At 24.8% G+C, this 63,738-nt stretch overlaps 5 protein-coding genes across 8 annotated transcripts; 2 read left to right on the forward strand and 3 right to left on the reverse strand.

Annotated features, from left to right (window-relative positions):
• The first annotated feature begins 16,489 nt into the window (after positions 1-16,489).
• Positions 16,490-18,183, forward strand: LOC127241543 (F-box protein At1g67340-like). Its single transcript, XM_051260663.1, has 3 exons — positions 16,490-16,841; positions 17,018-17,180; positions 17,308-18,183. The coding sequence occupies exons 1-3, from the start codon at positions 16,585-16,587 to the stop codon at positions 18,037-18,039; spliced, it is 1,152 nt and encodes a 383-aa protein (XP_051116620.1). The 5' UTR covers positions 16,490-16,584; the 3' UTR covers positions 18,040-18,183.
• Positions 18,184-26,271: 8,088 nt separating this feature from the next.
• Positions 26,272-29,952, forward strand: LOC127241541 (uncharacterized). The gene is made up of 3 exons (XM_051260662.1): positions 26,272-26,373; positions 27,887-28,186; positions 29,538-29,952. Exon 2 carries the CDS (start codon positions 27,893-27,895, stop codon positions 28,181-28,183), a length of 291 nt encoding a protein of 96 aa, XP_051116619.1. The 5' UTR covers positions 26,272-26,373; positions 27,887-27,892; the 3' UTR covers positions 28,184-28,186; positions 29,538-29,952.
• A 652-nt stretch (positions 29,953-30,604) lies between these two features.
• LOC127241535 (REF/SRPP-like protein At1g67360) lies at positions 30,605-38,530 on the reverse strand. 3 transcript variants are annotated; one of them, XM_051260650.1, is made up of 4 exons: positions 38,449-38,510; positions 34,969-35,045; positions 33,994-34,212; positions 30,605-31,289 (listed from the first exon to the last, which is right to left on the reverse strand). In XM_051260650.1, the coding sequence occupies exons 2-4, from the start codon at positions 35,005-35,007 to the stop codon at positions 30,855-30,857; spliced, it is 693 nt and encodes a 230-aa protein (XP_051116607.1). In that variant the 5' UTR covers positions 35,008-35,045; positions 38,449-38,510; the 3' UTR covers positions 30,605-30,854. The 3 variants fall into 3 exon arrangements, with proteins under 3 accessions (XP_051116607.1, XP_051116608.1, XP_051116606.1); XM_051260651.1 differs by lacking the exon at positions 34,969-35,045 and having other exon boundaries at positions 38,449-38,530; XM_051260649.1 differs by lacking the exon at positions 38,449-38,510 and having other exon boundaries at positions 34,969-35,599.
• Positions 38,531-42,909: 4,379 nt separating this feature from the next.
• LOC127241183 (flavonoid 3',5'-methyltransferase-like) lies at positions 42,910-46,110 on the reverse strand. Of its 2 annotated transcripts, none has more exons than XM_051260104.1 (4): positions 46,005-46,110; positions 45,806-45,891; positions 44,663-44,936; positions 42,910-43,348 (listed from the first exon to the last, which is right to left on the reverse strand). In XM_051260104.1, the coding sequence occupies exons 1-4, from the start codon at positions 46,053-46,055 to the stop codon at positions 43,052-43,054; spliced, it is 708 nt and encodes a 235-aa protein (XP_051116061.1). In that variant the 5' UTR covers positions 46,056-46,110; the 3' UTR covers positions 42,910-43,051. The 2 variants fall into 2 exon arrangements, with proteins under 2 accessions (XP_051116061.1, XP_051116060.1); XM_051260103.1 differs by having other exon boundaries at positions 44,663-44,939.
• A 5,840-nt stretch (positions 46,111-51,950) lies between these two features.
• Positions 51,951-53,765, reverse strand: LOC127241181 (flavonoid 3',5'-methyltransferase-like). The gene is made up of 4 exons (XM_051260102.1): positions 53,627-53,765; positions 53,428-53,513; positions 53,030-53,306; positions 51,951-52,458 (listed from the first exon to the last, which is right to left on the reverse strand). Exons 1-4 carry the CDS (start codon positions 53,675-53,677, stop codon positions 52,162-52,164), a joined length of 711 nt encoding a protein of 236 aa, XP_051116059.1. The 5' UTR covers positions 53,678-53,765; the 3' UTR covers positions 51,951-52,161.
• Between the last annotated feature and the right edge of the window lie 9,973 nt (positions 53,766-63,738).

Genomic DNA, 63,738 nt, shown 5'->3' on the forward strand with positions numbered 1-63,738 from the left:
TCTTAAACACCGCGCCAAAAGTAAAAGTAAACCTTGTAAATGAACGGATGGAGTATTATTTTTTTTTATATATAATAAGTACTAGTTTCATCCCAATTAAAATGATTCATTTTGTTTTTATTAGTGATATAATATTTAAAATAATAAAATTTAATTAATTAATAATATTAAATTACATTATTTTATATTTTTTTACGTGAGTAATATTGTTTTAATTTTAATATAAGAATTAATATATGTTTAAAAATTTTAAGTAATATATTTAAATGAAATATATAGAATATAATATTATTTTTTATATTAGGCGTGAAGAATTATGTCTTTAAAATAAAAATATAAAATAATATTTTGTGTAAAATAATTAATTTTTTTAATATTCATAGAAAATTATTTTTTATAATAAATGGTTAATGAACACACCACATATATATATATTTAAACATTATCTACAATATAACTTATTTTTTTAATAAAAATTATGTCAATATTTTTAAAATTTATTTTTTGAAACATAAAAATGTATTTATTATTTTATTATTTGTTGATGAATGAGTCTAATATTTTTAATATATATATACATATTGATCCACTGTAAAAATAAAAATAAAAATTAAGATTAAACAAATATACAATTAAATAAGAATATGTTCACCTAATATTTCAAATCACTACACACTTTATATGACTAATTTTGCATTAGTGTGAAAAATCTTTCGTCTTAAAAATAATTCATAATACACTTTTCTTAATTATTATTATTATTTTTTATAAAGCTAGAGTTGTATATCTAAAATAATTTTTCGTTTTATTTCAGTTTTATTATGGTAATAACTTTATAAACTTGTCGGATTTATATTTTTGAATTAATATTTTCTTATATATTACTCCGTTCGTCCATTTACAATGTTTACATATTTCTATTTTGGGACGTCCAATTACAAAGTTAATATTTCATTAAATACCCTACTTTTTTCCACAAATACCCTTACTTTACATCACATCATTACTTTTACACAAAAAAAAATGTAAAGGCAAAAATGTCATTACATTATTTTTAACTACTCACTATGATTAAAATACTATTATTTCTTAAACACTACGCCAAAAGTAAATATAAACTTTGTAAATGGACGAAGGGAGTATATTATAATATTCAATAAAAATTATTCTTATTTTTTCTCAATAAAAATATATATATATGATAAAATTATCTTTTGAAAAATTGAAGAAAAACATGTATTGATAATGTTAAATAGAAAGGGTTTAAGAAATACTCCCTCCGTCCCACGTACCATGTCACTTTCCTTTTTTGGGAAATGATTACACACTTTAATCTCATTTTAAATTTTTTATTTTTTTTAATTTTAATTAAACTAATTAGTTATTTTAATCTTAATTTATAATTATTTATATTATAGGATAATTATTTTCACTAATACATTCTTAATTATCTACTAATTACACATCTCCTAAAATACCGTGTCTACAGTGTAGCAGACACGATATCTGGGACGGAGGGAGTAACTAATTATTGCATACAATTAAAGAAAAAATATTAATAATAGGCACCAATTGATGTTTATTCATCATATTTTTACAAAAGAATAAAATAAATATATTTTAAAAATTATGTGAATATACTTATCAATTTAGTTATACCTTCGTAATTTCAATGACAATTATATATATTCGATGAAATAAATTTATAATCTCCACTATAATGAATTAAGAGATATATTTAAAATTCTTGTTCTACTATATTACTCCATTCCCTATGTAAAAATAATTTGTTTTAGTTTGAACATGAGTTTGATGTGTAATTTTTATTAAAAATAGTTAAAAATAGTACAATATACGGTTGAATCTCTATGATTGTATGTATGTATTAGAATAAATATAAAATTAGATCAAATAAAATATTATGCATATTATGGGATTAGTGATAAAGTGATATATATTTTTTACTAGAATTTAGATAAAATATTAATAACTAACTAATAAGTGTATTAATAAAAATAATTATAAATTAAAATAAAAATAATTAAATAGTTAGATTAATATTAACAAAATTATAAATTATGAAATTTAAATTGTGATTAAAATCTATGATTAAATTTTTAAAAGAAAAGTCAAATTATATAAAAACCAAAGTAGAAAAATTGTTAATTTATTTGCGACGAAGAGAGTATACGTGTGTGTATATATACACGGTGGGATGGGATGAGCATATATCTTATACGTACAAAATACGTATTCGAAAAGGCAAAGGGGAATACATACACACGTATGCATATACATATACATACATGCATGCATGCATGCATGCAGTGCGTCCGTCACCTTTTTGACTTGACTTGACTTGACTTGTATGTATTGTTCAAACTTTAGGGTCACATTTCTCTCGCGCCACTGCCACCACATAATAATAATAATTATTATTATTATAATAAGAATATTACAAGGGGTGTACGTACGTACATACGTACATACATACGTAGGAAGCAATTTTCGTACAACAAAAGATACGGATACGGTTTCAAGGAGGTCCACGTCGGCACCGCCATGCATCACGTGGCGGGCGCATGCGGGGGACACGTGGCGGGCGGGAGAGAGACGTGTCCGTACGTACCTAGTGGTGTGTTGTGTTCCCAAACCTCCCAACAAAATGTGGGGCCCGCTTCAACTAACTACTTACGTCTCTCCCCTAACAAACTCTCTCTCACTCTTTCCCCCCCCGCCCTATTAACCCCATTCCTTTCATTTCCCTACACTTCATCCATTTCTTATTCAAAATATTTTTAATCAAATTAACTATTATATTTTCTTTAATAAATTATTTTTTAAAAAATAATATTTTATGTCAAATAAATTTATGTGGACATAAATATTAAGATAATAAAATTTTTTTGTCTAAGAGTAATTTTTTATTCCACCATTTTAAATATAAAAATACCTATATATTTTAATTTTCAAGTTGTTTTACTTTAATGTCAATAATAAATGGACACTATATTTTTTTTATTATATTATATATTTATACAATTATTAATTTATCTTAATTTACGTGCAAAAATAAAATAAAAAATTTATTTTTGGATGGAGAGAGTATCTTCTTCGTCTTATATAAAGTCATACATTTGGTTTCCGGGATGAGAATTTATATGGATAGTATTAAATAAAATGATGTGATGTGATAAAAAAAAAATATATTTTTTTTTTATTTGGATAATGTGATTTAAATTATGTTATTATTGAATAGATAACATAGTTCATAGTCAAATACAATATAATTTATAATTGATTTCAACCCATTTGTGTATTCATACAACACAACAATGTGTTTTTATTTAATACTTGTTTATATTTATATTGTGTGTTGATTGTCCTTTTAAGATGTTGTCATGACATAAATTATATGTTGTCAAATAAATATGTTGTGATTTATAAAAATATGTATCGTGTGGATTATATTTTGTATTCAAATCAGCATATATTATCCTACGTGCAATTATATAATGTGGTATGTTATATAATTTCTCCGTCCCATATTTATATACTCATTTGCTTTTTGCACGGAGTTTTAGAAATATTAGTATTATATTGAGATAAAAGTAGAAATAAAAGTAAAAAGACTAAATTAACTCTATTAGTATTGTATTATGATATAAATGTAATGACATTTGTGTAATATATTGTAAATTGTAAGAGTATTTGTAATGTTAGGTAAACAGTATCATTACTTAAAAAAAGGAAATGGATACTTTGTTATTAGACGGACTGAAAATATGGATAAATTGTGACCAAGGGAGTATTATATTAATATTTGTTGTATGAGTAATATACTTGTGATGTGTTATATAATTTGTTTATTGTATTATAGTGCTAAAATCAAAATTTATTTTACTAAAATCAAATTTACATTTTGTTATATATAATTATATAATTTACTACTCCCTCCGTCTCATAATTATATATCCATTTGCTTTTTGCATGGAATTTTAGAAATGTTAGTATTATATTGAGATATAATATGAATAAAGTAAAAATGACTAAAATGACCTTATTAGTATTGTGTAATATAAGGATAATGGTATTTGTGTAATATATTGGAAGTTGTAAGGGTATTTTGTAATATTAGGTAGATAATACATTTACTAAAAAAAAATTGATACTTTATTATGGGACAAACTAAAATGAAAAAATTGATACTTTATTATGGGACGGAGGGAGTATTACAATATTTTCTATAAATTATATTAATGTGTTAATTTCTATATAAGTATTTGCTAGTATTTGCTAATCGAGTCAAAATATATTATGCTAAAATTAAAATTATATTTTGCTATATATAATTATATAATTTGCTATTAAAATATATGTTACATATTATATTAATATATGCTAAAGTATTTTATAAATTCTATATTGAATTTTTTAAATCAATACCTAAATCTCCCGTCAATTTCAAAGGGATAATTATGTTTAATAATGAGGTAACAAATTAATTGTGTTTAATAATCAGGTAACAAATTTTATTACTTCCTCCGTCTCATAACAAAGTATCCATTTTTTTCATTTTAGTCCGTCTCATAACAAAGTATTTATTTCCTTTTTTAGTAACTGTACTATCTACCTAATATTACAAATACCTTTACAATTTACAATATATTACACAAATGTCATTACTTTTATATCACACATACTAATAAGGTTATTTTAGTCATTTCTACTTTATTCCTACTATATACCAATATAATACTAATATTTTTAAAACTACGTGCAAAAAGCAAATAGAGACTTACTTCTGGGACGGATGGAGTATTATTGTTTTATATGAATTTCTCTAATGATGAAATTATAGTAATAATATAAATATTTTTAGCAAAATGTTTATTAAAAATGTACCAAAGGACAACATCCCTTTAGTAGCATATAATTTCCAATATTTGAAAATTAAGTGTGCTTGAATTGTGTTTTGTATTTATATAATAATTTAATATTATAGTTTTATGAAAAAAATTAGTACATATGATAATTGTACTACAATAATAATACATATCATTAAAAAAGTAAACAAAATATATATATATATATATTATAAAGAAATTATTTGGTTATAATTTAAAATTAATTTGAAATAAAATATTAATTTGAATTTTTATTTAAATATTATTTTGCTATAATACTTTGTAAAAAAATATATATATTATTAAAAACTTTACCTATTGAATAATAATATTTTGTTTTTTAAAATAAAAAAAGAAACACAACCTATTTTCATAGATGTTCTTAACTTTAAATCTTATGCAAATTTGTAATAATTTGTTAAATGAAATTTTAGATGTTTGTTAGTTAAATTAAATGTAGGCTTTGTGTTTTGCAGTGATACGATTTTTCATAAATATTGTAAAATAAAATATAATATATTTTATTCATTTATAAAAAATTAATAATTTAACATAAAATATATCGATTCTACATATTTAAATAAAAAAATAGATTCATTCAAAAATCGAAGATAAATACACCCATTATTTTAATTTGCAAAAACAAAACATAAACAGGGAAAAGTTTTATATTAAGAAATTTCTTAAATATTATTCATAAAGATATATATTACTAATTTCGTCATTTATAATTCAGACAAATTTGAATTTATTCTCACATATTTTTTTAAATGTTATAAAATTTATATTATTTATTAATATTAAATTTAAAAAAATTATATTAAAAAATCACATTATATAACTATTTAAATATAATATTTCCTCCGTCCCGTCACAGATGATTCCTTTTCATTTTTAATACGTCACACAAAAAGATGACTCATTTCAATTTTTGGTAACTTTATCAATCTTAAATATACTTAACAAATATAAATCAATTTAATTAAACTTGTAACATCTTACTTGTATGACCCACTCAAAACTCCTTTATTTCTATCTATCTCCTCAATTAACATAATTTTTAATCTACATTTAAAACTCCTCATTTTTTATAAAACTAATTTATAGTAATGATGTATTATATAAAATTTTATTATCTACAAAATGATATTCATATTGCATATATTTTTTCGAGATATAATCTTAAATTTTTTTAAAATACCAATATTATTATTTATATAAAAAATAATAAACTAATATCATAATTTATTATTAATAACTTACTAATTTACACTATCTAAAACACACGATAATGAATGATAATTTCTCTTTATGATATTTTGTAGTAACTTAAAATAAAATTGATGCTATTATTGTAAAAATAGATAAAAATATAAGAATTTTTAAATATATATATATATATATTGGAGCTATAATTACCAAACAAAATAAAATAATAAGTTGATAAATTGGTTTTATTGATATTAAATGGTTAATTATACGTAAGATTTTAATTTTAAGTAATATGAATATTTTGAATTGAAACGATTGAATTGAAACGATTGAAGTATTTAATATGATATAAATATTTATTGATAATATAATATTTGAAAATAAAATAAATTTTTTACATAATATAATTAAAAAAAATAGATATTTAATTTAAAAAAATAATAATAAAATCAAATGCAAAATCGTACAAATAAACAGACAAGTGAAAATTAGAAGCTATATGAGTTCGTGGTATTGTCAGCTAATAAGAAGCAAAAGAAAATTTGAGTTTGAAACGGCAATGCTGCAGGGGCAAAATTGGAAATTCAGATAATGGTAAGTGGAAAAAGACAAACATGAGTAACTGACCATGAATCACTTTGACCTATATTTGGTTGTCCAGTGTAAACTCCACCAATCGCATCCTAGTCGCGTGAATCTCACGTCCACACAAATCCGGTACGGCATCCTAGGCCACGCGCGTCGTGTTAATTCACTGATAGTAATTACTATGGGTCACCTGTTTGTTCTTAAAACAAAATTTTTTACATACTCCCTACTCCGTCCCATACCATAGTCTGGATTGTATTTGACACGAGATTTAAAAAATATTAATATTTTATTGATAGTAAGTAAAAAATATGAGTAAAAGATTTTTTTACCTTTGTGAGTGTATTATTGTAAAAAATAGTACTCCCTCCGTCCCATGTAATATGGGTGTATTACTATAGACACGAGAATTTAGGTAAAATATAATTAGTAAGTAATTAAAAAATATATTAGTAAAAATAATTATTATTTATTAAAAAAAATTATAGATTAAGATTAAGATAAGTAAATAGTTTAATTAAAATTAAGAAAATTATAAAATTTAAAATTTAAAATGCGATTAAAATGCATAATTATATTTTCAAAAATAGAAATGACAAGTTATGTGAGACGGACGAAAATAGAAAATATGGACAAATTATGTGGGACGGATGGAGTAGCAATTATGTGATAATAATGAAAAAGTAAAAGGAATTTTATAATAATATGATTATTTATAGAAATTAGACTGTTGTTTTAAAACGGATAAAAATGATAAACAGAACTATTGTATTAGGACGGATGGAGTATTTTAATATATTTATTCGTTAATACTCTTTCCGTCTTATCTATCATGTTCACATTGTCATTTTTGTCTATCTCACATTTCATGTTACTTTTTTTAAAAAAAATTGATTACACATCTCAGTCTCATTTTGAATTTCCTAATTTAAAATTTTTAATTAAATTAATTAGTTATCAATCTTAATTTATAATTATTTATATTATAAGCTATTTATTTTCACTAATATATTTTTAATTATCTATTAATTATAATTATTCTAAATTCGCGTATCTACATTAACACACAAACATTCAACTTTCCTGGAACGGACGGAGTATTTATTACTCCTTTAATATATTAAAAAATAATATATTTTTTGTTCCACATTGTATTTTCGGATTATTCTAAATATAAAAATTTAAAATAAGTATAAATAATAGATAATTATGAATATATTAGTGAATACAATTGTTTTATTATAAAAATAATTATAGATCAAAATTGAGATAATTAAATAATTTAATTAAAATTAAAAAATAAAAAATTTACAACGAGATTAAAGTGCCTCATTATTTTCAAAAAAAATTGAAAAGATATGTGAGACGGACAAAAACGACAATATGGACATAGTAGATGGGACAAAGAGAATAGTATTTTATTAATTAGTAAAAGTGTGTAAATTTTTTTTACTTTTTAGCTCTTTGAATTTATATGTAAAATAATTGTATGTATAGTATTATGTTTGTAATTTAAATAAAAGTTGAGGGTATTTTGGTATTAATGTATAATTTTTTTAAAAAAATTGATAAATGAATACTTTTAAATAGGAAATGAAAAAAATATATATAGTTTGAATTGAGACGAAAAGAATAATTAAGAGTTAAAAAATAATAATATTATATTAAAAGTAAATATAAAGTAGATCGAGAAAAATTAAAATATTCTTACAAATGAGTTTATGTAAAAATAATAAAATTTATATAATAATAATGAAAAATTAAAATAATTTTTAGGTGATATAATTTTTTAAAACAAAATTATTGTTTTAAAACGGAAGAAAATAAAATTAAAAAAATAAGACTATTATTTAAAAAAATGAGACTATTATTTAAAAAAATAAAATAAAATAAATACTTATTGGTATGTTTCTTTTGGAAGGTTTGGGAAAATTATAGTTTGAATTTGATATTAAGATAATGTATAATAAGATATTTTGTGAAAGGAATTTTTTTTTTTTTTTTAAGACGCAGAATCCAAATAGTAGAAACTTAGAATTTTTGTCTTAACTCAATTTACTTTTTTTTTTTTTTTTTTTATTTTTGTACAAAGTACTTTTTCCGTCCCTTAATAATTATTTATTTTTTTATTTTGATCTTTCTCATAACAAATTATCTATTTTCTTTAAGTAATTGTACTATCTACCTAATATTATAAGTATCCTTACAACTTATATTATATTACACAAATTTCATTTTTTTTATTTTAATCATTTCTACTACATATCAGTATAATACTAATATAAATAAAATTCCGTACAAAAAATAAACGAATATTTACATATGGGAAGAAAGAAGAATTATTTTTATTATATTAAATATAATTAATATATAAATATTAAAATGCTACTTAGATTTATAAAAATATCTACTTATTTTATACTTCTAGAAATAAAAATATCAAAAATTATTTTATATATTTTTTACTAATTAATAAAATATTATTTTTTTTATCATTAAGTATGTGCTCAAATATTTAGACACAAATTTTAATAAAAATATATAATAATCATTTTTTTTTGTATTTTATAGTAAAAAAATAATGTTTCTTTTTACTAAAAAAATTAAAGGATAATTTTTTTTTATTCTTTTTTTATTACAATCAAAAAATAAAAGTGGGTATAATTTAAATGATGGGTAGAATATTAATCTTTTTCATATACTACAAAAAAAAAAAAAAAAAAAAAAGTAATACATTCAATTAGAATCGAAGAAATATAATATATAATAATAGATAATATCTACATATAATAAATTTTACTAACTCAAATAAAAATACAATTAATTCGCATAAAAATATATATTATTTATTATAGTTAAATTTTCTTATAACGCACCTGTGGTTTAGAAAGTCGGCATTATTTTTTTTCTGAGATTTAAAATTTATACAATATCGTTTCGTGTTTTAAAAAATATTATATATAATTTTCTAAAAGTTGCATTAGACTTTCTTTTAAATTTTAAAAATATTGCATATAATATTTTTTTTAAAAAAAGGATCTTATGTAATCTTATGAGAACACAATATAATCTTATATTATATTCGTTTTCCTTTAAAGATCTTATTTACTTTTAATGTATTGATATTTGAATAATAATTATTATATCTAGTACAGATTAAGAATTGTAAAAATTCTTCCATTAGTGTCTTATATTACTAATAAAAGAATATTTATACACAAAATATACAAATATAAGAATATTTTTAATATTAAATACAATTAAGTAAAAATCTTCGTCCGCCTGCGTGGCTCGCCGGAGGTGACGTGTCCGCCAGGTCAGCGATACTTGGCGGACAAGTAGATTTATTTATTTTTTTTCATTTTTTTTCATTTTTTTAATTGGACTTAATAAAAAAATAAAAAATGCCAATAAAATTAAAATTAAATTAAAAATAAGTTTTTTAAAAAAATGAAAAAAAAAAGGTAAAAAATCCACGTGTTAGCCAGGTGTCGCTGACCTGGCGGACATGTCACCTTCGGCGAGCCACGCGGGCGTCTCCGGCGCTGGATGACTAAAATAGATAAAAAATTTTAGTTGTGGGACTGATTTGCGACAGACTCCACTTACAGGACTAAAATGATAAGGGGTTTAATTACGAGATTAAAAAAAACAGTTTACCCTTTATCTTATTATTTTGGTATATTCAAAATTAACATATCTATATTTTTTTATATATAAATTATGGGTTTGTTTATTTTATACTCCCAACGTCTCACTTTTCATATCCATTTTTTTATTTTCGTCCGTATCATTTATTTTGTCATTTTTTATTTTTGAAAAATAATTATACATTTTAATCTTATTTTTAAAAATTTAATTTATAATTTTTTAAATTTTAATTATGCTAATCAATTATATTAATATTAATCTATAATTATTTTTATTATACGATAATTATTTTTACTAATACATTTTTTATATTTTTACAAATTATATTCATCCTAAATTCTCGTATTTACAGTAACGCAGACAAAATATCCGGGACGGAAGGAGTATTTACGAATGAATGTACCTTTTTTATATTATAGATATAAAAAATTATGTTAAAAAATATACAAAAATAATATTTTATATTAAAAATGACTTTTGTGAATAAATAAAATATATATTATATTAGTGGATGTATAATATTTATTTAAAATCGTACCGTTAAAAAACATTTCAGTGTGTTTGTATTTTAGTTTGGATTTTTGAATTTAGATTTTTAATAGTAAAAAGTGTAATTTGAATAATTGTTTGATAGGATATAAATAGATGTTGATATAATATTTTAAATATAAAAAAAATTTGTTAGTATAATATAAGAAAAAAATAATAGTATAATTTGATATTTTTTTTATAAAAAATAAATAATAAAAATACGTGGTAAAAAAAAAAAAAAAAAAGAACATAACCTAAGTAAGCAGATTTTGTATTTCCTACTTAAAAAAATATTCATACATTTGACATAGTATTACAAAAATGCCATTAAAAAAAAAAAAAAAATACTCCCTACATCAATTAACAATGTATACATATTTTTATACTCCGTGTGTCCCGGTGCAAGGCTGTCGTTTACTTTTTGCACGTAAATTTTTTAATATTAGTATTATAATGAGTTGTAGTGAAAAAGACGAAAAATACCCCTATTAGTATTGTGTAATATAAAAATAATGACATTTGTGTAATATAGTGTAAGTTGAAAAGGTATTTATTATAGTAGGTAGTACAATTACTAAATTAGGAAATGACAATCTTATTTTGGGACGGACGAAAATGGAAAATGGTAACCTTTCAATGGGACGGAGGGAGTATTTTATTGTCCAATTATAAAATAAATATATTCTTTTTTTTAGTACTCATGAACTTTATTTTTTTTATAAAAATACTTTTATTTTACATCATATCATTGTTTTTACATTAAAAAATAAGGACAAAATAAGAAAAAAAAATAATCCTTTCATCTTTTAAATGAGTATTTGATTGTTTTTTTTACACTTTTTTTAATATCAGTATAATATTAATATATAATACAAAGTAATAAAAAAATGACAAATTAACATTATTAGTATTATATACTATAAAGACAATGATATATGTTTAATACTATCTTCGTTTCAAAATAATAAAGACATTTGGGATTGACACAGATATTAAGTAATAATAATATTATATAGATAATGAGTATAAAAGTGTTTTTAAAAGACCAAAATGTCTCTACTTTATGTAATTATTGTAAAAATGTGAAGATAGTTTTGTAAAGATGTGGGAAAATAGTTACCAAAAATTGAAATGAGACTATTATTTTGGAACGAACGAAAATAGCAAAATAAGACGATTGTTTTGAAACAAATAAATATATTATAAATTTTAAAAATATTTTTAATGTTATATAGATAGTACATCTACTAAAAATATTTTTTTATTAGGGAACTGACGGAATACTTTGAATAAAAAAAAATTAAATGATAAAAATAATATTTTAACTTGAAACTAGAGTCTATACATATTTATTATTATATAAATTAATATGTATTTTTTTAATGCTCAATTTTGACAAGATATCTTTGAATCTTAAAAGTTAAAAATAAGTAAAAGAGAAGTAGCATTTAATGTGATTTTTTTTTTTTAAAAAAAAAATTATATTTAATATGATAATTTTTTTCTACAAAATTGAATTATATACTATCTTCGTTCACTGTCAATTTATCTATTTGGATTTGGCATCATTATCTTTAATATTAAAAATATCTTTATATTTGTATTTTTTTGTATAAATATCATTACATTAGTATTATAAGACATCAATATAAATATTTTTGTCATTTTCTATTGATTTGTACTATATTTTGATATAATAATTAATATTCAAATATTAATATGCAAAAAGTAAATGGATAGATTAGCGGTGGACGGAGGTAGTATTAAATTTTCGAAAGTTAGTCCTATGTTTGGATGCTTCCTACCCAACATTTTAATATATATATATATATATATATATCAAAGCACAAAATATAGCATATTAATATCAAAGTTGAATTTCCAATTGAAAATTGTAAAACTTGAATTGTAATGTGTCTCATGTTTTTGAATTATAATTTAATTTTTATGTCATATAAAAAATATTATCTCCGTCTATTTATAATGCATGTATTTACTTTTTGCGGAAAGTTTAAAAAATATTACTCCTTCCGTCCAACTTTTTATGTCGATCTTTCTATTTCCGTCAGTCCCACTTATATTGTCACTTTCTTTTTTTAAAAAAAAATAAAATTATACACTTTAATTTTATTTAAAAAAAATTAATTTATAATTTTTAAAATTTTAATTATACTAATAACTTATTTTAATCTCAATCTATAATTATTTTTATTATACGATAATTATTTTTACTGATATATTTTTACTTATTTACTATTATACCCCTTCTAAATTCTCGTGTCTACAGTGAAACGGACAAAATATCTGAAACGAAAGAAGTATATTTTAATAATAGTTGATGATAATTTTAATATTTTAAAACTATTTTATCGCTATAATATGTAAAATAAATGTGAGAGTATTAAACAATTAAACATAACCAAATACATAATTAACAAATGGGCTAAAACAAATATTAAATTTGATACTATATATATATATATTTTTTAAATAATACTCATTCCGTTCTATCACAATTTTGACACTATTTTTATTTATGTCTGTCCCGTTACAATTATATTTTTTTATATTTGGTAAAAATTATTAAATCAAAACATATTTAACAAATATAAATCAATTTAATTAACTACATAACATACAACATCATAAATATTATTAATTATACAAAAAATAATATAATAATATCATAACTAATTATTATTAATTAATTAAACATCTTCACCTTAAATACCGTGTCCCTAATCAAATGGTTCAATTTCGATGGGACGGAGGGAGTATTACGCAAATATCATTATCTTTATATCATACAAAACCAATAAGGATAATTTAGTCTTTTTACTTTTATTTTTATTACATAAAAAATAATACTTATATTTTTTAAATTCAGTACAAAAAGCAAAAGAATAGATAACTATAAGACGGATGAAAGTAGTAAATCTTTAGCCAAACACACCCTACTTTCAAACTTCTTAAAAAATATAAAATATTTCGAAAAAGACCACACTATAAATTACATTTATTAATAGAAAATTTTGGATTTTTTTATAAAAAATGTCACTAATTTTCGTTATCAATGCATTGAATATTTTGATAAAACATTTAATTCGATAGATTTTATACACAATTTAGCAGATTTTGTGCATTGATAACATATTTGTTATTTAATAAAAATTTGTTTGATTTTGCTTTGAAATTGGATTTTTTTTATTTGATTTTTAATCTTAACAGTAATTTGATATTAAATCTTGTAATATGTAATTACATATGTTTATTAAAAATTATGCGAATTTAATAATAAATTTGATGTGTGTTTGTTCCGTGAGATTATTGAAAAAAAATATATATTTTTTTATGTGAGTTACGGATAATTGTGTAGAAAATATAAAAATAATGAATATGTACAGTACATTATTTTTTTAAAAAAACATATAAGAAAAAATAATATAATAAACTAATTATTTTTAATTTTTTTATTCAAATGTCATCAATTTAATAAAAAATACTACGATTCCATTTAGAGAGAGAATTTTTGAGTTTCGGAAATAATAAACAATTAATATTTGATCTAATTTTTTATAAAAAAAAATATATATTTGAACTAATATTTATGTATATAGAAACTATATTATCTTATTTACAAAATGCTCCATCCACATGACCTTTTTTATGCCACTTTATTTCAATAACAAAAATAAAATTAATAATATTTTAATATAAAATTATTGATAAGTAAAATACTCTCTCCGTCCCAAAAGATTTGTCTTATTTTTTTATTTTCGTCGGTCCCAAAACAATTGTCTTGTTTTCTTATTTAGTAGTCGTGGTTCCCACTTTATAATAAAATTATTCATATTTTTTCGTACTACCCTTAATTATTACTCTAACATACTCTTTAAAATCTTTCCAAAGCAAGGGCATTTTAGTCATTTACATTCTACTTTATATTTACTTTCAATTAAATATTATTATTCCTTAATTCCCGTGTCTCGGAGGGAATATATTTTTGTCTTTTTATCTTGATTTGTATTATATCTTGATATAATAATTAATATTTAAAAATAAAAATACAAAAAATCAATGGTAACTTTGCAGCGGGACGGAGGAAGTATAATTTTTTACACGTAGATACACTCAAAGCTTTCTTATTTTTATCTTTAAAAATAAATGTTTTTTTTTTAATTTAAAATTTCTCATTTTTATAAAATTAATTTTAAATTAGTTATAAATAATAATTTATTTATTTGTATTATAGTATAAAATCTATTAGTATTAAAAGATGATTTTCATAATGTGATATATTTTATTAAGATATAATACTAAAATTATTTAAAATACAAATAATATTATTTATATAAATATAATAAAATAATATCATAATTTATTATTACTAATTTAATAATCTATATCATTTAAAATACTGTGTCTCATCTTACCCGCGACCAAAGAAAGTACAATTCTAAAAAGAAAAAAAAAAGTAAAGAGACCAATGATATGTGTTTATTTGGGGTTTGAATTTTTTATTAGAATTTTAATAGTAAAAATTACTGTTATATAATTATATAAATAGGTATTGATATGATATTTTAAATATAAAATTAATTTTTAGTATAATACTCATTCCGTTCCATATAATTTATCTATTTTTCTATTTTGGTATATCTCATAACAAAGTAACATATACAATGTGTTGTTTATAGTAATATTATGTGCTATCTAATAACACACGATGTGCTGTTCAGTATTGTAGCCGTCATTGGTAACAAAATATATATATTTTTTTAGTAATTGTAATGTGTTGTTTATAGTAATATTATGTGCTATCTAATAACACACGATGTGCTGTTCAGCACTGTAGCCGTCGTTGGTAACAAAAAATATATATTTTTTTAGTAATTGTACTTTCTATTAACATTAAAAATATATTTATAATTTATAATAATATATTACATAAATATCATTACATTTATATCACATGATTTATTTTAGTTTTTTCTATTTTATTCATATTACACCATAATATAATACTCCCTCCGTCCCAAAGTATAGTCTTACTGTAAAAAGTAGTAACAATTGTGTAATAATAATGAAAAAGTAGGGATAGTTTTATGGTGATATGGTTATTTATGAAAATGAGACTATTATTTTCAGACGTACAAAAATGGTAAACAAGACTATTGTATTAGGACGGATTAAGTACTAATATTTTTAAAACTTTGTGAAAAAACAAATGAATAAATAGATAAAAAACGAAGAAAATAAAAAATAAAATTTTAATTCGACATTTTGGAGAATTTTTTTTAATAAATAAGTAAAAATACGTAAAAATATAAAAGCACACACCATAAATTAATATTTTAATATATCTTTATTATTAGAAAAGAAAAAAATAGAGAGGACGGATGTTGGGATCTGGTCAACGTAGTTTGACCACGCAATTAAGCATTAAAAAAATGAAAAGGAAAAAGAAAGTGAAACCGCATGAGGGTATTTCAGTAATTAAATATATATAAATAATTTCGAAATATTTATTTTAATTATTATCAGTTATTACTGGCGTCGCTTGCCTTCTTCTCACGTCCTTCTCGCCTTTATATACAAGTCTGCTCGTTTCGCGTTCCCTACTTCTTTATCCATTCACTCTCTCTGCATCTGCGGTTACACAAAACCAAAATATTCAATCAATTCTGTGTGGATAATGAGAACCAGGAGAGGTCTGTGTTATTCCAGAGATATGGACGAGTTTTGCGGCGAAGAGATCAGCTGCAATGGACGGAAGAGGAGGAAAGTCGCCGGAGAAGTGGTTGATTGCAGTAAGAGGACGAGATTTGCGCCGGACGCCGGTGGAGAGCGTGATTTCTTCGATGATTTGCCTGACGATCTCGTGCTTTGTATTTTGTGTAAACTTAGCTCCACCGCTGGATGTCCGGCGGATTTCGTCAATGTTTTGATGACGTATGGTTTTTGTTTCACTTTTTTTTTGCTTTGGATTTGTTTTTGGTTTAACTTGAGGATTTTTTTACGGTTTTGGATTTTGATTTGGTTGAGAAATAGTTTGTCTTCTCTTTTGAGTGGTTTGTTAATTTGAATGTGGAGTTGATTCAGTTTTTTGGCTTTTTTTTGATGTGTAGATGCAAGAGATTTAATGGATTAGGTCTCAATTCTCTGGTGCTATCCAAAGCTTCGCGAAGGATGTTCGCAGTGAAAGCCAGAAATTGGTCGGATTCCGCTCACCGCTTTCTGAAGCTCTGCGCCGACGTCGGCAATGTCGAAGCCTGCTACACTCTAGGCATGGTGTGTATTCTCTACAAATTTTTAATTTCCTAAAAACTCGTAAACAATTGCAAATAGCCACAAATTTTTCAAATCCGCGCTTCATTGTAGGAAATTGTTTGTTATTGATTGCTGTTTCTGGCCACAGATTCGATTCTACTGTTTACAAAACCGAGGAAGCGGAGTATCGTTTATGGCGAAGGCGGCGATTGAATCGCACGCGCCGGCGCTGTACTCACTAGCCATAATCCAGTTCAACGGCAGTGGCGGCACGAAAAACGATAAGGATCTACGCGCCGGCGTCGCGTTGTGCGCACGCGCCGCCTTCCTCGGCCACGTCGACGCTCTCCGCGAGCTCGGCCACTGCCTACAAGACGGTTACGGCGTGAAGCGCAACGTCACCGAAGGCCGCCGCTTCTTAATCCAAGCCAACGCGCGTGAGTTGGCCGCCGTCCTCGTCGCCTGTCCGTCGGCGGCGGTGCCACGGTCGTGGCTGACGTGGAATCCCCACCGCCACGCCGCCGCCGACGGCGGCGGCTGCCCGCTGTTGAGCGATTTCGGGTGTAATGTGCCGTCGCCGGCGCCCCACCCGGCGAACCAGTTCCTATCCGACTGGTATTCCGGTCGGACCGGCTCCAACCCGGGTTCGGAGCTCCGGCTCTGTTCCCACTCGGGTTGCGGCAGACCGGAGACACGTCGGCATGAATTCCGGCGGTGTTCGGTGTGCGGAGCAGTGAATTATTGCTCACGTGCCTGTCAGGCGCTGGATTGGAAGCTGCGCCATAAGGTTGAGTGCTCACCCGTGGAAAGATGGGCTAACGGTAACGTTAACGACGTTAACGCTAACGGCGACGTGGACGAGGTGATGGAGGATAGTTAGCGGTGCTCCAAAAATAACCGAAATTTTGTCTAATTAAAAAAGAAAAAGAAAAAAAAATAATATATATATATATATATATAGTCTGTAATGTAATATTTATTGGGTTTTTTTTTTTTTTAAATTTTATTTTGAAAAAAAATTAAATTAATATATATAATGAATGATGTGGTGTGGTGACCAAATGATAAGGGAGGGTTGATGTTGTTGGAGTGAATATAAATAGAATTATGAATTGTCACATGAAATGTGGGGGCATTGTGGAGTCACAGTCATGATTTTCTTGGAGAGAAAGTGAGGCATTGATTCAAAGTGTTGGTAAATATGATGCAAAGGGTGTGCCACTACATTAGTACATTTCATAAAAGCAATCTCAATTTTCAATATTTATTAACTTAATTTAATTATTTTGTGTACTACTACAACACAACACAGCACATTCATTAGGTGAGATTGATTGACACAATAATGTATATATATATATATATATTGTGTGTGCATAATTAACCAACCACATTATATGCTTGAAATTTGGACTATGGTTTTCCATATGGCTTAACTTTAGGGTAAAGACTGAAGAGAGAAGATAACTATCACATTAGAATTAGAATTAAATTAAATTATATTTGTCCCTTCGATTCAACGATCCATTTACTTTATTTTTTAATATTAATTATTTTTCTTCGCTTTTTAACAAATTATTTATTTTTTAATTTTTTATTTTATTTAATAGTTGCACTATCTATTAATGTTACAAATATTTTTTTAATTTACAATATGTTACAAAAATTTTATTATTTTAATATACTAATAAAGTTTTAGTTATTTTTATTTTTATTTCTAATACATTTCAATATAATACTAATATTTTTTAAACACTTGTAATAATCAGATAAACATATATGGGACTAAGAGAGTATTATATAAAATTATAATACAAATAAATAAAAAAATTATATTAATATCTTATAATATTATAATATATAATATATTTGTAAAAAAAATTATATAATAAAAAAATATTTTTACTGTCAAATAAATGACAGCAAAAAAAATAATAAATGTATGTGTGTGGGTAATTATGATTATGAATAATTATTGGTTCTTTGACCATATTTTTGTAAAGGAAGCAGCTTTTTAATGGTATTTAATCACTGGTAAATTAATTAAATTACAGCTTTTTATGCAAGGTTGGTTTAAATTTTAGAATCAGGCTTTGGAAATTTGTAAGGCATTCCATGTGTGATGCCCAAGTTTTTATGTTATCTCTTTCACCATTTTCAATTAAATTGGAACCTGTCTAGAAAATAAAAACACATTATTATTATTATTATTATTATTATTATTATTATTATTATTATTATTATTATTGTTACTATTCCTCCGTCCTATGATTAGTTATCTATTTATTTTTTACACAAAATTTTAGAAATATTAGTATTATATTAAGATGTAAGTAAGAATAAAGTATAAATAACTAAAATAATCTTATTAGTATGTGTGATATAAAAGTAATGACATTTATGTAATATTGTAAGTTATAAGGGTATTTGTAATATTAGGTAGATAGTACAATTACTAAAAAAAAAAATTGATACTTTGTTATGAGGTAGACTAAAATGAAAAAAATGAATATTTTGTTATGAGACGGAGGGAGTATTATTATTATTATTATTATTATTAATTATTTCAGTTAAATTGGAACCTGTCTAGAAATAAAAATATATTTCATTGGTCTTTTTAACTATTTAGTTATTTTTTCATTTTGATATGTTCTATGACAAAGCATATATTTCTTTTTTTTTTTTATTTTTAAGTAATTGAACTATCTACTTAATATTATAAATACCCTTCTAATTTAAATATATTACACAAATGACACTATCTTTATATTATCATTCAATACCAATAAGGTTAATTTAGTTTTTTACTTTTATTTCTATTAAATTATAATATAATATTCCATTTGTTCCATTGAAAAGTTACAATTTTTCATTTTCGTCCATCCCAAAACAAGGTTATCATTTTCTAATTTAGTAATTGTACTATCTACTTAACATAATAAATACCCTTTCCACTTACAATATATTACACAAATGCCATTACTTTTATATTACCCCTTACTAATAAGGGTATTTTTGCCTTTTTATTACAATCCAATATAATACTAATATTAAAAAATCTACATGCTAAAAACAAACGCCACCCTTCCAACGAGACGGAGAGAGTACTAATGTTTTTAAAATTCCAAACAAAAATATTTCCTCCGTCCCAAAAGAAGTGTCTTATTGAGAGTTGAGATGAGAATTAAGGAATAATAGTACTTAATTAAAAGTGAGTATAAAGTAGAATATAAATGACTAAAATGCCCTTACTTTTTGAATGATTTTAAATAGTATGTTAGAGTAATAATTAGGGGTAGTATGGAAAAGTATGAATAATTTTGTTATAAAGTAGGGACCACGACTACTAAATAAGGAAACAAGACAATTGTTTTGGGACGGACGAAAATGGAAAAACAAAACAAATCTTTTGAGACGGATTTACTCCCTTCATCCCATAACAAAATATCAATTTTTTTTTTTTAGTAATTGTGCTATCTACTTAACATTACATATATCATTCTCATTTACAATATACTACACAAATATCATTACCTTTATATCATACAATACTAATAAAGTTAATTTAGTCTTTTTATTTTTATTTTTATTATATTTAATATAATACTAATATTTTTAAAACTTCGTATAAAAAATAAATAAATATATAAATATAGGACGATGGGAGTCGATAAATACGAGACGGAGTGAATATTATTATTATTATTATTCCAATTAAATTGAACCTGTCTAGAAATTAAAACATATTATTATTATTATTATTATTATTATTATTATTATTATTGTAGAGAGACAGCTGGGGTGGATGGGTAATTTACGTAAATAGAAAGATTGTATGTAAGTGGTAAAATTAATATGCACCCCAAAAAAAGGCAAGAAAGTAAATGGTAAATAGGGTGAGACAAAGAGGATCCTAAGTACTAATAGTGACTCAGTTACAATCACTACTGTTCATCTTTTTATTTTATTTTATTTTATTTTTATAATATTATTTTTTGTTTTGTTTTTCCCATAATGTTTGGTCAAATAATGTCAGGGGTTGTAAGAAATTGACCAAACCACAACAAGAAAATAATAATAATAATAATAAAAGATTGAAAATAAAATAAGAAATGGATTAATTAGAAAGGGGGTAAAGTTGAAGTTAGGAGACAAGTGCACTTTGTAAGTGGAGAATAATATTGGTGTGTGTCTCTTAGTTTAAGCCTTTTTTATTTTATTTATCAATAAAGAAAAGAATTGACAAAAACATTTGTGTATCTATATATATATATATATATATGGAATTGGAAAATGGTATCTAATTAAAATGGTGGGACTACAATTTTATTTTTTATTTTTTAAATCACCACTAGTTATCTAAATTCACATCATTGAACTTCACAAAGTTTCATTTTGTGGGCATCCTTATTAAATTAATCCCTGTTTTGGGCACGATATTTAAAAAATATTAATATTATATTTGTAATGGATAAAATGTAAGAATAAATGATTTTTTTTTTGTCCTTGTGAGTATATAAGTGTAGAAAGTAGTGACAATTGTGTAATAATGATGAAAAAGTAGAGATAGTTTTACGGTTATATGATTATTTATGAAAATAAGACTATTATTTTGAGACGGACAAAAGTGATAAACAAGACTATTATTGTATTGGAACGGAAAAAGTAGTATTTTTTGTAAGAATTATTACTATGTATTGTTAATTTATATTATATATTGTGTTGTGTTAATACATGATATACTGGCATTAAATAATGTTATGTGTTGTATAGAATATTATTATGTGATGTAAACACTTGTACTTCCTCCGTCCCATAACTAAATATTCATTTTCTTTTTGTGCGTAGTTTTAGAAATATTAATATTATATTTGGATATGGTAGGAATAAAGTAGAAATAACTAAAATAACCTTATTAGTATGTGTAATATAAAAGTAATGACATTTATGTAATATATTGTAAGTTGTAAGAGTATTTGTAATGTTAGGTAGATAATACGGTTACTAAAAAAAGAAATGAATACTTTGTTATGAGACAGACTAAAATGAAAAAATTGATACTTTGTTATGAGACGGAGGGAGTATAATGTTACCATTAAATCTTGTATTGATATCAGTTATGATATATTATGTGTGTACTTTTATCATATACTCCCTCGTCCATAAAAATTATATAGATAAATATGGGTACGAAGATTAACTACCCCTGTTTCATAAAAAGAGTACCATTAGTTTTTTGTTTGTAAATATTTGAATATGAATTATTATATCAATACGTAGTATAAATTAAAAAAAAAATATATCTATTTGTTTTTTGTAATACAAATACAATGATATTTGTAGAGTAAATTATATAAATATAAAAATATTTTTAACATTAAATACAATGACGTAAAGACAAATGGCACGCTTCTTACGGAATAAAAATAAATATTATATTGTAAAAATATACTAGTACCATTATTATTTGTATGTTAAATAAAAGACAATACTATTATTAGTAGATAAAGTTTTTTATTACAAATTAAAAATATACTTCTGTTCATCCCAATACAATAGTCTTATTTATCATTTTTTTCCGTCTCAAACAATAATTTTATTTTCATAAATAACCATATCACCATAAAACCACCTCTAATTTTTTATTTTTATTACACAATTGTCACTATTTTTTACCCTAATACACTCACAAGCGCAAAAAAGTTTTTTATCCATACATTTTACCAACTACCAATATAATATCAATATTTTTTAAATCTTGTGCCCGATCTAATTAAGTATATAGTTGTGGGACGAAAGGAGTATAAATTTAATGGACAATAAAAAAATTATTTATATAAATTTGATAAACGGAGAAAATACTAATTGAACTACTCATAAAGTTTTTTTATTATAAATAAAAAAAAAAAAGTTTAATGGACAAAAACTAAATATGTATATAAATTTGATAGATGGAAAAAATACTAATTAAGCTTATCAACACAAATAAGTATGGTAACTGAAGCCTTGCTATATATTCAATATACATTGATATAAAATTCAAAATATAATTCAACATTTTAATAGGATTAAAAACACAATATAATACTCCCTCCCTCCTAAAAGATTTGTCTTATTTTTATATTTTTGTCCGTCCCAAAACAATTGTTTTGTTTCTTTATTTAGTAGTTGTGATCCCTATTTTATAACAAAATTATTCTTACTTTTTCATACTACTCCTAATTATTATTCTAACGTACTCTTTAAAATCCTTCAAAAAGCAAGGGCATTTTAGTCATTTATATTCTATTTTATACCCACTTTCAATTAAATACTATTATTCCTTAATTCCCGTGCCAACTCTCAATAAGACACTTCTTTTGGGACGGAGGGAGTACTAATAATTTCTCCGTCATATAACTATGTATCCATTTACTTTTTGTACGGAGTTTTAAAAATATTAATATTATATTGGGATATAGTATAAATAAAATAAAAATGACTAAAATAACTTTATTTGTGCGATATAAAAATAACGATATTTGTGTAATATATTAGAAGTTGTAAGATATTTGTAATATTGGTAGATAGTACATTTACTAAAAAAAAATACTTTATTATGAGACATGCCACAATAAAAAAAATAAATACTTCGTTACAGAGGGAGCAATAATAATAATAATAATAATAATAATAATAACAATGGAGGCAAATATTGATTGGTATGAGAGAATTATTAGAGACATTATTTAGAGTAAAGTATTTGGTGGAAATGGGCCGTACAAATTTAAATTATTGCCTAAATAAGAGCAGCACAATTCTTACCATTTCTTTAATGCATAATGTTTGCCCATGTTACTTACTAGTATTATTATTACCATTTATTTTATTTTATTTTATTATAATAAATAAATAATTAGTTGGACTATGACATGAAATCATCACTCACCCCTCACTTCATTACAAATTTATTTCTGTAAAATGGCTGGACACAATCTTTACTTTATTTCTAATATTTCCCACTTTCTTTACAATTTTTCACTTTTTTTTTTTTTTTTATATTATTTATTATCGTGTGAGAATTCACAGTTGTTATTTTTCGAATGTAATTCGAATAAACTTTCCATCGAATTTGTAAGCTAGACCACATTTGCTTTTAACTTTGTTTGGTTATGTTTTGGTGTGTTTGATGATAGCAAAAATTTAAATTAAAAAAATATATTTTTAATATAATGTAGATAAATGTTTTATTTAATATTTTAAATGAAAATTAAATTTTGATATAACATAAAAATATATACTTGATATTGTGTCATTTGGAAAGAAAAAATATAGTAGAAGTGAATAGTGAAAATGTGTGTTTAAAACACAACCAAACAAATTCAGATTGCGGTTTATTTTTCATAAAAAAGAAATTATTAAAATTATACTATTTTTTATTTTACAAAAATTAAGAGACCTTTTATTTTTTATTTAAAGGTTTGGATTTATATTTGGATTTGAGGTTATATAATACTCTGTCCGTTTACAAATTAATGTCCTACTTTATTATTTAAAATGTTCAACAATTATTATTATTATTTATTTTTATACACAAAATTTACTATTTTACTTTTATTTTATTTTATTTTTTATTATTATTTTTTTTATACACAAAGTAAATGACAAATTTGTCCACTCATAACAAAGAAAACCAATTACCAACAAAAATGTGTAAATTCAATTTGGACAATAGAAAATGAACCAAGATCAATAAAGATTAGAATTAAAATTATATTTAATACTTTTTTAGTTTTGAATATCGTGTCCATATTACTGTACATACAAAATTTTAAAAAAATATAATTAATAATATATTAGTAATTAATAATTATTATATAACTTTACATACCCCATTCGTCCCTTAACAATCTATCTATTTTTCTATTTTCGCCCGTCCCATGACAAAGTATCAATTTCTTTTTTTAATAATTGTAGTATATACCTAGCATTACATATACCCTTCCAATTTACAATATATTATACAAATGCCATTGACTTTGTATCATACAATATTAATAAGGGTAATTTGGTCTTTTTACTTTTATTTTTACTACATGTGCAACTGAAGTGCAATTCTGCCTTATTTGTTTGAACACGGCAATAATTTTGGTAGACTTAAGGGTGTGTTTGTTCGGGGGTTTGGATTTTGTGTTGAGATTTGAATAGTAAAAATTTTGAATTTGAATAGTTGTATGATGTGATATAATTAGATGTTGATGTGATGTTTTGAATGTAAAATTGATTTTTAGTATAATATAAAAAATAAAAAATAAGTGTTTGATTTAATGTTTTTCGGGAGAAAAAATAGGATGAACAGTGGAATTAAAATCCAATCCCCCAAACAAACACACCCTAATACTCTATCCTTAATTAATTTGTTTAATTAGCAGCCTAACATATAGGATTTCATTGAAGTTTTAAAGTTAAGTGTAACCGAATAAAATAATACTCTCTCTGAGGTGTTTTTTTAACTATAATCATCAAAGTTTAGGATGTATATAATTAGTAAATAATTAAAAATATATTAATAAAAATAATTATTGTATATATTATCTTCATCCGGCTCTAAGAGTCCCATTTACTTTTTTGCGTATTGATTTTTTAATATTAATTATTATATCAAAATGTAGTACAAATTAAAAAAATAATTGCAAAAAAATTTCCATTAGTGTATTATAATACTAATAGAAAGACATTTGTAAAAAAATAATCATACAAATATAAATATATTTTTAATATTAAGTACAATGAATCAAAGATTAAATGTGACTTTAAAGGTGCACTGGAAAAATATATATTTTTATTTAGAAGAACTATAAAATTATAAATTGCATCTGAGTTGAGAATAAAACCAAAAAGAATTTGCAAGATAATATTTTAAAAAATTATTAAATTTTAAAAAATATATTTTTAAAAAATAAAAAATATTTTTTTATATTAAAAATAGTGCAATATATAAAACAAAGAATCCGTATGTTTTGATTAATGGGCTTGTAGCCCGTATTATTATTATTAATATTGGGCTTTAAGTGGGCCGGTTCAGAGGATAAGTCTGGGTTTTGGCCCATTCTACAGCCTTTATATAGAAAATAGAACTCTACCTCACTCTTATATTTCATATAATCGAATACTTCTTCGAAATCGAGGAGTTTACTTGGTTTGACGAAAGCTTCGCTGAGGTCTGAGGCAACCGGTAAGATCATTCTGTAATCGCTTCAAATTTGTTTCCGATATCAATTTCATGTGATTTTGATCGAATTTATGATTTCGAATTTCATCTTTTTCCGAGGTGTCGATTTCTAGGGTTTATGATTTTATTAAATAAATCTTGAATGGGGATGGATTTGGGAATATCGATTTGTTGAAATATGTTCTTATGTTCCTTTTTTTCTTTTTTTCTTAAAAAAAATAAATAATAATTCACGGTTCCGCTTGGATCTACTGCTTAGAGTGCTCGAATGTAAAGGAAAAAACAAAAATCAATTTCGGAACTGGCATTGTCGTAAATGATGAGATTTTATGTTTGAAAATTGACGATTATTGAAGTGGTTTTTGCACCTTGGAAATCTTTATGCAGCGAAAGGTTTTTATTTTCTACTCTGATGTTACTGAGACGGAGGAAAAATATGTGCGTTTTTTTGGATCTGAAAATTTTTAAAAGAAAAAATTATGTTATAGATTTTATGTTTTAATCATAAAATAGGCAAATAAGAAAGCTGTGGCTTTGTTTACTTTGGCTTTCTATTTGTGTTTAAAGAATAGTTGAGGTCATGTTATGTGAGATGAAATCATAGTTTCTTTTGTTGTGTTTTTGGAATAATAAAATTTTGAATTGAAATTGTTATTTAAACCGAAATGAAGAAGTGTTTGATTTGATAGTTTGAATGAAAAATATTTTTTAAAGTAATATATTAAATATAAAATAACAAGGGCTAACCAGCACAGACGTAGTTGAAAACAATATATGTTATGTATATCATTAGCACATACTGCTAGTTATATACTCTCTTCGTCCAACGAGAAAGTATACAGTTGCTTTTACGTCATTGTATTTAGCATTAAAACTATTTTTATATTTGTATAATTTACTCCACCAATATCATTGTATTTGTATTATAAGAAACTAATAGAAGTATTTTTGTCATTTTCTCTTGATTTGTCCTACGTTTTGATATAAAAATTAATATTTAAAGGTCAATACGAAAAAACAATTGTATACTTTTTGGTTGGACGGAAGTAGTATTATGTAGTGTTAACATGTTATACGTGTTGAGATAACCATGGCATGTGCTATGAGAACTATTGTCATGTCATGTTAGTTCATATGCTATATTGTATTTATATTAACATAAGTTGTGTGTTGTATTTATATTGTCATGTCATGTTAGTTGTGTGTTCAGAAAATATATGATTGCGATATATTTTTGATAGAGAAAAAATAAATGGATAGTGAAAATAGTATGCTGAAAACACAACCAAACAGATCCTGTGACATTCTACGCACTTTTGGAAATTTTGGCATTAGTCACATGATATATTCAACATTTTATTATTCCCAGAACTCGAAAAGCCTTTGTGAATGAAAAATAATTGTTGAATTGTAACACACATCGATTGCATAGTGAAAAAGTGAAATTCAAAAGACAAACACACACACATATATATATGTATATCGTTTCCAACCGTTACTTTTTTTGTTGATTCAGGAAAAGATGGGGTTCATAATGGAGTTTGCGGAGAATCTTGTGCTACGTTTGATGGAGAATCCTGAGGAAAGGGATAGGCGATTTCGGGAGAAGGTGTATGAAAGAAAAGAGAGGTGTAAGAAGACCAAAGAAATGTGGAGCTTGCCTTTACGTCCCTATGGCTTCTGGACATTTGAACGACACAATGCACAGATATTTTGGGATCCTCAAATCAGCCAAGTTGACGGGCGCCGCGATCCGTATGACAATATCCTCCGCGAGTATTCTAAGCCGTCTGCTGACTCTGCTCCTAAATGACCGGTCAGCCTCCTAACCTCTGTTCTTTTGTGTTTTTGTTTTAATAGACTTTTTTTTTTATTTAAAATAATAGTTAGATTTGATATTTTTTAAAGGAGAACGAATGATCGAGTAGTAAAAAAAGAAACACAGAAGAGTGCAGCCATAATGGACAAAAACATATCGGTTACGGTTTTCCAGTATATATAATCACTCCAGAAAATAATTACGATTAGCATTTTAATTTTACATGCTGCTGAACTGTGTGTTTGTTTGTGGGTTTGCATTTTTGAATAGTAATATGTTGAATTTGAATAGTTATTTGATGTGATATAAATAAGTATTGATGCGGTGTTTTGAATGTAAAATAGATTTGTAGTATATAAAGAAAAAAAAGTAATGGTTTGATTTGATATTTTTGGAGAAAAAAAAAATCTGAATAGTCGAAATATGTGACAAAATTCACAAAAGAACACAACTACGTGTTTCTTATTTTTGCATTTGATGTTATTTTCTGCGTTTTTGTTTGTCGTAAATATGTTTACACGTTATTGATTCCTATTCGTTTAAGAACCCTAAAATATTTTGTCAATTAAATATCTTTTGGTCATTCTAATTATCGATTTTGATAGAATAATATGTGTGCACACGCACACACACACATATACATATATGTATTTTACAGTTCTGAAAGTTTCATTTGTTATCGACTTTTTCCTTTTAGGACACATCTTATTGTCTCTAATGGCTTTTAGCTTCTAATCAAAATTTTTTCTCACAAATCATCACATCAAATACTCAAATTTTTATTTTTTCCAAATATTTCAAAACTTAAATTTAAAGATTTTTCATTCCGATCCGACCATAAATATTTTTTTGCAATGTTTCTGTAAGCATGCTTCCACAATTGTGAATCTCGATTCTATTTTGACTCATCTCCACTCTCCAATATCCTTCATCAGGCCTAGTCAAGTTCTTATAGATCAAATAGTGAGATCAAATAGTTCGACCCTAGGTGTGTGTGTGTGTTCTTAAATCTAACACCATTCTTAATATGAAAATCACAGTAAAAATTCTCAGGAAACACTTTATTTTAATGATTCGGTATTTTATAGTGTCGCGTTGCACAAGGGGCTGCCCATGTTATAGATATAAGTTGCTATTGGTTATGATTTATGCGAAGCTTTTGCTAAACTATTGTTGTGCTAGCTGTCTGTGTTTCATGATGTTAGAGTGTCATTGTCCCGGAAAAAAAAAAAAACCAATGACGTTTAAATTCAGTACAGTGCTGTATCTTCTGCTCATCGTATAGGTTTGGATTAAGTACTAAATATGATGAATGGATTAAGTGACTCGATTCTATGTTTTTGTACAGGAGAAACGCCGTTATGTCTTGAAACTGCTCTGCGACTCGCTTTAATAAGTACACCATGTCAAAAAAATGATTTATGTGCATTGGTTTCGACTGCATGCTTTGCCTTGCTATACCGTTACATATATATATTCTAGACTTTATTTCTAATCGATGACAAGTGTGCGATGTTGTACAATTTGCCATAAGTTTTCGAGTAATTCTTTCGGAATCGACTAAATAAGACACTTCTCACGCATCACTAGAGCACGCAACCGTACCGTTAGGATCAAGATTATAGATACACGAGAGAGGTTACGGTGCTGATAAGAACAAATCATCGGCACATAAAAAATATGCCGATAACCTGTAGTTTCAATTAATTCATATTTCGTATAAGAATCAATGGTATTTTGTGCTGCCCATTATATTTGTATTATATTTCAATTTGTGCTTTTTCTTTTTTTATTTGTCATTTAAAAGTATTTTTGTTTTTCTTTAATGAAAAAATTATACTTCCTCCGTCCAACCCGTCCCACCGAAATTGAATAATTTGATTAGGGACACTGTATTTAAGGTAAGGTAAGGATGTTTAATTAATTAATAATAATTAGTTATGATATTATTTTTTATATAATTAATACTAATATTTATAGTTTGAAAGTAAATTTAATACATATGATTAAAAAAATTAAAATATATTTGTTTATTTATAATTAACATAAATTAATTTTATAAAAATATTTATTTTTTTTTAGGAGAGAAATAAAAATAAAAGGGTTTTGAGTGAGTTCTATTAATTAAGTTGATTTATATTTGTTAAATATGTTTAGATTTAATAATTTTTACCAAAAATAGAAATGTATCCATTGTTACGGGACATACAAAAATGGAAATAGTGTCAATCGTGGTGGGAGTATTAAGAAATAATATCTTATTAGTTAGTGGAAGTATTTATTATGTTATATATTTATAATTTAGGTAAAAATTAAATGTATTTTGCTATTAATGTATAATTATTTTTACTAAAATGAATGAATACTTTTAAGTGAGACAAAAAAAATAGTAAAAAATATATTTTGAACCGAGACTGTAGGAATAATACTCTTTCTACTTTTTTATTATAAAAGTAAATGGTAATAAATAATACACTCTTACATTGAAATTCGTATCTAAAAGTTTGAGCATATTCTTAGATGACAGAAAATACTATAAATCTTATTCTATTTGTTGTCGTGTGTGCCTTTTTTTGTTGTCTAGTGTGCTAAGTTAATTCAGCATAGTAACTATCGCCATATAGATACATATATATATACATCGGCGGCCACCGGGTAAGGCTACCTATGCATTGCCGGATCCATTATCCGGCGAGGCACCGGTGCCGGATTCCACTTGCTTGTAAGCATCGGCCACTTCATCGACGGGCACCAACGGGACATACTTGAACATTTGGAACCCTTTTCCGGCCATGTCTTTAACCAAATTATTGTACTTGTTCGACAAATTTGCTGCGGCCGGAATAGCCATCTCGGCCAACCCTTGCAATGCCGGCTGCTGATTGGCTTTGTGCGCGACTGCGGCCAATTGCCCGATGGCGATGTCCTTGGATATTTTACCTGCTTGAGCTATGGCAGCTAAAGGACCGCCGGCCTTGGCTTCTCCGGCCAAGTCTAGCGCGACCTTGGACGCTTTTCCGGCGAGTTGTGTAGCCGTCCCGGCAATTGCCTTGACGGCGGGCGGTGTGAGCTCGTCGAGCTTTTGGGCTGCTGCATCTACCTGAGGTAGAGCAATATAACTTAGGGGTGAGCATTCGGATTTTCGGTTCGGATTTTGCCAAAATCCGAACCAATCAGAAAATTCGAAATTTTTGAAAAAATCAATCTGAATTGAAATAATCGAAATCAGAAATTCGAATCAAACTGAAAAATTCGAAATCCTAAATATTTTTAATTATTTTTCTAATTTGTAAATTTCTTTTATATTTTATTATTATTTTATAATATTATATATAATATATAAAAATTTAATATATTAAAATATAATTAATAATTTTGAATTTTTTTTTTATATTAAAATATAATATTTTCTAATAAAATATTAAATATATAATAAAAAATAAATTAAAATATTATATTTCAGATTGGTTCGGATTTCAAATATACCGATCCGAAAATCCGAATTTGTCAAAAATTCAATCCGAAACTATCCGGAAATCCAAACCAAATTTTAAATTTCGGTTTGGTTTGGATCAAATTTTCAAATTTCGAATATTTTGCTCACCCCTAATAGAACTTGTATTATCGAGAATATGAATAAATTTGGCTGTTCAGTGTTAGTTAATATTGTGCTGACGATACATATAAAATATGATTTGAGTGTTAGTTAGTACAGTGCTGACGATACATATAAAATATGATTTGACAACACCTGAAGTATAAATAGACAATATATGACGATACATATAAAATATGATTTGACAACACCTGAAGTATAAATAGCCAATATATGACAATACTTAATGTGATAATATAAATAAGTTTTGAAAGAAAATTTATTGAAGTTATAGTCCGTTGGCATTATATTTTTATTTATATCTATATATATATATATTTCTAAATCTAAGGTTATCTTCTTTTTCTTGGGTAATTTTAAAATTTTTTACTATATTAATTATTTTTTTTAAAATCAAATCTTATGTTAATATTTATTTTTGTATTATATTAAAAATTTTAATTTAATATATTAATATTAATATATTTTTATATAATATTAAATAATTATTTAAATTTAAAATTTTATTATTAAAAAATTTAAATAAAAAATCTTTATTTTCTTTCTATTTTATTTATTAAACAAATAAATATATTTATATTTATTATCATGTTTTTTTAATAAAACAAGCTTAAGCTAATTATGTATAGATTTATTTGTATTATAAATAATTTTATATTTTATGAAATTGTATACTCCCTTCGTCCCAGAAATATAGTCGGGTTGGATATAAGATTTAAAGAATATTGATATTATATTGGTATTTGGTAAAAAATATGGATAAAAAACTTTTTTTGCCCTTGTTAAGTGTATTAGAGTAAAAAGTAGTGACAATTGTGTAATAAAAATGAAAAAGTACGGGTAGTTTTATGGTGATATAATTATCTATAAAAATAAGACTATTGTTTTGGGACGGACAACAATGATAAACAAGACTATTATATTGTGACATATGTGTAATATTTAAAACACTTCACTGTACATTCTAATCTAATTTTTTGCGCCAAAAACCAATTGTTAGCATTATTATCTTATCTAATTTATATAAAATATCATATTTAATAATTATTTCTAACTACAAAAACCAAAATTACTATTCTTTTTATAATTTTCTATAAACAATTTTTTTTTTGATAAACTGTTTTTTAGTCCCGTAACTGGACCCTTTATCATTTTAGTCCTATAACCAAAATTATTTTGTTTTAGTCCTCCGGCGTCGGAGACGCCCGCGTGGCTCGCCGGAAGTGACGTGTCCGCCAGGTGTCCCGCCAGGTCAGCGACACCTGACGGACACGTGGATTTATTTATTTTTTTCATTTTTTTAATTTTTTTTAATTGTACCAAATAAAAACAAAATACAAATAAAATTTAAAATAAATTAAAAATAAATTTTAAAAAAAATTTAAAAAAATGAAAAGAAAAATAAAAAATCCACACGTCACCTCCGGCGAGCCACGCGGGCATCTCCGGCGCCGGAGGACTAAAATAACGAAAAATTTTCACTTATGGGATTAGTTTGCGACATGCTCCACTTACGGGACTAAAATGATAATGGGGTTCAGTTACGAGATTAAAAAAACAGTTTTTTTTTATTTTTATTTTTATTTTTTTTCTTGCAAAATACTACCTAGATTCATTGTTTAAACATCAGCCTGTGAAATAACATAAAACACGAACCACACTATTTAACAACTTAGGGTTTAGTGTTGAGTATAGTCATTCATCACAATTATTATAATACAAGCTCAACATTTTGAATGAATTAACTAACTAGCCTTCATTTCTACAATATATAATATAATATTTTGCGAGAAAAAAAATAGGTTATTTTAAAATTTCTGCAAAATATTCTACTCCTCCCGTCACAATACAATAGTCCTGTTGATCATTTTTGTTCGTCCAAAAACAATAGTCTCATTTCCATAAATAATCATATCACTATAAAGTTACATTTACTTTTTCATTATAGTTACACAACTGCCACTATTTTTACACTAATACACTCATAAGGGCAAAAAAAGTCTTTTACTCGTACTTTTTACCCATTACCAATATAATATTAATATTCTTTAAATCCCGTGCCAAACACAACCCAAACTATAGTTTTTGGACGGAGGAAGTAACAGATAGCGAATTACCAAAGGTTGAGCAATCAAATTAACGAGGAAAAATATCGACAAGACCAAAGAAAAAGGATTATAAATGTTACCTTGTTATCGAAAAAAACTAGTAGATCGCCGGGACCGTCTTTGATTTTCTCGAAGACGGGCCCCACCACCGCCGTAACGGCGTTTTCGACCATGTCGATAGTCGATTTGAGCGAACAACACATCTTCACGACATTGTAGAGATTCGACACCAAACCGACGGCGTGAACAATCAGAATCCTAATGAACCCTAAGTACTTCAGTTGCGAGTTGCTCTTATTCTATAAAATAAAACCAAAAATACATACAATTAAAAAAAAATCACGAAAGTCATTAAAAACATACAAAATAATCAAATAATAATACCAATAAAAAATGAGGAACTAAAGATCGATGAGCTGTTTGATAATTAGCCGTTGGAGACTCAGATAGTTATTAATTATTAGCTAATTCAATTTGTTGGTTCAATTAATTGGGAATTCCAACGACAACATACTGTGGCTCTTTCTATGAGGGAGTTGGAATATGTTGCTGTAATCGAAGCCTTAAAAGAAGCATTACGGCTAAAGGTCTTTTAAATGAATTAAAATACTTGCGTAATGACATAATGGTTTTTTCGGATAGCCAATTGGGTATACAACTATGTAAAAATCTCATTTTTCATGATTGAACTAAAAACAAGATGTTCACTTTCATTTTATACGCGATGTAGTATCTAAAGGCCTAGTAAAATTAGAAAAGATATTTTTTTGAATATAATCCTCGGAACAAAAGTTTTATTGATTAAATTTTTTGATTTGTGTAGAAAACAATATACAGTAACACTTTTGATTACTGAACTTTGTGAAAAAGTTCGCAGGTATAAAAGAATGTAAGTAATGACTGTTTGGACAGTGATTACACTCAATAGTGCACAATCTCTGTGCCCAAAAGGTAGAGATTTGTGATATATTTTGAGTCATATGATTTATTAAGGTTCAGTAAACAACCGACTCGTCTAATCGGGGGTTTTAATATCACCCCTTGGATTGGCTTACATGTGATATATCTATGCTTCTGTTGACCGTTGGGCACATCGGTTCACTCGATACATTTCACGTGTTCTCCGGTGGATCTGTCAGGTGGAAATGAAGGTTCTCATTTCTCCTTTGATGCTTGACTTGCTCCATGGTCGATTGATGATTTGATTGTTCGATTTTTTTGTCCTTTCTTGTATATACACTGTATTTTTGTCCGCTTTGTAGATCGATTTAAAATCGATGATGTTTTCTTATATTGAGGTTTGGTTTAGCGTGTTAGTTGCGTTTCCGAGGCTTTTAGTTTGTAGTTTAGGTCTTGATTGTGTGTTCGTTGGTGATTTCGTTGGTATTATGGTAACCTGAGTTTGAATTGTGTTGCTCTGGAAATTAATGGGAGATTTTTTAAGTTTTCGTTAGATGTAAAAACAACTTTCGATCCTAATTTTTAGGATTACAGATATGTTACTTAATTTGATATTATCTATTTACATGTAAAATAATAATTTAAAATATTTATATTTATGAGACAGGCTACCTTGCAAATGTTCAATCTCCACCTTTAATTTTAAATTTAATTATTTTAATTAAACAAATACTTTAGTAATCAATTGTATTGATTATATTTGGCATAGCATAATATTTTATTTTTAAAAGATTCATTGTGTTCTTTGGTTCTTAATAATTTTTTTCTTAGAAGTTTTTTATTAGTTATAAAAATTGTTTAAGTATCATAGTATATTTATTTTTGTTATTTTTAAATTTATAAAAAAATAATTTATTTTTATTGAAAAAAATAAATAAATTAAACAAGTTTTATAAAAATAAAAAACATAAAATATCTTAAATTATAATTTTAATAAAATAAATAAATAAATAATTGATTAATCTTTATTTTTATAGTTTTTGAAGATAAATTATTATCTGATTTTTTATAAAAACTATAAAAATAAATGATTGATCAATTATTTATTTATTTATTTTATTCAAAAATATTATTTAAAATATTTTAAGTTTTTTATTTGTATAAACTTGTGTAATTTAGGTGTTTATTTATAGTCAAATATCAATTTTTGACAAGAAGAGTGTTTCGTGCAAACTTTACATTAACACGAGGTTTCACTCAATAAATAAAACATAAGATATTTTATGTATTTTTATTAAAACAAGAGCGGGTGTTATCAGTGGCAGATCAACTGATTTATTAAGTGGATGCACGATTATATATTAATAAATTATCACTACAATATTAAAAAAGTTAAATTACATTCATTTATACATTTTTATACCATGAAAACATTTAATTATATTATCGTTTCTAATAGAGTGAAATAAGAACAAACAAAGAATATTAGAGTTTTGATACGGAACAAAATATAATTAATTAAATTTTTGTTAAGAAAAAATAAATCAAAATAAGAGTATCCTTCAAATAATTATAGAATAAATTTTTATATAGAATTTAATATTTGGATATTTGAATAGAATGAAAACTAAATTAATAATTAGTATATATACATAAAAATTGAAGTATGGTGCTACGACCCACCTTGATAATGGTGGATCCGTCAATTGTTGTTATATAATTTAGGGTAAACTGTTTTTTTAGTCCCGTAACTGGACCCCGTTATCATTTTAGTCCCATAAGTGGAGCCTGTCGCAAACTAGTCCTATAAGTGAAAAATTTTCGCTGTTTTAGTCCTCCGGCGCTGGAGACGCCCGTTGGCTCAGCGGAGGTGACGTGTCCGCCAAGTGTCGTGTAAGGTCAGTGACACGTGGCAGACACGTGGATTTTTTTTATTATTATTATTTTTTAAAAATTTATTTTTAATTTTATTTGCGTTTTTTTTATTTGGTCCAATTAAAAAAAATTAAAAAAAATAAATAAATAAATTCACGTGACATGTCACCTACGGAGAGCCACGCGGGCGTCTCCGGCGCCGGAGGACTAAAACAGCGAAAATTTTTCACTTATGGGACTAATTTGCGATAGGCTCCACTTACGGGACTAAAATGATAAGGGGTTCCAATTACGGGACTAAAAAAACAGTTTACCCTATAATTTACCCAAAAAATTAATATAAAACAAAGAATTATGTACAGGGTTTGTTTGAATGTTACTCGAAATTAAATTGAAATGAAGTATTGATTTGAACTTTTATTTATATAATTTTTTAATACGATACTTTATAAAAAATATATATATATATCTTTATTAAAAAAATACATATAAAAAATAAATAGTGTTTTGAAAGGGTAAAAAAACAATCTCTATTAATTTTTTGATTATTTGTTTACAAACTTAAATAATTTTTTTCGAAAAGTTAATTTAACAAATATTTCATTTAGCTATTTCACTCCTAAGGAAAAACTGATAAATAAGGTAGAAGATGTTGGATGTGTTTCCATTGCATGGTTTGGGGTTTCACAATTTTTCCTTTTATTTATTTTTTAATTTAACAAAATAAAATCTATGGAAAAATTTGTACGATGGTAAAAAACTGCATCAAATTAATTATTTAATTATTTTCATAACTATAATTTAATAAAATTATTCGATATCGATGTTCTTTCATAAAAAAAATATATAAAATTTTATATAATAAAACTAAATACATAATAGTATAGTTGACATTTAAGGAATATTGATATTACATTGGTAGTTATTAAAAAGTAAGGATAAATGACTTTTTTGTCCTTGTGAATATATTAGTATAAAAAGTAGTGGTAATTGTGTAATAATAATAAAAAAGTATGGATAGTTTTATGGTGATATAATTATTTATGGAAATGAGACTATTGTTTTGAGACGGACAAAAATGATAAACAAGACTATTGTATTGGGACGGAGGGAGTAATATTTTATTTATAATTTAACGAAATTAATACTTAGATTGAATCTATAAATCTAAAAGAACTAGAATATGAAAGTGAAAGTCTGTATTGCAATAATAAGAATGCGTATATATTTATACTAATATACAAATCGTCTAAATAATGCAAAAAAAATCCTACAAAATCTCTTAAATAAGATAACTATCATAAATATAAATATATTGTTTCTAAATACTCCCTCCGTCCCATATCAAAATATCTATTTTTCCATTTTAATCCGTCCCATAACAAAGTATCCATTTTTTTTTTCAGTAATTGTACTATATACCTAACATTACAAATACCCTTACAACTTACAATATATTACACAAATGCCATTACCTTTGTATCATACATACTAATAAGGTTATTTTAGTCATTTCTACTTTATTCATACTATATTCCAATATAATACTAATATTTCTAAAATTACGTACAAAAAACAAATAGATATTTACTTTTGGAACGGAGTGAGTGTATGTTAACAAACACAAACGTTCGATTTTATTTTAAAATTCAAATTTAAACCTAATTTTTGTGAACTCTCTCCAAATTGATAAATGCATAAATAAAATCGATTGTGGATTAAAAAGATAAGAGGAGGATGGAAGATGAAGATACAGTTACCTGAGATTGAGAGGAAGCCATTTTAATTCTACTGTATGTACGGCCTTCTTCTTCTCTGATACTCTTGTATGTATATGTATATCTATATCTATCTATATCTATATATATATATATGAACGAGGAAAATCACCAGTTAAGTACGTGATAAAAGAAGGAAGATGAACGGTGGATATTAAGACACGTGTCGTCCTTTAGTAAATTAGAGGGTTTGGGTTTTTTTTTTTTTTTTACCACCTTCCTACAAAAATTATGATTTTATTTGAGTACAAGTAAAATTTAAGGAATATTGATATTATATTAATAGTTGGTAAAAAATATAATTAAAAGATTTTTTTGTTTTTGTGAGTGTATTAGTATAAAAAGTAGTGGCATTTATGTAATAATAATAAAAAAATATGGATAATTTTATGGTGATATGAATATTTATGGAAATGAGACTATTATTTTGGGACGGATAAAAATAATAAATAAGACTATTGTATTGAGACGGATGAAGTATTTTTTATATGTAATTTCAAAAAATTTAGTTTGAGTTTTTAGTATTAAAATAATGTATAATGAAATGCTTTGTAAAAAAAAAAAAATATTCTTTTAAAAAACGCAGACTTGAAATAGTGAAAAAATAAAATTTTAAAAAACAAACCCCATAACTATGAAATTGTTAAAAATATTTGAAAATTTAGACATTTCTTTCAAATATCATTTTAATTAAATATTTTGAAGTAAAAATAATTTATATATAATATATAAAAAATAGATTTTTATTTAATTAAAGAAGAAATTTTTACATTTTGAATTTTTTTAATAATTTTTTTAAAAAAATATAAACCAAGAGTTTATTTAGTTATGATTTCATGCAAAAGTACACTATTCTCTCTCTCATTTTTTTATAAAAATATACTCCCTCCGTCCCACATTGGATATCTGAGTCACTGTAGACACGAGAATTTATAATAAATATAATTAGTAGATAATTAAAAATATATTAATGGAAATATTTATTCTATAATATAAATGATTATAAATTAAGGTTAAAATAACTAATTAATTTAATTAAAATTAAAAAAATTTAAATTTAAAAGTTTAAAATGAGATTAAAGTGTATAATCATTTATCTAAAAAAAAGTGACATGAGATGTGAAATCGGACAAAAATGACAATGTAAACATAGTAGATGGGACGAAGAGAGTACTACTTATTAAGGTGATATTATATGAAAAATATAAGGTATTTTTATTAAATATTTAATAAATATAATTATAATATTTATATTTTAAAACTCAAACCAAATACATCTAATATAAAATAAAAATAAATTATTATTTATTTTTTTTCTAAAATATTATTAATAATTTTAATAAAAAAATCCGCGAAAAAACATAGACCTTAATAAAGTACTAATAAAATTGCTGATAATAAAATGGAGGCGGCGGCTGTCGTTAAAGCATTGCCACATAATACATAATATTATCAGAGGCAAATTTTTAGCATGTTTTATGTCGACTTCAGATTTTATTTTATTTTTAAATGATATTTCGTTAAAAAATTAATAAATATTTTTGGATTGAATTGTGAAAATAGTGAAACAAATTTTAAATAATAACACGCTCTGTGATTTTTATATTTTTTTTCTTTAATGCAATTTTTATACTCCCTTCATCCCAAAACTATAGTCTGGGTTATATTTGACACAAAATTTAAGAAATATTGATATTATATTGTTAGTGAGTAAAAAGTACGGGTAAAAAACTTTTTTGCTCTTGTGAGTGTATTAGTGTAAAAAAATAGTGACAATTATATAATAATAACGAAAAAGTAAGGGTAGTTTTATAGTAATATGATTATTTATGAAAATAAGATTGGGTTATGTTTGACATGAGATTTAAAGAATATTGATATTATATTGGTAGTGGGTAAAAAGTACGGGTAAAAGACTTTTCTGCTTTTATGAACGAACGTATTAGTGTAAAAAGTAGTGGCAATTGTGTAATAATAATGAAAAAGTAATGATAGTTTTATAGTGATATGATTATTTATGAAAATGAGACTATTGTTTTAAGACGAACAAAAATGATAAACAAGACTATTGTATTAGGACGATGACAATATTTTTTATACTACTTAGTTTTCTAATAAAATAAACCCAATAACATTAATCGATTTTTTTTTTTTAAAAAAACCTATATGTATTTTAGTTATTTTATTATATTAATATACATTTTTTTTAACATATTCATACATTTGGGGTGTGTTTTGATTTTGTTTGTTTAGCGTTTTAGAATAATACTTCATCAGTTCCAGTTATATGTAATTATTTTGTTATTTATCTATGTCCAATTTATATGTATCCGTTTTTTTTTAGTAAAAATATTTTTAACTTTAATAAAATATATTTTATACTTTACATAATATTACAAATAATGCATTTAAGAAAAATTATTTTTTTTATTTTTTATTATATTATTACCTATCAAATATTAATATAACTAAATTTATTTGCAAAAATTCAAATATATACGGAGGGAATAATTAAATAAAAAAAATTACCAAGAAAATATAATAGTGTATAATACTATGTCAATAAAAACTAGGTGACCGGAAAGCGAGATTTGAATCCATGTTTGTTAATATTTATGGTAGTCTAAAATTTTTAGGCTTTGTTTTATACTCCCTCTGTCTTAGATACCATGTCCACGTTGCCGTTTCTGTCCGTCCCACATACCATGTCACTTTCTTTTTTGGAAAATAATTATACATTTTAATCTCATTTAAAACTTTTTAATTTTTTTTAAATTTTAATTAAACTAATTAGTTATCTTAATCTTAATTTATAATTATTTATATTATAGAATAATTATTTTTACTAATACATTCTTAATTATCTACTAATTACACCCCTCCTAAAATATCGTGTCTACAGTGTAGTAGACACGGTATCTGAGACGGAGGGAGTATTTTTTACCATGCAATCTCACTTTATATATATAAAAAAATATAAACAATTTATTTTTGAGAATATTACTCATTCCGTTCAGCAAAAAAATTTACAGTTATTTTTGCAACATTATATTTAATTTTAAAAATATTTTTACTTTTGCATAATTTACTTAACAAATATCATTGCATTTGTATTATAAAAGACTAATAGAGATATTTTTGTCATTTTTTTTATTTGTACTATATTTTGATATAATAATTAATATTTAAATATAAAAAAAAATGAATATTTGTATATATATTTTTTTGCTGGAAGAAAGTAGTATCAAACAACACACGAACAAAAAAATACAAATAAAAGCATAAATTAAACACACCCTTAATGTTGGCTGAAAATATATTTTTAGAAAGCCTTTCGGGCTCGATCAATCCGAAGATTGTTCGATGGGTTTGAGTTGCATGTTTGTCAAAAGTAAATCCAATACGAAAAACTGAATCGTTCGACTTGAACATTTTCAGGTTCAGGTTCGGATTTGGATATTTTAGGTTAGCAAAAAATCGGATTGACCCGAACGCAAAATGAAAAAAAAATTCATGTCATGTTCGGATCAAATTTCGGGTTGACCTGATAATCCAAAAATATAAAAATCAGATTTGTTTTCGAATTTCGTGTTTCGAGTTGACCTGAAATTATTTTTTTTATTATTTGAATTTATAATATTTATATTATACTAAATATAAAATAATATAAAAACTAGATTAAAATTGATTCTTTTTAGGTAAAATTTATTTTTTACAAAGTTTTCGGATCTGTTTCGTTTCGAGTCTGTTCGGATTTCGGGTGACCTGAAACTAAATCATGTCAACTTAAACCCGACTCGAAAAAATTCGTGTTGTGCTCGAATGTAGGTTTTTAGGTCAATTTTGGGTTCGGATCGGATTTAGATTGACATTTTTTATTACTCCATAAATACGACTCGAAAATACGAATTGACACCATATTCAAAATTGAGCATAACATGAATTGAAATACTAAAAATAATGAAAACTAAATTGAATATAATTTGTAAATGCAAAAATAAATTATAAGCTTGAAACAAATGCATAAAGCAGAAGAAAATTAATGCTCCCTACATCCAAATTCAAAATATATTTTTTACCATTTTTTGTTCGTTCTATTTCAAAGTATCTATTTTTTATTTTCGAAATAATGATTATACATTAATACTAAATACCTTTAACTTTTATTTAAATTTCAAATGTATTATTATACATACAATTAATACATAAAGTCAAATAACAAAAATATCAAAATCTCTTACGTACTGACCAATAATATATTATTATTTGTTTGTCTAATACAAAATCCTAAAGAAAAATGAATGCCGAAAAAAATACCGAAAAATATAAAACAAAAGCACCAAAATAAGAGATAGTAAACATAAGTTAAAACATCACAAGATACAAAGAGAACATGCCATAATAACATAGTAGTACAATTACACACAGAAGTTAATGCATGCAATTATTAATCAAAATACATTTAACAATAATAAATAGAATTAAAATTAAAATTAAAATTAAAAGAAAAACAATTTTATTTTCTTTATTTTTTAAAAATAGAAAATAATTAATTAATTAAAAATGGAAATTAAGGGTTTGGTATTTAGACGAGGCGCTTGCAGAGAGTGAGGCCGTCGCCGATGGACAGGTGGGCGAGCTCGACGCGGCGGTCACTGGCGAGGAATGTGTTGAATTTCATGATGTGAGTTCTACACGCCTTCATAAAATCTTGTATCTTCACTTCTTCCTCCGTCGTCGCCGCCACCGACCCCGACCAGAGCGTGTTGTCGTAGGCGATTATCCCACCAACCCTCACCAACTTCAACAACTCCTCGTGGTACTTTATGTTTCTCGACTTATCCGCATCCACAAACGCAAAATCGAACGTCCCGTCTTCCCCCTGCACCACAACCGTCATTGATGAATGTTGGAAAATCGGTTAATTATTTAATCGATGAAATTTAATTTTAATTTAAATTCATGATTTTTTGAACCGATTATGCGGTGAGTTGAAATGCATGTGGACTGTAGGGTAGTTATTGATAATGTGGTTAGACGTATTAATGCTAGTAAGCCACAAGCGCGCGTGCCACCTGCTCGGACCAAATAATAACAGAAGTACACAAGAACGAGTTTTGTCTTCGGCTCAAAGGTCTTCGTTGTGGTCGTGGGTTGGGCTTGAAACTTGACGAAGTCTATTATATTGCCAAGTCAAATTGAAACAACAAAATATGTTGTTGAAAGCCAAGAAAATAATATAGCCAAAAAATTATAATTATATAGATATATAATACTTCATCCGTCCCTTCTATCTATCAATTTTTTTATTTTGGTCCGTCCTAAAATAAAGTATCCATTTTTTTTTAGTAACTCTAATACCTATCTATTACTATCAAAATTATGTTTAAGCTTACACTATATTACAAATATACCACTATAATAAATTTTTACCTCGATGATATTTTAGTTTTTTTACTTTTACTACTATTACACTTTACTATAATACTAATATTCCTGAAACTTCGTGAAAAAAAACAAATGGATAGATAGGTATGGGACGGTAAAAGTAAATGATCATTTGAAATTTAAAAATATTTATAACCGGAAGTATATTTGGTGTTTATAGCCGGACGTTACTGAAATTTAATTGTCATCGATTACGGTGGTTTCGGCTCGAGCATTAATTTCCCCGCATGGTAGAGGTGCCTATAAAAGGCCTTCACCATTTAATTTCTTTACGCACAACCGAGAAGAGAATTCTCTTCTCTCTCTCTAAGTTTCTAGCAATATTTCAGGCGAGTTTCCGGTCAATATTCCGGTCACTTGCATTTTTGTTCAAGTCTCCCGAGATAGTTTGAATTCACTTTATTATAGTTTGTCGGAACTTCGAAATATTTTGGGTATTACATAATTCGGAGACGAACGTCGTTTTATCTTTGAGAACATTGCGCCACGAACCGGAGACACTACCGGGACGTATTCGTTTTTACAGAGAGAGGTTATACCTCGACTCGATGTGATTATCGAATTTATTTCGATAAAATTATTGTGATTATCGAATTTATTCGATAAATTATTTTGATATTGAGTTTTACCTTTCGATAATTATTTGATATTTTCGCGATATAATAATTTTCTAACAATGAATCCAAAATTGAATTTGAATTTGAGATAGAAAGGAATTAGTGTAGTGTAATGTAGGTAGTGTACTGACCTTGTTGAGGAGGTCGTGGAGGACTGTCATGGCGTCGGACCGGATGAATTGAATTTTGTTGGCCATGTCTGCCTTCTGGATGAAAGGCAGACCGGTGTCGAAGGCTTCGCGGTCGATATCGACGGCGATGATTTTGCCATCGTCGGGGAGGGCGAGGGCAGTGGAAAGAAGAGAGTAGCCGGTGAAGACTCCGACCTCTATAGTCTTCTTCGCGTTCATTATTTTGAGCAGCATCGAGATGAACTGCCCCTCATCTGCCGGTACATTCATCATACTCCTTCGCAATTAACATCATAAAATCAAATCAAAACACCAATCCTCAAATTATATATATATATATATATATATGGGCATAACTACATGGGGGCAAGTGGGGAGAGCCCCCCCTCCCCCAATCCACCCCACCTTTTAATTTTTTATTCTAATTTATATTATTTTTATTTGATTTTAAAAGTCTCATTTCTTTTTTGCGTTATTATATTTAACATTAAAAATATATTTATATTTGTATAATTTTTTGCACAAATGTGATTATAATAATATTATAAAACACTAATAGAAATATTTTTGTCATTTTCCCTTATTTGTACTACGTTTTCATAGTAATAATTAATATGTAAAGATCAAAACGTAAAAAATAAATGAGACATTAGAACTGGACGGAGGTAGTATAATTTTTAAAGTATATATAATGAAAAAAAATTATTAAAATTCTGGTAATATAAATTTTTCTTTTACCAATTTTTTTGTATTATTATAAAAAATACCGAAATTTTAATATCAAAATTTTTGGTATGATCTAATATCACATTGAATTTTTTTAGTATGGTAATAATATATACTTTGATATTTTTCAGTATATAATAATATAATCTCAATATTTTGATATTCGGGATATTTATGTATATAAATAATTCAATATATTGATACAAAAAGTATTATTTTAGATTTTAATATTTGAGTATGAAATAATATATCAATATTGTAGCAAAATTTCGATATAGTATCACTATATACATTTTTCATATCGATTTTTCAGGAAAAAATAATTAATCTTCTTTTATTCGAGTTCTGATTCCGCCGCTTTATGTATATATATATATATGATTCAATTCAGATGCAATGATTAATTCAAATGAATACCAAAAATTGTATTTGTCGACTGTGGCCAGCCGCAGCTCCTTGAGCTGCTCGTGCTCTCTCGGATAAGCGCTCGTTTCCAAAACATACTGCAACAGCAACAACAACAACAAAATCATAATCAAAACGCCGTTGAAAAAGATAGATCAACAGATGGGATCAGATGAAATGCATAGATAATCAAATAATTAATCAAAATTACCTTGGCGAGAGCCTCGCTCTGGAGAATGGTGCCGTTGAACTTGCCCTTCATTGTCTAATTGGAAATTGGAATTGAAATTGAAATTGGAACTGCAATTAGAATGTTTGTTCTGAGTTGAGAATTAATGGCGGGGAAGCACTGCTATATATATATATAGATAGATATACGAGCGCGGGCTGGCGAATGCGCCGATGTGCCGCCAACCCCAAACCCCACTAGTAGTGTACTTTATATTTTCTTTTCTTTTTAAAAATACAAATGGGGCTGGGAATTCGATACGGCGTCGTTTTGACGTGGCCGGCGTCCTCAGCACGTCTGAAGATTTTTACTCATATGCTGGCGGCTTCGGATTAACGTACTCCCTCTGTTCTATCGTAATTGATATTGTTTTTTTTTTTTTAATTTGTTTCGTAACAATTAATGGTAAAAATTATTAAATTAAAATATATTTAACAAATATAAATTAATTTAATTAAGAACATAACATACAATAATATAAATGACGTAAGATCTACTCAAAACTCATTTATTATTATCTCTCCTCAAACAAATAAATATTTTTATCAATATTTAAAACTATACATTTTTTTTATAAAATTGATTTATGTTAATTATAAATAAACAAAAATATTTTTTATTATTTACTTTGTATTACAGAAATTTTATTCTCGATATCCATATTGCATATATTTTTTAATTGCTATATAAATTTTAAATATTTAAACATATATTTTAATTTTTTTAATCATATATATTAAAGTTACTTTAAAATTATAAATATTATTAATTACATAAAAAATAATATAATAATAACTCATTATTATTAACTAATTAAATATTTTTAACGTAAATACCGTGTCCCTAATCAAATAGTTCAATTCCGGTGGGACGGAGAGAGGATTTATTTTTGGATTTTTTAGTAAATTAAAAAGTAATACTTACCTTCGTCCACTTATAAAGTTTATATTTGACTTTTGTTTGTTGGTATTTAAATATTAATTATTATATCAAAATTTAGTACAAATCAAAGAAAAAATGACAAAATACTTCTATTAGTGTCTTATAATTCTAATCGAATGACGTTTGTAAAAAAATTATACAAATATAATAATATTTTTAATGTTAAGTATAATGACGCAAAAGATAAATATAAATTTATTAAGTGGACGGAGGGAGTAATATTTATTATTCAATAGACTTGTGTAGAAGTTTTGATAATTTTATTATTTGACTTTGTATATATAATAATTGTATTTGTAATGATATGATTGTAATTTAAGTAAAAAAATAATAAAATATTAAAGAGATATTTTTGAGTGAGATAAAAAAAAATGATATTTTGAATTGAGACGAAAAAAATAATACTTAAAGGTGTGTTTTTGGAAGTTTGAATTTTAGTTTACGATTTGAATATTAAAAATTTTGAATTTAAATAATTATATGATGTGATGTTTTAAATGTAAAATTAATTTTAATATAATATAATAAATAATAAATAGAGATTAGAGTTGATAATTTTTTAAAGTTTGTTTTTTTTTTTAAATATATTTAATGAATAGTAAAAATTTTATAATATTTTATAAACGAACCTACCTTAATATATAATTTCCAATTGTATTAGCATATAACTTTTGTCATCAAATTGCGTTTGGTTGGTGAAACTATCAACTATTGTAACACATAAACAATTGACCTATAATTAAATACATTCTCTGTAGAAATATGTCATACACTACAAAAACAAAAAAAATAAAATATATATTTGTAAAGGAATTCTGTTCCTAAAGTTCACGTAGCTAACGTAATTCCATCTCTAATTTCGTCTCTAATATCATTAGTAACAGAAAAAGTGAATTTAGGAACGAAAAAACCTCGTTACAAAATTAATAATTTCTTGTGGTGATACTTTTCCATCAATTTAATAAGTATATATCTTATCATTTATGTTATTCAAATACAAAATATTTATTTTTTTCCGTAGATATATATATAAAAGTCACTATATATTATAAATACAATCACATTTATACTTATTACAATAATATCATCATATTAATAGAGATAAAATAGTTTTGACATACTAAAATTATTACCAATATAAAATATAAATATTTAATCCAAGTGGCTATATAAACAAATAATAGTTGATAAAATTTATTTTAATATATAATTTCTTATTGAATATTTTTATGTCAATCAAACTAAAAATAACATAAATTTAGATAATAAATAGAATATCATATTCATAAAAGAACATAGTTTCATTATTGGCTATTATTTTTACTTTATTTACAATCCTCAATCTTTATAATTTTCTTATAAATATATATTTTTTTCATAAAGTATTATAGTTAAATTACCATTAAAAACAAATCAAAATTAATATCGTCAGTTCTTTTTATATATTCTCTATGTCCGTCTCTAAGGATCATATTTATATTTTGCATCATTGTACTTAACATTAAAAATATTCTTATATTTGTAATTTTTTTTTTTTTTACAAATGTCATTCTATTAATATTATAATACACTAATATAAGTATTTTTACAATTTTTTCTTAATTTATATTATGTTTTGATATAATAATTAATATTCAAAGATCAACATCTAAAAAGTAAATGAGACATTTAGAACCGGACGTAGGTAATACTTTTTTAGGTTTTTAATTTCATTAAAAAAAAGATATAATTCCGATGGTTTGAGTTGTATGTGCATGTCACAATAAATATATACAACACAATATTTTCTTACAAATTATTATATCAAATTACTACACAAACAACCACTTATTTTTGTACTATTCATAAAAATTAACGTGGTACTGACCTGATGGACACGTGTCCTCCGGCATACCATGCAACCATCTCCAACATTGAAAGGCTAAATATATAAAAAAATTTTACTTACAAAATCATTTTAAAATAATTCATAATTACGAGACTAAGGGGGTGTTTGACAAATAGCTTTTTGAAGAACTTTTAGCTTATTGAACAACTTTTAGCTGTTTGACCAGTCAAAAAACTAATTTAGGTGTTTGTTAAATTAGCTTTTTGGACCCAAAAAGCTAATTTCTGAAAAGCTAACTTACTCAGCGTTTTGAAATAGCTTTTTCTGTAAAAAAAAAAATTTATTCCTTATATGCCCTTAAAAATTTATTATGCATTTTACATAGATAAATATATTTTGATTATTTATTAATTATATTAGAATATTTTATTATAATATAGTTTTACTTTTATAAATTTAAAATAATTAATTTTTATATAAAAATTATTTTAATTGTAAAATATATAAATTTATTAAAATCAACATAAAATAGAAAATATAAATATTAATAATTTATTTTTATTTTAAAATTACATTATATAAATTTTTATACTAAAATAAATTAAATTTATTGAAAATTATAAATATAATGAACTAATCAATAACTAACATAATAAATATATACACGAAAAATTTATTATTTTATATTTTACATCATTTCCAATAGAAAAAACTATATATATATTTTAATAAAAATATATTATTTTTTAAAATCTAACTGTAATAAAAATAAATACTTTTATAACACTTTTACAATTTTCAATAACTAATAACAAAAAATTTTAAACATTCTAAATTCAAAAGAACATAATTGAATATATTAGAAACAAAATAAAATAGAAATGTCTGAATTATCATTTTACGTATAAACAGCTAATATTAAACAGTTGTTTTACCAAACATTTTAATGCAAACAACTAATCGAATCAGCTAGTCAAACCAGCTAATTGAATCAGCTAACAACTATCAACTAATTGAATCAGCTAACAGCTAATTGTCCGCCCTAAATTAAAATAAGATTCAATTACGTGATTAAAAAAAATAGTTTATATATATACTCCCTCCGTCCACAAGAAAAGTATACAATTACTTTTGGCGCGGTGTTTAAAAAATAATAGTATTTTAATTATAGTGGGTAGTTAAAAGTAGTGTAATGACATTTTTGCTCTTGCTTTTTGGTGTAAAAGTAATGATGTGATGTAAAGTAGTAGTATTTGTGAAAAAAAAATAAGGTATTTAATGAAATATTTACTTTGTAATTGGACGTCCCAAAATAGAAATATGTATACTTTCTAGCTAACGGAGGGAGTATATTTTTTACTGGGCTTGATTAAAAGAAAGCCCTCAACTATGTTAAAAATTTGTCTACTTATATTCATCGTGTATACTGTTAGGGTTTGTTTGTTTAGCGAATTTGTTTGAATAGATAATTTTTTATATGAAGTATAAAAAATTGTATAAGTAAAATAAAAATAATAGATATGTGTAATATTTTAATTTTTTTTAAAAAATATATTTTTGAGGAATTGTAAAATCTTATTAAAAGAAAAGCTTCTTTTCCTTCTTGAACAATTTAACATCTTATGGAGCCCTATTTTTTTTAGAGCTTTTTTTATTTTTGAGATATAACTTCGCATAGAGCTTATTTGATTCGAAACTTTTTTGACCGAGAAAAACAATTATATTGAACATTATTAAATAAAATGTTCTTTTTCCAAAATTTTAAAAGTTTTTTTGTTTAGTTTTTCTGTTTGAGGTATACTTTTTGTATGTAAAATATAAAAAATTAGTATGTAATACAAAAAGTTAATATTTAATTTTAAATGTTGATTTTGTGTAAGATAATAAAATATAATATAGTATATATTGAGAATCGTGTTGAAAAAAATATTGAAAGAACAAATTTTAAATTATTGAATAATAATCAAATCTCAAGCCTAAGGAATAGACAAAAAAAAAAAAAAAAGAAAGAAAAACTTGTTAATGAAAAAAAAAAATGTTAATTGGAATTTCCCAGGGTGTGTTTGTTCGAGGGTTTGGATTTTGAGTTGGGATTTGAATAGTAAAAATTTTGAATTTGAATAGTTGTATGATGTGATATAAATAGGTGTTGATGTGATGTTTTGAATGTAAAATTAATTTTTAGTATAATATAAAAAATAAAAATTAGGTTTTTGATTTGATATATTTTTTTTTTTTTAAAAAAAATGGAATGAATAGTATATTTAAAATCCAATCCCCAAAACAAACGATCATTCGACTCGGCCTATGTGGGATTTGACCATCACCACAAAAGTCATTAAATAAGTGGAGATCTGTTTGAAAGTTGGTAGGAAAATTACGATGGAGATCTGTTTGAAAGTTGGTAGGAAAATTAGGAGGAATCGCACTTTTAATCTTTTAAATTCAATTCTCTTATAATATATTATTTGAACTTAAAATTTAAATTAAAAAAAAAAAAAAGGTTAAACCAAAATACAAACCAAACAAACTCATGATTTTGTGGTTCTAGGATGAATTTAATTCATATAAAGTTTCCACAATGCAATATATATATATATATATATATAACAAAATTGAATCGAATTTATTTACATGATTTGTTGATATATATGTCTTTCAATTTTTGCTTGTAACTATATGAAAAATGAAGTGAAAGAATTATATACACACATATATATATAATATTCATTAAACAAATACTCCATCCGTCTCATGTAATATGGGTATATTACCGTAGACACGGGAATTTAGGTAAAGTATAATTAGTAAGTAATTAAGAAATATATTAGTAAAAATAATTATTATTTACTAAAAATAATTATAGATTAAGGTTAAGATAACTAAATAGTTTAATTAAGATTAAAAAAAAAAAATTTTAAATTTTAAAATATGATTAAAGTGTATAATTAATTTTCCAAAAAAGAAAATGACAAATTATGCGGGACTGACGAAAATAGAAAATATGGACAAATTATGTGGGACGGAGGAGGGAGTATTACATACAATATTAATATTTCATATAAAAAAGTCCAAAGCAGTAGATAGAAAAATAGGTATTAAAATAAACTCAAAGTAAACACAAGTTAAATTAAATATCACAAAATACAAACAGAACACGCCGATAATAACATAATACAATTAAACAAAGACGTTCATGCATGCAATTATTAATTAAAATACATTTAACAATAAGAAATAATAATAATAAAAAAGTAAAAGTAAAAGCAATTTTTTTTTTAATTTTTTTTTGTTTTCTTTGGCATTTTAATTTTCTTTTTTAAAAGAAAATAATTAATTAATTGAAAATGAGAATTAAGAGTTTGATACTTAGACGAGGCGCTTGCAGAGAGTGAGGCCGTCGCCGATCGAGAGGTGGGCGAGCTCGACGCGGCGGTCGCTGGCGAGAAATGTGTTGAAATTCATGATGTGGATTCTCCACGCCTTCATAAAATCTTGTATCTCCACCTCTTCCTCCGTTGCCGCTGCCACCGATCCCGACCAGAGCGTGTTGTCGTAGGCGATTATTCCCCCGACCCTCACCAGCTTCAGTAGCTCCTCGTGGTACTTTATGTAGCTCGGCTTGTCCGCGTCGACGAACGCAAAATCGAACGTCCCCTCTTCCCCCTGCACCACAACCGTCGTTGATGAATCCAAAATTGAATTTGAATTTGAATTGAATTTGAATTTAAATTTGAAAGGAGTTAGTGTAGTGTAGGGTTAACATACTGGGTTGAACAAAACAAGTGTTCATATTTATTCGTTAACGTTTGCGAACAAATTTTTTGTTCGTTCGTTAAACTTTCGAGCTCGTTCGCAGTGTTTGAGCTTGGTTCGTTAAAAAATTTTATTATTTGAACTCGTGTTTGTGTTCGGCTCACATTCGAGCCTGTTTGTTTGGTTTTTTTTTTTTTTTTAATTCATATATAAATTAAAATAAAAATTTGAAATTATTTAATTTACTTTAAATTGATATTTAATTTATTTATAAATTATAATTTTGTATGTATAAAAAAAATTATAATAAATATATTTTTTAACGAACGTTTGCGAATAAAGCTCTTGCTAGTTCGTTAATCAAACACTATTTATATTATTCGGCTAGGCTCGTTAACATTCGTAAACGAGTTTTAACTGAATCGAATAGAATCAAGTTAAAAAATGCTTTGATTCGTTTAATAGTTCTAAGTGTACATACCTTGTCAAGGAGGTCCTGAAGGACTTTCATGGCGTCGGACTGGATGAATTGGATTTTGTCGGCCACGTCGGCCTTCTGGATGAAAGGCAGGCCGGTATCGAAGGCTTCACGGTCGATATCGACGGCGATGATCTTGCCGTCGTCAGGGAGGGCGAGGGCGGTGGAGAGGAGGGAGTATCCGGTGAAGACTCCAACCTCTATTGTCTTCTTCGCGTTCATTATTTTGAGCAGCATCGAAATGAACTGCCCCTCGTCCGCCGGCACATTCATCATACTCCTTTACAGTTAAAGGCATCCAATCAAATCAATTCAAATTAAATCAAAACACCAATTCTCGATCAAATTATATATACATGATTCAAATCACGACAGATAGATCTCTCGATCAAATCAGATACCAGAAATCGTATTTGTCGACTGTGGCCAGCCGCAGCTCCTTGAGCTGCTCGTGCTCTCTCGGATAAGCGCTCGTTTCCAAAACATACTGCAACAACAACAACAACAACAAAATCATAATCAAAACGCCATTGAAAAAGATAGATCAACAGATCGGATAAGATGAAATGCATAAATAATCGAATAATTAATCAAAATTACCTTGGCGAGAGCCTCGCTCTGGAGAATGGTGCCGTTGAACTTGCCCTTCATTGTCTAATTGGAAATTGGAATTGAAATTGGAACTGCTATTAGAATGTTTGTTCTGAGTTGAGAATTAATGGTGGGGAAGCACTGCTATATATATATATATATATATATGTGCGCCGAGTGCCGGCGACCAATCCAACATTTCTCCATGTTACACCAACCCAACCCCCGCTGCTATTTTACTTTATATTTTATTTTATTATATTTAAAAAAATAAATACTCCACAAATTTGGTGGGAAATTCGATACGGCGTCGTGTTGACGTAGCCGGCGCCTACCAACTCGACATGCATTATAGGGAGAAATATTGAAAAAAATTGTAAAAAATATCTCACGTATATATTTTATTATTACTTTTTTTTATATATTTATATCGCTGTGTGCAGGGACGGTTCATAGTAGAAGCAACTCAGTGCCTTTAATTAATATAGGGCCTATATTTTAAATATTATCTATTATTATTATTATTATTAAATTTAAATTCTAACTTTTAATTTATATTTTTTTTCTTTATAATTATCCTATTTAATATTAAAATTAAATTTTAATTTCTAATCATATATATATTTTTATTTATTTCTTCTAATCGTCTGTACTTCTTTACCTCGCATTGTGTCCAGCAACTCGATCAAACTTACCTCATCTTTTCTTTTATATCTTTAACCCTCCTTCAGTCCTTGTTTTTCGAACTTTCAAACAGACCGGCTTTCAACTTCTTTTCTCAATTGATATTGTCCAGACGGTCAGGTTCAATCTTTTGTCCAACGCCAATCAATAATATTATTAAAAATACATTTTAATTATGTATTTGTAAGGACTATAATTTACTTTCGCTCAGGACCTAAAAAAAGTCCGAGACTGCCCTGCCTACATGTTTGCAAAAGTCATTATTTTTATCCTTCTGCTGCGCATGAATGCGCGTGTGTGAACATCACTCGCAGTCAAATGATTTAAATAACGACTTTTGCAAACATGTAGGATAATTTTACCAGCGAGACAAATATAGAACAAAAGTGATAATGGAGTATACGTATAAAATATATTTTGCAATTTTTCCATGAATTATTTGTAGCATTATTTTCCCAATGAATTCAAAATCAAGGGTCTATACATTGTATATGAGATTTTAATAAAAGTACATCCTCACTCGGTCCCAAATCAAAGTACCATTTTTACTATTTTTCGTGCGTCTCATTTTAAAGTATTGCTTTCCTATTTTAAAAAAAGTAATGATAGACTAATAACAAAATACTCTTAACTTTTATCTATATTACAAACATACCATTACATATACAATTACTTTATATAAAAAAATCGATTGACAAAAATGTCAAAATCTTTTATACACAGTCACTAACCAATAAAAAAAAAAAAAAAAACCAATAAAATACTACTCCCTCCGTCTCATATACCGTGTCTGCTACACTGTTACAAACCAATAAAATACTACTCCCTCCGTCTCATATACCGTGTCTGCTACACTGTCACTAACCAATAAAATACTACTCTCTCCGTCCCATATACCGTGTCTGCTACACTGTAGACACAGTATTTTAGGAGGGGTGTAATTAGTAGATAATTAAGAATGTATTAGTGAAAATAATTATTATATAATATAAATAATTATAAATTAAGATTAACATAACTAATTAGTTTAATTAAAATTTTAAAAAAAATAAATTAAAAAGTTTAAAATGAGATTAAAGTGTGTAATCATTTTCCAAAAAAGGAAGGTGACATGGAATGTGGGACGGACAGAAACGACAACATGGACATGATACGTGGGACGGAGGGAGTATTATTTTTTAATTTACCACAAAACTCAAAAAAACTCATTTGATAAGGGATGAAGAGAGTATTTTTTATATAATATTTTAAATAACATATGAGTGGTGAAGATGAGTTTTTAATGAAATAAATAATTTTATGGTAGATTGCCATTTTAATCAATATTTTTCTCTAGTCTATATTAATTTTTTTTTTTCCATGTTAGGATATAAAGCACATGTTATTATAAATCAAATTCAATTTAAATTGATTTATGTTTTTAAAAATTATCATCTGAAATGATCACCATTAATTAATTAGTGTGTACATCAATTCATATGATGTCCCAATCACATAATTAAGCACGTATGTTATGAAATATTTTGGCATGTTTTCGATTCAAAACATATTGAAAATTCGATCAATAGACATTTTAAGGCATATGCTTAGGCTCCGTTGTTACTCAATATTTTTAAATGAAATAATTTTTTATGTGTAATATGAAAATTATATTAATAATATAAATATATTATTTTAATTTGAATTTTTTATTTTTTAGAATGAGTATTTGAAAAGTTTTTTATTTTTAGTTTTTGACTTTTTCTAACGAGTATTTGAAGTTTTTTTTCCTTTGACTTTTATATAAAGTATTTTGTGTTTTAATTATTATTTTGGATAATCGCAATTCAAAGATAGTGTTGGGAGAATAGAGTTTTACACTCTATATATTAATATTACTTTCGGTCCATAAGAATGATACTATTTGATTATTTCGTCATTATAATTGATATTAAAAATATTTTTATATTTGTATAATTTACTCCACAAATGTCATTGTATTTGTATTATAAGAGAATATATTTTTCTGTTTCTTTTGATTTTTACTACTTGTTAATATAGTAATTAATATTCAAATATCTATACGCAAAAAGACAATAATACCCTTCTTATAAGACGGATGAAGTATATTATTAATTTGAAAGATGTACTCTGTCTTGTTCAAATCTAAATGGATCATTTGGGATTTTGTAGTAGATTAAAACTAATACAAATATTTTATTAGTCAGTGAAAGTTAGTAAAAGATTTTGACATTTTTGCCATTTTAACTTTATCTATAAAGTAATCATATGTGTAATGGTATAATTGTAATTTAATTAAAAAGTAAAAAAGTATTTTTGTATTAGTGTATGATTACCTTTTCTAAAATAGACAAATATACTTTTGAGTTGGACAAGTGAAAATAGTAAAAAAAACTTTAAGTTTTGGATAAGGAGAGTGTTTCGTGCACATTTACTTTAACACAATGAGGTTTCACGCAATAAATAAAATATATGGTATTTTATGCATTTTTACTAAAATATAAGGTAGTGTTATATATAAAATTCTATCAAAAAATTGAAATAAGAAGGGTGTGTTGTTTTGTGTTTTAATTTGAAAAAATTTTTTTTTTTCGTGAGATATATAAAATTGCGTAGATAATATAAAAATAACATTTAAAAATATCTTTGTCCAAGAGTATATTTGGCCATGTATGGTATTGGGTCCTACTTATAAATATTTATTATTATATAACTATACATTGGTTTGTTTTAAAATAATTTATACTAGTAATATATATATATTTTATAATATAAATATTTAATTTTATAAATATTATATAGTATTTTATAATTTTACTGATATATAATTTTAAAAATATTACCAAAATAGTATAATTTATTACTTAATCATATATATATTAAAAATCAAAATTTTATTTTTATATCATCGACCTATATCATAATTATTACAATCTCAAATATTTTCAAAATATATTTAAATATCTCAAATTCAAAAGGATTCACAACTAATAATTTTCAAATATTAATTTCCAAAATACATATATAGAATTTAATGATTAGTTTATGAGAAATATTCAAAATGAAAACAAAATACAAAGTGAACAATCTCATAAGTCATATCTTATATTCCCTGCATCCCACTTGAATTGAACCATTTGATTAGAGACACGATATTTAAGGTAAGAATGTTTAATTAATTAATAATAATTAGTTATGATATTATGATATTATTTTTTATAATTAATAATATTTATAGTTTTAAAATAAATTTAATATATATGATTAAGAAAAATTAAAATATATGTTTAAATATTTAATAATTATACAACAATTAAAAAATATATGCAATATGGATATCATTTTATAGAAAATAAAATTTTCTATTATACAAGTAAATAAAAAAAAATATTTTTGTTTATTTATAATTAACATAAATTAATTTTATAAAAGATGTGTAGTTTTAAATATACATAAAAATAACTATTTTTTTGAAGAGAGAGACAGGAATAAAGAGGTTTTGAGTGGTCTTGCGTCATTTATGATGTTGTATGTTATGTAGTTAATTATGTTTTGATTTGTTAAATATGTTTTGATTTAATAATTTTTATCAAAAATAGAGATATATCAATTATAACGAGACAGATAAAAATGAAAATAGTATCAATTGTGACCGGACAGAGGAAGTACATATATTTTTTTTTTAAAAAAAAAAATATACATTATATATTTATTATTTTTCTATTATCTATATAATTTTCTATACTTCGCAAGAATAATAATATTTTTAAAATATTTCACAAATCAAATCAAATCAAAACGCAATCGAATTTGAAATATTCGTGCACCCCATACATAATGCATGTGTACCATAAATATATGTATATATATATATTTATATTTATTTATTTATAATGTATTTATTTTATTTAATGCATGCTATAGAGTTATAATAATTAATAATGATTAGTGATTAATGATTAAGGTAAGAAGAAGTGCAAAACACGACTCTCCATTAGAAAAAGAAAAGGAAGATTCTTTTATTTAATTATTTAATAAATGAAAAAAATCAAACCAAACAAATGAATTAACAAATCATCAAATTGCGTTTGGTTGGTGAAACTATCAACCATTGTAAGGCAGAGACAGTTGACATTCATAAAATACATTCTCTGTAAAATTTTGTGTGTGTTTGTTTGAGATTTTTTTTTATTTTATTTTATTTTTTATTTATGAAATACGGAGAATAGTATTGATAATATAAAAAAAATAATAATATTTTGTATTGAATATTAATTTCTTTGTAAAAGAAAAAGTATACATTTGTCATAAAAACTTATGTTTATTTGACCAGACACATATTTTTAAAAAAATGAGTAAAATTAAAAATTCCTTTTCATACTAAAAAAAATAGAAAAAATGATACTCCTTCCGTCCACACATAAAATATACAATTACTTTTAGCGCGGTGTTAAGAAATAATAGTATTTTAATTATAATTGATAGTTAAAAGTAATGTAATGATATTTTTGCCCTTACCTTTTGGTGTAAAAGTAATTATGTGATGATATTTGTGAAAAAAAAAAGAGGTATTTAATGAAATATTTACTTTGTAATTAGACGTATCAAAATAAAAATATGTATACTTTCTAGCTGGACGGATAAAGTATTTTTTTTTTATGAAAACTAAAAAAAATGAACGCAAAATTGGATGACATAGATGATATATATATATATTAGAAATCGTGTTGATAAAAAAAAAAAAAATTGTTGGTCAAACAAACTAGGTATAATTCCAATTGTTTGAGTTTTTATCATTCCTAACATAAAAATTTTACATGCATATCCCATTAAGTATATACAAAATTTTCTTATAAAATATTATACTGTCTCCGTTTCAAATCAAAGGGATCTTTTGGGAATTTATAATAAATTTATAAATAATACTACCTTCGTGAGACTCTAAGGATTTCATTTATTTTTTGCACGTTGATCTTTAAATATTAATTATTATATCAAAATGTAGTAGAAATTTTTTTAAAAAAAAATTGCAAAATTACTTTCGTTAGTGTCTTATAATACTAATAGAAAGACATTTGTAAAAAAAAATATACAAATATAAGGATATTTTTAATGTTAAGTACAATGACGCAAAAGATAAATGTGACCCTTAGAGGCGGGCGGAGGGAATGTTATTTTATTAAGTAGCAGAAGTGTGTAAGAATTTTTTGACATTTTTGTTCTTTGACTTTATGTATAAAGTAATTTTGTATATGTAATGTTATGTTTGTAATTTAAGTAAAAATTAAAGGTATGTTAGTATTAGTATAAAATTACTTTTTCTAAAATAGAAAAGAGATATTTTAAAGTGGGATAGACGAAAATAATCAAAATGATATTTTGAAGTGAGATAGACGAAAATAATCAAAATAATATTATGAATTAGGTTAAAGAGAGTATTATATTGTTATTATGCAAACTCAAAACCATTTGTACAAACCCAAACCAACAACTACTTATTTTTGCACTATTCATAAAATATTATATTCGAAATTTATTTTTTATTTTAAATTTTATATTCAAAATGTTATATATATATATATCATTTATTTATATCACATAAATACATAATTTTTATTCAATTATTGCTATTTTCAAATCAACCAAAAGCTCCAAAATATTTAGAAAACATAATTACATAAACAAATAAATATTCTCAATTTCTTTTTTTTTTTAAAAAAAAATCTGAAATATTCTTTAATAGACCTTTTATTAAACAAATATATATTACAATATTATACATTTTTCTTGAAGTACTACATTAATAGTTGTTTATTAAATATTTTTTTATTCAATTTTAAAACTAATACGTATTTTATACTTCTTTCGTTTCATAACAAAATATCTATTTTTTCATTTTAGTCTGTCCCATAACAAAGTATCCATTTTATTTTTTAGTAACTGTACTATCTACCTAACATTACAAATACCCTTACAACTTACAATATATTACACAAATGTCATTACCTTTATATCACACATACTAATAAGGTTATTTTAGTCATTTCTACTTTATTTCTACTATATACCAATATAATACTAACATTTTTAAAACTATCTGCGAAAAACAAGTAGATACTTACTTCTGGGACCGAGAGAGTATTTTAAATATTATATTAAATATTTATTTTTATTCAATCTTAAAACTTTTGGGTACAATTCATTACCAATATTCATTAAATAAGTATTAAATATTTATTTACATAAACACTTTTGAAAATTTTTACGATATTTATCAATAAGTTTTTTTTTGAAAAAGCATATTATTATTTTTTCTTGTCATACAATATACATTAAATACTTATTAGAATGACTTTTACTAAGGATTATATTGTCCCTAATTTTTATGAAATACAATATGTTTATTTTCTTTTATTTATAATTTAAAAAATTTAATTTTTTAATTTTTTATTTTTTTACTTTTAAAATATATATGTATGTATCTCCAAATACCTTGTCATTGGCTGAGAAGTCAGACCTATTATGGCTTTTTGACATATTCAAAATTAGTTAAAATTGCATGTCATTGTTTTGTCTGGTGACGATTAAATTATCCACTTGTTTGACTTATATTATTATTGTTATTACTCTTTGTATAATGTTATATTTTTTATTTTTTTTTTGGTATTATGTTATTTTTTTCTTTTTTAAAAATCATTATACATTTTAATTATATTTTAAATTTTTTAATTTATATAATTTTTTTAGTTTTTATTAAAAAAAATTAGTTATCGTAACCTTAATCTATAACTATTTGTATTAAATTATATTACCTTTGTCCGGCTCTAAGGGCCTCTTTTACTTTTTGCGTGTTGATCTTTGAATATTAATTGTTATATGAAAACGTAGTATAAATTAAGAGAAAAAGACAAAAATACTTCAATTAGTGTATTATAATACTATTATAATGACATTTGTGCAAGAAAATATACAAATATAAGAATATTTTCAATATTAAGTACAACAAAAGGTAAATGAGACCCTTAGAGCCGGACAAAGTGAGTAATTAATTTTACTAATATATTATTAATTATTTACTAATCATACCCCTCGTAAATTCTCGTGTCTATAGTAACACTGACACAATATCTGGGACGGAGAAAATATTTTTTAGTTTGAAACTGAAATATTGAAATTAATACTACTATTTATTTTGTGCAATTTTTTTATAACAATATATTATTTTTTTATATAAAATATTATATCAAAATATAATTTAAACAAAAATTCAAATTAATATTCCATCGGAAATCAATTGCATACATACTCCTTAATAGTCCTTTATATCTGGCACACACAATGTAATTGTGTAGAAAATGTTGTATTTTTCAATGAGAATTTTTTTGATTATTTATTAAAAATTATACAAATATTTATATTTATTATATTTAAATATATTATATAAGAAATTAATACTACATTTGTCCCAAAGAAGAGTATTGCTGGTATTTTTTTTTTTTTGCACGTAGGTATTTAAATATTAGTACGTAATATATAAATCAAAAGAAAATAAAAATAAAAATATCTTTATTAGTATTTTATAATAAAAATATAATGATATTTGTGGAGTTAATTATACAAATATAAAAATATTTTTAATATTAAATATAATAACGCAAAAAACAATACATAGTGAAGATCGTAAAATTGTAAAAGCAAACACATTCTAATTTTTTTTATTATGTAAGAAGAATCTGCATCGGCTATTTTTCTAATGCGTTTTTGGTACGCTATCAATCCAACCTAATAGTTGTCCGTAATTTCTATTTTTACCATACAACACGTATACACTCTTTATTACAAAAATATCACAACTATATGTACGTTCAATCTATAAAATATTTTTATCTTACTTCATTAATTCACTCGTATATTTTTAAAAAAATACTTTTATTTTATATAATAATTAACCAATATAATATTATATTCATTAAAAATCGGTGTTCAAATCAAATGAGCATACAAAAGAAGAACTAATTTTATATTAATATAAAAGAAATTTATGTACCCCATAAATAAATCACATATGCGTGTTTCTTTTGATGAGTTTGGAAAAAAAATTGTTTGAATTTAGTATGAAAATAATATTTGATGGAATGCTTTGTGAGAGAAAAAAAATATATTTTTTTTTAAAAAAAATACAGAATTTAAATAGTAAAATTTGAGAAAACTCAGATAAAAAAACATACCCATAGTAATGTTATGTAAATTCCTCTGCCCTAAATCAATTGACATAGGGATATATATATATTTAGTTTGTCCATTTAATTGTCACTTTATATTCTCTCCGTTCTAATACAATAATCTTGTTTTTCATTTTTTTGCGTCATAAAACAATAGTCTTATTTTCATAAATAATCATATCACTGTAAAATTATTTTTACTTTTTCATTTTTATTACACAATTGTCACTACTTTTTATATTAATACACTCACAAGGGTAAAAAAATTATTTATCTATATTTTTACCACTATCAATATAATATTAATATTTTTTAAATCTGATGTCCAATCCAATTAAGATTATAATTTTGTGACTGATGGAGTATTTAAATAAATTAATAGTAAATAATACTAGTAATAAAAAAAAAATATCCTACCAAACTCGCTTTGAATGTACATTCCACGTTGACTTATAAATGTTCGATTTGAAAACGCGCTTTCTTCTCTAATCCAACACACAAACCAAAAAATAAAATAAAACGCGCTATAAAATTTTGAGCGTTTTTAAATTTATGTACGTGTAAAAAGAATATGCAAAAACCGAAATAAGAAAACAGCATCATCACTCATTAGTTGAGAATGACGTATGAATTAATGATGGCTACAGTTGACAATCCACGATTTTTCAATTAGGTTGTGTTTGTGTGGAGGATTTGTTAAAATTTCCATTATTCATAAAAATAAATAAATATAAAATATTTATTTAAATTTTTTATATTATATTAAAAATTAATTTTATATTCAAAATATCACACCAACATCTATTTATATCACATTATATAATTATTCAAACTCAAAATTTTTACTGTTCAAATCTAACTCAAAATCTAAACTCCCAAACAAACACATTTATTATTCCCTAATACTTCATCCGTACCAAAAATATAGTCTTATTATGTTGAACACGAGATTTAAGGAATCTTGATATTATATTGGTAGTTGGTAAAAAGTAAGGATAAATAATTTTTTTGCCTTTGTGAGTATATTAGTGTAAAAAGTAGTGACAATTGTGTAATAATAATGAAAAAGTAGGGATAGTTTTATGGTGATATGATTATTTATAAAAATGAAACTATTGTTTTAGGACGAACAAAAATAGTAACAAAACTATTGTATTGAGACGGAAAGAGTATCATAATTTAAGAAAAAAAAATGATTAGTAGCATTTTCTTATA

The sequence above is a fragment of the Andrographis paniculata genome, unplaced genomic scaffold (assembly GCF_009805555.1).
Source record: "Andrographis paniculata isolate CXL003 unplaced genomic scaffold, ASM980555v1 Contig82END, whole genome shotgun sequence".
NCBI lineage: Eukaryota > Viridiplantae > Streptophyta > Magnoliopsida > Lamiales > Acanthaceae > Andrographis > Andrographis paniculata.

Excerpts from the sequence above, each read along its gene's own strand:
- LOC127241181 (XM_051260102.1), bottom strand. The coding sequence starts at position 53,677 with ATGAAGGGCAAGTTCAACGGCACCATTCTCCAGAGCGAGGCTCTCGCC. Across the intron at positions 53,307-53,427 it reads GTCGACAAATACGATTTCTG|GAGTATGATGAATGTGCCGG; the intron begins GTATCTGATTTG and ends TTAACTGTAAAG. Across the intron at positions 52,459-53,029 it reads TTCAGGACCTCCTTGACAAG|GGGGAAGAGGGGACGTTCGA; the intron begins GTATGTACACTT and ends GTTGTGGTGCAG.
- LOC127241543 (XM_051260663.1), top strand. The coding sequence starts at position 16,585 with ATGAGAACCAGGAGAGGTCTGTGTTATTCCAGAGATATGGACGAGTTT. Across the intron at positions 16,842-17,017 it reads TTCGTCAATGTTTTGATGAC|ATGCAAGAGATTTAATGGAT; the intron begins GTATGGTTTTTG and ends TTTGATGTGTAG. Across the intron at positions 17,181-17,307 it reads CCTGCTACACTCTAGGCATG|ATTCGATTCTACTGTTTACA; the intron begins GTGTGTATTCTC and ends TTCTGGCCACAG.
- LOC127241541 (XM_051260662.1), top strand. The coding sequence starts at position 27,893 with ATGGGGTTCATAATGGAGTTTGCGGAGAATCTTGTGCTACGTTTGATG.
- LOC127241535 (XM_051260650.1), bottom strand. The coding sequence starts at position 35,007 with ATGTGCCCAACGGTCAACAGAAGCATAGATATATCACAT. Across the intron at positions 34,213-34,968 it reads GAAGCATAGATATATCACAT|AATAAGAGCAACTCGCAACT; the intron begins GTAAGCCAATCC and ends TTTATTTTATAG. Across the intron at positions 31,290-33,993 it reads TAGTTTTTTTCGATAACAAG|GTAGATGCAGCAGCCCAAAA; the intron begins GTAACATTTATA and ends GCTCTACCTCAG.
- LOC127241183 (XM_051260103.1), bottom strand. The coding sequence starts at position 46,055 with ATGAAGGGCAAGTTCAACGGCACCATTCTCCAGAGCGAGGCTCTCGCC. Across the intron at positions 45,892-46,004 it reads AGAGCGAGGCTCTCGCCAAG|TATGTTTTGGAAACGAGCGC; the intron begins GTAATTTTGATT and ends TTGCTGTTGCAG. Across the intron at positions 43,349-44,662 it reads TCCACGACCTCCTCAACAAG|GGGGAAGACGGGACGTTCGA; the intron begins GTCAGTACACTA and ends GTTGTGGTGCAG.